At 46.6% G+C, this 70585-nt stretch overlaps 6 protein-coding genes and 2 pseudogenes across 6 annotated transcripts; 6 read left to right on the plus strand and 2 right to left on the minus strand.

Annotated features, from left to right (window-relative positions):
* Positions 1 to 1062: 1062 nt before the first annotated feature.
* Positions 1063 to 10885, plus strand: LOC135276680 (zinc finger protein 714-like; annotated as a pseudogene).
* Positions 10886 to 11426: 541 nt separating this feature from the next.
* Positions 11427 to 20335, plus strand: LOC105726263 (uncharacterized protein C9orf50-like; annotated as a pseudogene).
* Positions 20336 to 30267: 9932 nt separating this feature from the next.
* Positions 30268 to 39434, minus strand: LOC105726279 (hormonally up-regulated neu tumor-associated kinase). Its single transcript, XM_064382130.1, has 2 exons — positions 39322 to 39434; positions 30268 to 32557 (listed from the first exon to the last, which is right to left on the minus strand). Exons 1-2 carry the CDS (start codon positions 39432 to 39434, stop codon positions 30268 to 30270), a joined length of 2403 nt encoding a protein of 800 aa, XP_064238200.1.
* A 3489-nt stretch (positions 39435 to 42923) lies between these two features.
* LOC135276656 (double homeobox protein 4-like protein 4) lies at positions 42924 to 44267 on the plus strand. Its single transcript, XM_064380694.1, has one exon. It carries the CDS (start codon positions 42993 to 42995, stop codon positions 44265 to 44267), a length of 1275 nt encoding a protein of 424 aa, XP_064236764.1. The 5' UTR covers positions 42924 to 42992.
* Positions 44268 to 48217: 3950 nt separating this feature from the next.
* Positions 48218 to 49501, plus strand: LOC135276657 (double homeobox protein 4-like protein 4). Its single transcript, XM_064380695.1, has one exon. The coding sequence runs from the start codon at positions 48227 to 48229 to the stop codon at positions 49499 to 49501; it is 1275 nt and encodes a 424-aa protein (XP_064236765.1). The 5' UTR covers positions 48218 to 48226.
* A 3898-nt stretch (positions 49502 to 53399) lies between these two features.
* On the plus strand, positions 53400 to 54743 carry LOC135276658 (double homeobox protein 4-like protein 4). Its single transcript, XM_064380696.1, has one exon. It carries the CDS (start codon positions 53469 to 53471, stop codon positions 54741 to 54743), a length of 1275 nt encoding a protein of 424 aa, XP_064236766.1. The 5' UTR covers positions 53400 to 53468.
* A 3899-nt stretch (positions 54744 to 58642) lies between these two features.
* Positions 58643 to 59986, plus strand: LOC135276659 (double homeobox protein 4-like protein 4). The gene has a single exon (XM_064380697.1). The coding sequence runs from the start codon at positions 58712 to 58714 to the stop codon at positions 59984 to 59986; it is 1275 nt and encodes a 424-aa protein (XP_064236767.1). The 5' UTR covers positions 58643 to 58711.
* A 6542-nt stretch (positions 59987 to 66528) lies between these two features.
* Positions 66529 to 66759, minus strand: LOC105726298 (heat shock factor-binding protein 1-like). The gene has a single exon (XM_064380698.1). It carries the CDS (start codon positions 66757 to 66759, stop codon positions 66529 to 66531), a length of 231 nt encoding a protein of 76 aa, XP_064236768.1.
* Between the last annotated feature and the right edge of the window lie 3826 nt (positions 66760 to 70585).

A 70585-nucleotide genomic window follows, 5' to 3' on the forward strand; every position in this document is an offset into this window, starting at 1 on the left:
CTCGGCCTCCCAAAATGCTGGGATTACAGGCTTGAGCCACCATGCCTGGCCTTTCTTTTAGAATTTTTCATTATAATTTCTTTTTGTATTTTTTACCTTCACAATTTTTTTTTTTTGATATTTTAATACTTTTGTTATCCTCATTTTTCTGTTTTTCTGTAGTTGTTTGTGTTTCTATTTCACTCTTTGAGTATTATTCAATTTATTTTCAATTTTTAAAACTAATATAGATCTTTTGTATTATTTCTTTCTGAAAAATTTATAATATTCTTGATGGGACCATAGTACCCTAAATTCTGTACATTGTAATCTTTGAGATTTGGACATTAATAAAAGCTACCTGTCACAATGTTTATGGCATAGTCTGAAAACAGTTGTCTTGGTTAGAGATTTTTGGAGTCTGTTAAACAGGTTGTTATGATGTGTCTTGTCTGAATTTTGTGTTTGCTTTCTAATTAAAGGAGTTTATTCGTGTTTCTTCTTTATAGTCATCACTTGTTACACCTGTTCTCTGTCTGTGGCACTACAGTTTCTCTGCTGCCATAACATTTACCTTTAGTCTCAGCAGGCTCAAAGTGTCATTCCAAAGTACATGAACAGTTCTTTTAGCACTTTATGTCATTGGAGACAAAAACCAGTGTCCAGAAAAGCTCCTAGAAGATAGAAATGAAGATGTATGGGCCAGTATTTTATTTGTATTTTTAAAAAAATTCAGTTGCTTATAATTTACTTATAAAGGCTCTTTGCTATGTTGGGGAGCAGGAAATGGTGTTTTGGGTAGATGTAACAAATTTTTGTCTATATTCTATTAGGCTCTTTGCAGTGTGCTTACTTGTGGCACTGCACATACTTAATTCATTTATAAATTTTCCATAAATATATTTTTGTTTGTATGTTTTTGTTATATTTATGTATCTATGAAGTAATTATGGCCTGTGGTATTTTGCTATGCCATCTTGCTTATGTCATTTGTATAATTTTATAGCTTGAATTTGTAAAATATGGCCATTTGAGTCTAGTAAGTGAGATAATTCATTATTTTTATTTTTTTCAATTGTGTGTTCTCATTTTGCCCTAGACCTTTGGCCAGAGCAAGACATAAAAGATTCTTTCCAAAAAGTAATACTGAGAAGGTATGCAAAATATGTACATGAGAATTTACAATTAAGAAAAGGCTGTGAAAGTGTGGATGAGTGTAAGATACACCAAGTAGGTTATAATGAACTTAAGTAATATTTGACAACTACCCCGAGCAAAATATTTAAATGGGATCAATATGTGAAAGGCTTTCATACATTTTCAAGTTCAAATAGTCATAATATAAGACATACTGGAAATAATTCTTTGAAATGTAAAGAATGTGGCAAATCATTTTGAATGCTTTTACACCTAACTCAACATGAAAGAAATCATACAATAGTGAATTGTTACAAATGTGAAGAATGTGGCAAAGCCTTTAATTTCTCCTCATACCTTACTTGACATAAGAGAATTCATACTGGAGAGAAACCCTACAAATGTGAAGAATGTGGCAAAGCCTTTCATTTCTCCTCATCCCTTAGTCGACATAAGAAAATTCATATCAGAGAGAAACCCTACAAGTGTGAAGAATGTGGCAAACCCTTTAAAGTGTTCTCAACCCTTAGTCAACATAAGAGAATTCATACTGGAGAGAAATTCTACAAATGTGAAGAATGTGGCAAAGCCTTCAACCAGTCCTCAAACCTTGCTACACATAAGATAATTCACACTGGAGAGAAACCCTACAAATGTGAAGAATGTGATAAAGTTTTTAAACTATCTTCATATCTTACTGTACATAAGAGAATTCATACTGGAGAGAAACCCTACAAATGTGAAGAATGTGGCAAAGCCTTTCATTTTTCCTCATCCGTTAGTCGACATAAGAGAATTCATACCAGAGAGAAACCCTACAAGTGTGAAGAATGTGGCTAAGCCTTTAATGTGTCTTCAGCCCTTACTCAACATAAGAGAATTCAGACTGGAGAAAAACCATACAAATGTAAAGATTATTCCAAAGCCTTTACCAAATCCTCATACCTTGGTTCACATAAGATAATTCATACTGGAGAGAAACTCTACAATTGTGAAGAATGTGGTAAAGCTTTTAAACTATCTTCATACCTCACTATACATAAGAGAATTCATACTGGAAATAAACTCTACAAATGTGAAGAATGTGGCAAAGCCTTCAACCAGTCCTCAAACCTTGCTACACATAAGGTAATTCACACTGGAGAGAAACCCTACAAATGTGAAGAATGTGATAAAGCTTTTAAACTGTCTTCACACCTTTCTGTATATAAGACAATTCATACTGGAGAAAAACCTTACAAATGTCAACAATGTGGCAGAGGTTTTATCCAATCCTCAGCCCTTACTAAACATAATACATACTAAAGAGAAACCCTACAAATATGAAGAATGTGGAAAAGCTTTTAACCAATATTCAACCCTTAATAGACATAAGATAATCCATACTGGAGAAAAACCCTACAAATGTGAAGAATGTGGCAAAGCCTTTGACATACTCTCATTTCTTAACAGACATAAAATAATTCATACTAAAGAGAAACCACAAACCTTAAAGATATGACAGTGCTTTTTACCAGATCTCACACTTTTCACACTTTTCTAAACGTAAAAGAAATAATGCTGGTGAGAACTCATAGAAATGTGAAGAATGTGACAAAGCCTTTAAATGGTTGTTTTACTTAATTGTAAGCAAGATACTTTATATTGGAGAAAACTCCTACAAGTGTGAAGAATGTGGCAAAACTTTTAACTAATGCTTACACCTTAATGCACAGAAAATAATTTATATTTGAGACAAATTGTACAAATATAAAGAATGTGACAAAACCATTGATATCTGCTCACATCTTAACATCTGAGAGTTAATACAAGCATTAAAAGAGCAATTACTGTTAAAAGATCTTTCAGAAAATATAAATCTTAAAGCATATTAAATTTATTGCTGTGAATTCTTATGGCTTACAGTTCAGAATCTCTTCATGCAAATTCTGATTTTACTTTTCTGGTTCTCAGACTCATAATTTTCTTGATTCTTATTTTTGCTTTATAGGTTATAAAGTATTCATGTTAGCTGGTCAGTGATTATAGGAATTATTTTTATGAAATTTAGTAGTGCACACAAAATAATGTTCAAATGTAATTCCACTAGTGTATTAAGTTTTATTTAGTTAGAACATTTCTTTTTTGTTCTTTTAAGTGCAGAAACTTAATATAAGCCTACTATTTTTATTATTATTATTTTTTAAGATGGAGTTTAACTCTTGTTACCCAGGCTGGAGTGCAAGTGATTCTCCTGCCTCAGCCAACCAAGTAGCTAGGATTACAGGCATCTGCCACCACTCCCAGCTAATTTTTGCATTTTTAGTAGAGACAGGATTTTACCATGTTGGTGAGGCTGGTCTCGAACTCCTCACCTCAAGTGGTCCACCCACTTCAGCTTTGCAGAGCACTAGGATTAGCCAAGCCTACTTTTATTTATTTATTTTTTTAAATTTACAATTGACATAAGTAAATTTATTTATTGAGTCAATTTGTTCAGGTAAGTACTAGGGAAGCTTCAGAAGTCATGAAAATGTTTTTATCTGTATATCCAAGAAACATGACAGTGCTTGCTGTGTAACACATGCTTCATAATAAGGCAAAAATATTTCTGCAGAAATTAGTTTGTAACTTTGAGTCAGAAATAGAAAATATCAGCCAGGCTTGGTGGCTCATGCCTATAATCCCAACACTTTGAGAGGTCAAGGTAGGTAGATTACTGGAGGTCAGGAGTTCAATATCAACCTGGCCAACATTGTGAAACCCTAGCTCTACAAAAATAAGTGAGGCATGATGGCCAATTCCTGTAATCACAGCTACTTGGGAGGCTGAGCCGTGAGAATTGTTTGAACCTGGGAGGCAAAGTTGCAGTGAGCCGAGATTGCACCATTGCACCCCAGACGTGATAGAGCAAGACTCTGTCTCAAATAATAATAATAATAATAATAATAAAGATGCAACAGTTTTTTTCCATGTTAAGAGGACATCGTTTTGCAGGCTACAAAGCAGAATCTTGCTGAATTTAAAGAGAAATTCTGCTGCTTTAATTTCCGAATTAAGTTTATCCCCCCCCCACTACTTTTTATGTTTATTCTAACTTTTCTTGTTCTATTTTGGCTACAGGTTTCTCACTGTTGTCTACATGCCATGCCATTTTGCATGGTAATTTGTACATTCTGATGAGAAAGTTGGTACTTTTTAATGCACTGAAAAACTGGATTTAACTAGAGAGTTTGCTTATCAGTATAATTTTCAGATTAATTAAAATAAAAGACATACACTCTCTACAAGTGACAAGAATATATCAATTAGCATGGTTTTATTTATTAAAGAAAAACCTTTTTAGATTCTCACACAAAGTGTGAAAAATAGTGTGCCAAAAATATATATCTCAGAAATTTAATTTGTAAGAGAGTTGACTGTAAGTGAACACTTTCAAATTTAATTTTTTATAATAAACTTATAGAACAACTTGTGTTTCTGTAGAAAAATCTTCAATTTTTAAGTGTGAATGTTAAAGTTGGCAAAATAATACAATTACCTCTGTGGTTATGAAATTTGATATAATACTTTTTTTATGTTATTCCAATTTGGAGGAATTTCTCACTTCACTTTTTTTTTTCTAGTCTACTGCTTTTATTCTTAGTCACCTAACTGTAGTCAACTACTTGGTCATTTCCTCTGGAAAACTTTTGGATAATATAGCTGCATTTGGATTAAAATATTTTCCATTATTTTGCATAAAATCTAGATTATCATGTTTACAGAGTGGCCAGTAATGGGACCATAAGCAATACCTGCACCTTTTAGTGTTTTTTATACTATTACCATCAGCAACAGAAACTCTGGGTGCCCGTGCTTGAAGTAAAAGCTGTAACATATATTGGCTCTTCTCATACACTCTGCTGGGTCCAGAAAGTGCTGTTAAATCAGAGTTCCTGTGGTCATGGCTGACAAACAAGATGACAAAAACAGCAAAAAAAAAAAAAAAACCTATATACTTTTTTATACTATTTAGCCTTTTATGACAAAGACACAGTATTTGAAACATTGTTATTCATACACACACACACACACACACACACACACACACTTGCTCTATCACCCAGGCTGAAGTGCAGTTGCACTGTCTCAGCTCACTAAAACTTCCACATTTCATGGTTAAGCAATTCTCATGCCTGAACCTCTCGAGTAGCTGGGATTACAGGTGCAGAGAAAGAGAGAGAGAGTTTCTCTATCCCTCATCCTGGAGTGCAGTGCAGTCTCCACCTCCTGGGTTTAAGCAATTCTCCTGCCTCAGTCTTCTGAGTAGCTGGGACTTCAGGCATGTGCCACCATTTCTCACTAATTTTTCTATTTTTAGTAGAGATATGGTTTCACCATGTTAACCAGGCTGCTCTTGAACTCCTGACCTCAAGTGGTCTGCCCACCTTGGCCTCTCAAAGCACTGGGATTACAAGCATGAGTCAGCATGCCCAGCTAAAAAATTTTCAAGTTGATAGATAAAATGCATATTTATCCTGCAAAACAATATTTTGAAGTAGGTATACATTGTCACATGATTAAGTATAGGTAATTAATGCTTTACCTCATATAGTTAACATTTTTTGTTGTGAGCTCACATGGCATTGTCTTAACATTTAAAAATCAGATGCAAGAAGACGCAGATAAAAAAAAAGAAACAAAAATACATTATAATGAACTATAGTCACTGTGATGTATGATAAATCTTTTGAACTTATTTCCTCCTATTCAAATATAATTATATGTTCTTTGCTTTCCAAATCCCCCATTTCTTCTAAATATCAGGGCAACTGGTATTCACCACTTTATTTTCTACAGCAATAAGACTTTTTTAGAATTCTTGTGTAAGTGATAGTGTATTCATTCTGTGTCTGGCTTAAACTAATATAGTGTTCTCCAGGTTAATCCATGTTATTGGAAGTGGTCAAAAAGGAAGAGACAAGAGTCAGGGTGCAGTTGGAAAGTGTGGCAGTCCCAGGCGAAAAGAGGGAGGCAGCATAAAGCCAAAAGCCCACCACTTCTGGTATTCCGGGGGGGTCTCCCTTTTAATTCCTGGCTGGGCCCAACATTGTTTACCTTTTGGGATCAGGGTGGTATGGCCGTAGACGACAGCAGGGGGCTGACGGCTGCCGCAAGAGCCGCTGGAGCTGCAGGCAGACCCCCACAGCAAGTCCCGGGCTCTGGTGGGGGCATAGGCGGTCGGAAAAGGGAAAGAGAAGAGTCAGGAGGCTGTTGGGTAGCCTGGCTGCTGCTGCTTCTTTTTTTTTTCTTTTTTTTCCTTCTTTTTTTTTTTTTTGAGACGGAGTTTCGCTCTTGTTACCCAGACTGGAGTGCAATGGCGCGATCTCGGCTCACCGCAACCTCCGCCTCCTGGGTTCAGGCAATTCTCCTGCCTCAGCCTCCTGAGTAGCTGGGATTACAGGCACGCACCACCACGCCCAGCTAATTTTTTGTATTTTTAGTAGAGTCGGGGTTTCACCGTGTTGACCAGGATGGTCTCGATCTCTTGACCTCGTGATCCACCCGCCTCGGCCTCCCAAAGTGCTGGGATTACAGGTGTGAGCCACCGTGCCCGGCCGGATTCCACTTTTTAACCCAGAGTCCCCGGGTTTAAAAGGGTGCACTGGGTTGGCTGGGCTTAGTAACATTCTCTCCCGTACCCAACCATGGACACTTTGCATGGCTGTCCCTAAAGCCTGTAACTGCCTCCTTAAGGTTAGTTCCCCGAGCTCCTGGAGATCGCCTTTAATCTGACTATGACGGGGGGTGGCCGGCCACTAAAAATACAAAAATTAGCCAGGCCATGGTATGCGTGCCTTAATCCCAGCTACTGGGGAGGCTGAGGCAGGAGAATCTCTTGAACCCAGGAGGCGGAGGATGTAGAGAGCCGAGATTATGCCACTGCACCCCAGCACGGATGACAAAGTGAGACTCCATCTCAAAAAAAAAAAAAAAGATTGGGCATGAGGAAAAAGTGCTTTTTCATCTTAAAATTTTAGAAAGCATATACATAAACGTTTTTTGTTTTAAAGGCTTGCTTATTTAGTGATGTAGGTAAGCAAACCGCTCCCCCCCTTTTTTTTTGAGATGGGGTCTTGCTCTGTGGCTCGACTGGAATACAATGGTGCAATCTCGGCTCACTGAAACCTCCGCCTTTCGGGTTCAAGCAATTCTTTTGCCTCAGCCTCCTGAATATCTGGAATTACAGGCACGTGTCACCATGCCCAGCTAATTTTTTTTTTTTTTAATTTTAGTAGAGACAGGGTTTCACAATGTTGGCCAGGATGGTCTCAATCTCCTGTCCTCATAATCCACCTGCCTCAGCCTCCCAAAGTGCTGGGATTACAGGCATGAGCCACCACACCCCGCCTGGTAAGTAAACTTTTAATATCATGAATAGTCTGAACCCAACAATTAAGAATAAAATATCTTGATTTTTAATGCTCAAAATAGTATAATACATTAAAAGACAGACTCTACAGCAACTGTTCAAAAATTTTTTTAGGCTAGGTGTGGTGGCTAACGCCTGTAATCACAGTACTTGGAAGTCAGAGGCGGGTGGATCACTTGAGGTAAAGAGTTCAAGACCAGCCTCACCAACCTGGTGAAACCTCGACTCTAAAAAAAATTTTTTAAATAAATAAATAATTTCTAATATTTTTTGCTTGTTTAAGAAAAAAGTTATTTGAATACATATTTTTAAACTACATTTAAATTTATCAAATCAACATAATTACTTGGCAATAAGAAATGTATTAAACAAGTAGATGAGAAAACAATTTTTCTCCTTTTCTAATTTTTCAACTGACAAACACTTGGTATTTAAGTGCTTATCTATCTAGTTTTGTTGGAGTGGTAAAGAACAGTACACAGTGAGAAATCTCATCATAATATTTATATCCACGCTGTATGTTAATATATGGGAATATACCAATGATGGTATCAAAAACGTTTAACTACTATTATATCCCCAGAATGACTAGAATAAACATGGGTTACAAACCACTAATGTGGCCACCTTGCTTTCAGGCTTAACACTGAGCATGACCTAACAGAATTAACAATTAGGAGGTAATAAATTTTCTGTACCCTAACAACGTGCTCAGTGCTCACCGGGCACCTTTATTTGTATTAATTGTTTTAATTCTACAAAAATCCTAGGATTTCGGCACTACTATTCTAATTGCACAGCTGAAGAGCCATGCACAGAGAGGTCAAGAAACTGTATTCAGGTCATAGAGCCCATAAGAAGCAGAACAGAGATGCAATTAGGACCACCTGATACTGAGTTTTAATCTCAATTATAATACCCAACATTCCCTTGGCCAATGCTTCTTTTTATTTCTGATCTAACATTTTGGATCTGAATTCTCTAATTTAGTAGAAATAAAGAGGAATTTAAAGGCGACTCTTGTTTACCCTTAGATAGTATGTAAAATTTGATTTTTGGTTTAAAGCTCTTATTACTAAGTCTAACACAAATACTTTGGTAAATGGATTCTAAGAGTGATGTCCCTCTCATGACACAAAAAAGCCACTAATTTTACTTTTGAAATCTGTTAAATTTTTATATTAAAAGCTGAGCCTATAAATATATAGAAAATGTGTGGTCTTCATGTACATTATCATCCCTTAAGTAGTCTACTGTGGGAAATAGAAAAGTTCCTCTTTAAAGTTTCCTTTCTTGTTAAGGAATAAATTATAAGTGTGCTAATAACTTTGTTAAGCTGTATTCTGTGTAGCTGTTAGACATAACATGCTTGCAGGCACGTCGTACATTCTGTCCTTGTACTTAAACCAAGGTAATTGTGCTGGACATACTTGTAGGCATGTCCCGTCTCTCAATTTTTACCTGTTTAGAAAAGTTTTAGTTGTTAGTCAACTGGGTTTTAGTTTAAATTGTGAGATCTGGCTCCAGCCAACAGAGATCAGACACAGCAATAAGTATGATCCCAAATGTGTATAAGACAAATTTGTCTGTTTTTTCTTTGTTCATTGTACTCTCGTGGCAAGATAGCCAGTGAGAGTACCCTTTCCGCAGTCCAGGAACTAAAAATTGTGTTGCTGAAAGATTCTTTGTCTCAGTGTTAATTTTTCTTTGTGGCACCAAACATCTATTTCCAGCATCTATTTCTAACATCTACAATTTCTGAAATTTTCAGAAACACTAACCTAAGAATCTCTTTTTCATGGAATAATTTAAGGATATAAATTAAGGATAATAAATTAAGTCTTTTAAGTTACTAAAATGAAATAGATTGGAATTTCTAATCAGTCACTTACAATGTAATTTTTAATGTTCTTTAATAAAAACATAAAGTTTCTTTTAAACTCATGTTAATAACATTTCTATTGCTTCATCGTTTCTATTAGAAAAAAATTCCAATTTCTGTGATTACAAACCTATGAATTTTATTTAAATCTAAACAGAGTGCTAATTTTGTGTGCACAGTGGGAGTGACTGGCCTGGTGTCCAGGGGAGACTCTGGGGCCTCCCTGCCTTTCCCCCTTCCTCAGTGTTTGAAAAAACAAAAAACAACAAAACAAAACAAAACAAGAAAAAAACAGAGTGCTAATTTGTTTTGTTTTGTTTTGTTTTTTTGATGGAGTCTCACTCTGTCACCAGGCTGGAGTGCAGTGGAGCAATCTTGGCTCACTGCAGTCTCCACCTCCCAGGTTCAAGCAATTCTCCTTTCTCAGCCTCCTAAGTAGCTGGGACTACAGGCACGCACCACCATGCTGGCTAATGTTTTGTATTTTATCTTGCATATATTCTCAGTGTTACTTCTTGGAAAGAGTCTTTTGTGCTCCGCTCTGGCCAAAGTTCTTGTGAAAAATGAGAAAATGTGACTGAAAGAAATGAAAATAACAGATTATTCCATTTGCTAGACTCAGATGAATATACTTTACAAATCTAACCTATACAATTAGACAAACCAGATAAGCAAGATGGCACAGCAAAATAAGACAGGCCCTAATTTCTTTTTTTTTTAAGAAGAAAAAAAAGGAAGAAAGAAAGAAAGAAAAAAAAGAATGAAGAAGAGGAAGAAAAAGGAAGAGAAAGACGGAGAGAGAATGAGAGTATTGCTTTATTGCCCAGGCTAGAATATAGTCTAAAAAATGGGAACTGAAAACCTCTTTTATGCCAATAATTGTGCTTAACAATGGAGACAGGAAGGAATAAGGGAAGAAAATAACAAACAAGCAGCCAACCAATATTTCATTTAAACCTATGAAATGCTATGCGATTACTGATGAGTGATTTACTTCCAATTATGTAGTCACTTTTGGAATAGGTGTGATACGGTACTGATAAGAATGTGTGTTTTGTATATTTGAAGTGGAGAGTTCTATAAATGTTTATTAAGTTTACTTGTTCCGGGTCTGAGTTCCTTAATTTCTTCATAGACATATTAATGTAACAAAAACATACTTGACCACAATACACTTGTGAAAAATTTATAAATGAGTTAAGTGTGTGCAGTGGCCCAAGTAAGCACAATGCAACAAGCCGTGTAGAAGGAAAGAGAAGTCTGTTACAGTTTCCCAACGCAGCTCTTTCTGCTCCCCCGAATAACATGGTGTCTTTAGAAGTAAATTGCTGACTGAGAATGACAACTCAGACCTGAAATCCCAGCACTTTTGGAGGCCAGAGTAAGCGGATTGCTTGAAAACAAGAGTTCAAGACCAGCCTGGCCAAAATGGAAAAACTTCATCTCTACTAAAAATTCAAAAATTAGCCAGGCATGGTGGCACATGTCTGTAGTCCCAGCTACTCAGGAGGCTGAGGCAACCACTTGAACATGGGATGTAGAGACTCCAGTGAAATGAGATCACGCTACTGCACTCCAGCCTGAGTGACAGAGTGAGACTCTGTCTCAAAAAACAAACAAACAAAAACCAGTAAATTGCCAACTCCTTATTTCTTTTTTAAAGACAAATAAAATAGTGGCACATACATATTTATTTCTGGTTTCTAGGGGCCTTTCCAGACACTGGTTTTTGTCTCTCATGACATAAATTGCTGAAAGAAATGGTGGCATACTTTAAAATGACAGTTTGAGTCTGCTGGGACCAAAGTTAAATACTACAGCAGCAGAGACTGTATTACCACAAACAAAATATAGATGTAGCAAGTGATTACTATTGAGAAGAAAAATGAATAACGTTCTAAACACAAACACACACACACACACACACACACACACACTTTTAGACAAGATGCATTCTAAGAACACATTTGAGAGACTCCCAGGATCTGCAGTCAAGACAATTGATTTCAAACTATTCCAGGACAAGGCTACGTTATGAAGATGGTAAAAGGTAGTTTTTTTGATGGACAAAGTTTAATCAATGACTACAATGTACATAAAATATTAGGGCAACATGGACCAATCCAAAAAACATGTAGTTTTTAGAAAGCAACCATAAAAAATGAAGATTAATAAATTAATTTTAAAAATTTCAAATAAATTGAATAATACTGAATGAGAGAAATAGGAACAGACCACTATAACAAATTTTTAAAATGAGGATACCTTGCCAGGCATGGTGGCTCACTCCTGTAATCCCAGCACTTTGGGAGGCCAAGGCGGGTGGACCACCTGAGTTCAGGAGTTTGAGACCAGCCTCATCAACATGGAGAAACCCCATCTCTATTAAAAATACAAAATTAGGCAGGCATGATGGCACAAGTCTGTATCTCAGCTACTCGGGAGGCTGAGGCAGGAGACTTGCTTGAACCTGGGAGGTGGAGGTTGCGGAGAGCCAAGATTGTACCATTGCACTCCAGCCTGGACAACAAGAGCAAAACTCTGTCTAAAAAAAAAAAGAGAATACCTCTTCCCCTAATGTCCTGAGGTAATTTATGAAAATGGCTTACTATTCACCTAAACCAGAGAACCCCACAACATCATGCTAAACAAGAGGAAAATATCAAAATTGTAAATATATCTGTTTCTGATGAGGGTCTCAGGAAGCTTACAATCGTAGTGGAGGGCAAAGAGGAACTAGACATATCAAATGGTAATAGGGAAAGTGTGAGGTAAAAGAGCCAGGTTCTTTTAACATAGCTTTTCAAAACTATACAGATATCTGTGTGTCCCCAATAACAATGGAAAAGCAGTCAGATTGTGCAGTCCATTACATGCCATGAATACGACTTTGGCTCTCATTGTAAACTTGAAGAGAGATCACCAAAAAGAAAATAGAATCCCAGGCCAGGTGCAGTGGCTCACGCCTGTAATCCCAGTACTTTGGAAGATCAAGGCAGGTGGATCATCTGAGGTTAAACATTTGAGACCAGCCTGCCCAACATGGTGAAACCCCATCTCTATTAAAAATACAAAAAATTATCTGGGCATGGTGGCCGGCACCTGTAATCCCAGCTACTAGGGAGGCTGAGGCAAGAGAATCGCTTGAACCCGGGAGGCGGAGGTTGCAGTGAGCTGAGATTATGCCACTGCACTCCAGCCTGGGCAACAAGAGCAAAATTCTGTCTCAAAAAAAAAAAAAAAAAGAAAGAGACTATCTCTTCCCCTAATGTCCTGAGGTAATTTATGAAAATGGCTTACTCCACAACATCATGCTAAACAAGAGGAAAATATCAAAATTGTAAATATATATTTACAATTATATGCACCTAACACTGGAGCTCCCAAATATATAAAACAATTACTAGTAGACCTAATAAATGAGATAGACAGTAACTCAGTAATAGTGGGGATTTCAATACACCACTGATAGCACTAGACAGGTCATCAAGACAGAAAGTCAACAAAGAAACAATGGATTTAAACTATACCTTGGAGCAAAGGGACTTAACAGATATATACAGAACATTCCATCCAACAACTGCAGAACACACATTCTATTCACCAGCACATAAAACTTTCTCCAAATAGACCATATGATAGACCACAAAATAAGCCTTGATAAATTTAAGAAAATTGAAATTACATCAAGCACTCTCTCAAACGACAGTAGAATAAAAGTGGAATTCAACTCCAAAAAGAACCTTCAAAACAATGCAAATACATGTCAATTTAAAAACCTACTCCTGAATAATCACTGGGTCACATACAAAATCAAGATGGAAATTAAAAAATTCTTCAAACTAAACAATGATAGTGACACAACCTATCAAAACCTCTAGGATACAGCAAAGGCGGTGCTAAGAGGAAGTTCAGGGCCCTAAACACCTACATCGAAAAGACTGAAAGAGCACACACTGACACCCAAAGGTCACACCTCAATGAACCAGAGAAACGAGAACAAATCAAACCCAGAAGAAAGAAAAAAATACCAAAATCAGAGCAGAGTGAAGTGAAATTGAAACAAACAAAACCCAAAAGAAAAATAAAACAAAAAACAGGCTCTTTAAAAAGATAAATACAATTGGTAGACCATTAACAAGATTAACCAAGGAAAAAAGAGAGAAAAGCCAAATAACCCCAATACGAAATGAAACGGGAGATATTACAACTGACACCACAGAAATACGAAAGATCATTCAAGGCTACCATGAACACCTTTAAGTGCACTAACTAGAAAACCTTAAAAAAAAAAAAAAAGGGTAAATTTCTGGGAAAATGCAACCAGCCCAGCTAAATCAGGAAGAATTAGATACCCTAAACTTTAGACCAATAACAAGCAGCGAGATCAAAATGGTGATTTAAAAATTACCAATAAAAAAAAGTCTAGGACCAGACAGATTTATAGCAGAATTCTACCAGACATTCAAAGATGAATTTGTACCAATTCTACTGACACTATTCCACAAGCTACAAAAAGAGGGAGCCTTTCGTAATTCATTATATGAAGCCAGCATCACCCTAATACCAAAACTGGAAAAGGGTGTTAATCGAAAAAGAGAACCACAGACTTATGTCCCTAATAAAAATAGATCCTAAAATCCTTAACAAAATACTAGCTAACTGAATCTAATAACATATCAAAAAGAGACCCCACCATGATCAAATGGGTTTGATATCAGTGATGCAGGGATGGTTTAACATACGCAAGTCGATAAATGTGATACACCAAATAAAAAGAAATAAAAACAAACATCACATGATCATCTCAATAGATGCAGAAAAAGCATTCCACAAAATCCAGCACTCCTTTATGATTAAAACTCTTAGCAAAATCAGCACACAAGGAACATACATGAACATAATAAAAGCTATCTATTACAATTCCAGAGCCAACCTAATACTGAATGATGGTAAGTTGAAAGCATTTTCTCTGAGAACTGGAACAAGACAAGAATGCCCGTCTCACCACTCCTCTTCAACATAGTACTGGAAGTCCTAGCCAGAGCAAGTAGAAAAGAGAAAGAAAGAAACGGCATCAAAATTGGTAAAGAGGAAGTAAAATTGTCACTGTTTGCTGATGATATGATTGTTTACTTCGAAAATCCTAGACTTTTCAAGAAAGCTCCTAAAAGTGATAAAATAATTTAGCAAAGTTTTCAGATACAAAAATAATGTATACAGACCAGTAGCTCTTCTATACACCAATAGCGACCAAGAAGAGGGTAAAATCAAGAACTCAACCCCTTTTAAATAGCTGTGGAAAAAACAAACTTACAAATATACCTAACCAAAGAGGTAAAAGACCTCTACAAGGAAAACTACAAAACTGCTGAAATAAATCATAGATGACACAAACAAATGGAAACATGTCCCAAACACGACACAAACAAATAGAAACATGCTCCTGGATGGGTAGAATCAATACTGTGAAAATGACCATATTGCCAAAAGCAATCTACAAATTCAATGCAATTCACATCAAAATGCCATCACCATTCTTCACAAAATTAGAAAAAAAAGATTCTAAAATTCCTATGGAACAAAAGAGCCTGCAAAAAAAAAAAAAAAAAAAAAAGGCAAAACAAGCAAATCGGAAGTCATCACCCTACCTGATTTCAAACTATACAATAAAGCTATAGTCATGAAAACAGCATGGTACTGGTATAAAAATAAAACTGAATCCTCATCTTTTATCTTATACAAAAATCAACTAAAGATGGATTAAGGACTTAAATCTAAGACCTAAAACTGTAAAAATTCTGGAAGATAACATCAGAAAAATCCTTCTAGACATTGGCTTAGAAAAGGATTTTGTAATCAAGAACCCAAAAGCAAATGCAGTGAAAACAAAGATAAATTAGGGAGGGTTTTCTCTCTATCTTTTGGAATAGTGTCAAAACTGGGACTTAATTAAACTAAAGAGTTTTTGCATAACAGAAGGAAAAGCAGAGTGAACAGACAACCCACAGAGTAGAAGAAAATCTTCACAATATATACACCTGACAAAGGACTAATATCCAGAATCTGTAATGCACTCAAACAAATCAGCAAGCAAAAAACAAACCATCCCATTACAATGGAGCTAAGAACATGAATAGACAGTTTTCAACAGAAGATATACAAATGGCCAACAAACATATGAAAAATGCTCCACATCACTAGTGATCAGAGAAATGCAAATCAAAACCACAATATAATACCACCTTACTCCTGCAGGAATGGTCACAATCAAAAAATCAAAAAACATTAGATGTTGGCGTGGATGTGGTAATCAGGAAACACTTCTACACTGCTGGTGGGAATGTTAACTAGTGCAACCACTGTGGAAAACGGTGTGGAGATTCCCAAAGAACGAAAAGTTGTACTACTATTTGACCCAGCAATCTCACTAGTGGGTATCTACCCAGAGAAAAAGAAATCATTATATGAAAAAGATACCTGCACACACATTTATAGCAACGCAATGGAACCAACTCAAATGCCCTTTAACCAATGATCAAATAAAGAAACTGCGAGATATATATGATGGAATACTTTCAGTCATAAAATGTAATAAATTAATGGCATTCACAGCAACCTGGATGAGACTGGAGACTATCATTCTAAGTGAAGTAACTCAGAAATGGAAAACCAAACAGCATATCTTCGCACTGATATGTGGGAGCTAAGCTATGGGGATGCAGAGGCATAAGAACAAGAGTGGACTTTGGGGACTTCCAGGGAAGAGTGGGACGGAAACAAGAAATGAAAGACTACAAACAGGGCGCAGTGTATACAGCTCGGGTGATGGATGCACAAAAATTCACAAATAACCACTAAAGAACTTACCTTGTAACCAAACATGACTTGTGCCCCAATAACTTATAAAAATAAATAAATAAATAAAGTAGTACACAGATTACTCAAGGATTAAAAAAACAGAACATTTCAAATTAATGTAACAAAAAAATTCTTAATCCATAATAGTTGATCGGAAGTTATTTTACTTTAAAAACAAAAAAATGAAGACATTTCAAAAGGAAAGGTAAGTGTGTTCATCACCACTAGCACAGTTAAGAAAAATGCTGTGTGGTGGCCAGGCACAGTGGCTCATGGCTCTAATCCTATACTTTTAGGAGGCCAAGGCAGTCAGATAATTTGAGACCAGGAGTTCAAGATTAGCCCCAAAACATAATGAGACTTTGCATATACAACCAGAGAAATGCTAAAATGAATCTTTTATGTAGAAAAGTAAAATGATGCTGGATAGCATCAAAAAACCATATATAAGTATACAGCTTTCTATTAAATGTAAATATACAGACACATATTAAATTTCTTACTGTAACAATAATAGTGCACAAAATCCTTAAAATTCTTCTATAGAATATAAAAACAAAGTAAAAATATTTATACATCTGAATACAGAATATACAAAAATTTGCAATATTAACAAATTGGAAAATATAGAAATATAGTTTTTGTATTCAATTGAAGTTATGAGATTAAAACATTGATTTGATCTTAAAATGTTTTACATAATGTCCATTTTTCAAGAGAACTACAAAAATTTCATAGAAACTGTGCAAAACAGAAAAAGAATAAGCAAACCATGCCACTATGAAATTAAACAAAAAATAGTTACACAAGAAATGAGAAAAAACATGTATAATAAAACTGGTGTGTAACTTTATTTCTTTAAGAAATCATTTTAAATGTAAAATTATTGAACTACTTAATAAATAAAAAGAAATAGGCCGGGCGCGGTGGCTCACGCCTGTAATCCCAGCTCTTTGGGAGGCTGAGGCGGGTGGATCACGAGGTCAAGAGATTGAGACCATCCTGGTCAACATGGTGAAACCCCGTCTCTACTAAAAATACAAAAAATTAGCTGGGCATGGTGGCGCGTGCCTGTAATCCCAGCTACTCAGGAGGCTGAGGCAGGAGAATTGCCTGAACCCAGGAGGCGGAGGTTGCGGTGAGCCGAGATCGCGCCATTGCACTCCAGTATGGGTAACAAGAGCGAAACTCCGTCTCAAAAAAAAAAAAAAAAAAAAAAAGAAATATAATTCCATGACTTTGGGAGGCCAAGGTGGGCTGATTACTTGATTCCAGGAGTTCCAGCCTGGGCAACATGGCAAAACTCTGTCTCCACCAAAACAAAACAAAACAAAACAAAACAAAACAAAACAACAACAAAACCTAGCCGGGTTTAACGGCATGTGCCTGTAACCCAGCTACTTGAGAGGCGAAATGAGAGGATTACTGAGTTTGAGAGGCTGAGGCTGCAGCTCGCTGCCATAATCACACTACTGCAAACCAGCCTGGTTGACAGAGTAAGACCCTATTTCACGAATTAATAAACTAATTTAAAGGAAAAGAAATAAGATACCTGAGTGGCTTAAGAAAAAAACCTGAAATATGTTCTCTACAAAAGACCAATTTTAGCACTGAGTCAAATAGGCTGTAAGTAACAGAATAAAAAAAAAAATCTATATTTCATGCAAATAGTGGTCACAATTGGGTGAGGTAGCCATAATTATATTGGACACAATATGCTTTAAGTCTAGTACTAGCATAAGACAGAGATTGATACTATAGTAAAATGGGTCATTCACTAGGAATCTATAACTACTATATTTATATGTACAGGTATGTATAGCAATAGGGCTCCAAAATATATAAATATGGACAAAGGTGAAACAAGAAACACATAGAAACATAATGTTTGCAGACACTGAGAGCTCATTTTCAATAATAAATAATAGAATAATATAATAGAATAATAGAATAAATAATAAATAATAGAAGATTCATATAAATGATTAATAAAACAGAAAATGTAGATAACATTATAGACTATTATTTTGCATACAGAGAAATATCTGAGAGTAGATCATTTATAAAGAAAAAAGGTTTATTCGGCTCACATTGTGGCAGACTGTACAAGAAGTGTGTGCCGGCATCTGTTTCTGATGAGGGTCTCAGGAAGCTTACAATCGTAGTGGAGGGCAAAGAGGAACTAGACATATCAAATGGTAATAGGGAAAGTGTGAGGTAAAAGAGCCAGGTTCTTTTAACATAGCTTTTCAAAACTATACAGATATCTGTGTGTCCCCAGTAACAATGGAAAAGCAGTCAGATTGTGCAGTCCATTACATGCCATGAATACGACTTTGGCTCTCATTGTAAACTTGAAGAGAGATCACCAAAAAGAAAATAGAATCCCAGGCCAGGTGCAGTGGCTCACGCCTGTAATCCCAGTACTTTGGAAGATCAAGGCGGGTGGATCATCTGAGGTTAAACGTTTGAGACCAGCCTGCCCAACATGGTGAAACCCCATCTTTATTAAAAATACAAAAAATTATCTGGGCATGGTGGCGGGCACCTGTAATCCCAGCTACTAGGGAGGCTGAGGCAAGAGAATCACTTGAACCCGGGAAGTGGAGGTTGCAGTGAGCTGAGATTACGCCACTGCACTCCAGCCTGGGCAACAAGAGCAAAGCTCCTCTCAAAAAAAGAAAAGAAAAGAAAAGAAAAAGAAAATAGAATCCTTTGAGAATTTTAAAGCAGAAGACAGATGCCCCTATGGGAAAGCAAAATTTGAAAAATCTTAGTCTTCCCGGAAACTACTCCCTTTGGAGCAAAGCTTCTCAGATCACATTTTGAGAACTGGCTTTCTCCTTGACCTCTGGACCTCTCAGGGATTCACTCTCACATACCTGGGGTTTAGTTACGATCTCATGTCTTCATATTCCAAGGCTGTTTTCCTTGCTTCAAGACAAGTTATCAAGTCTGGCTTAGAGACAGCAACACCTGTTTTATTAAAAATAAATAACACAAATATTGAAGGATCCCGCGGGGCGGCGCCGCGCGGTGGCCGGAAGGGGACGCCGAGCCCGGGGTGGGTGTCGGGAGCCCCCCGCCGCGCCTGCCCGCCCTGCCCACAGCGACCCGGCGGGCGGCGGGGAAGCGGAGGCTGCTGCCGCCCCTGCTCTCGGACGGCGCGTCCCGGGCATCGGCGCCCAGGCAGCCCGGCCAGGCGAGCGCGAGCGCCCCCGGAGGGGCGTGGCCAGGGAGGACCCCAGCTTCCTGGGCGCCTTCCTAGGAGAGCTCCTCCCCAGCAGGTTCCGTGAGTTCCCGCACCAGCTCCGGGAGAAGTGCGCCGACCAGGAGCCCGAGCCACTGACATCCTCAGCACCGCAACATCAAAGGGGTGTGTTAGAGCACTGCCGGGGGGCTCCGCAGCGTCCCAAGCGCTCATTCCTCCCAGACCTGTGATGTGGCCTGTTTGTCTTTAAGGGGCCAGTCACCGCACCTCCAGGACAGTCTTACCAAGATTTTGCTCCAACAGACACCTGCTCTGGGGGCCCTGAAGGCTGATCGCCCCCAATTCAGCACGGTCGGAAAGGCCAGCCACAGGCCCTCCGGGAAAGGCTCAGGGCCCCACAGGCCTCGCTGCCCTTTCCGGGTGCGATTTGCTGACGAGACCCTGCAGGACACCCTGCTCCGCTACTGGGAGCGCCGATGCTCAGTCACACAGAGCGTCACTGTGAACCGGAAGGCCACCCGGCCAGTGGCGTCGGAGCAGGAGTTTGGGAACATTGGAAAATGGCTGGAGAGTTTGCCCAAAGCCCTGTACCCTGAGGCCAAGGAGGAGACCCTGGCCAGCTCCTCATGCTGGCACTGCGCTGGCCTGCCCTCCCAGAAGACACAGGGCGACCTTTCTGAGGACACCTCCATGAACAGCAGCTTGCCCCTCTCTTCATGGAAGAAAGATGCTGCTCAGAGGCCTCGAAGGGGCCTCCAAGCCTTCTTGGACCCCCACGGCCTCCTGGAGCAGCCTGGTGCTGCAGTCGGTCCTGAAGCAAGGCCGCCCCAAAGAGTACCATCTCCTCTGGCCCTCCCCAACACTGCATTGAGCTCAGAGGTGAACACCCGCTAGCCCAAGCCCAGGGCACACAGGGCCAGGCCATGAGGATCGCCCTTCCTTACCCCACGAATAAACGCGCATCCCAGGTGGCTGGGACCTGCCAGTAGGTCTCACACCACAAAAAACACCACCACCACCACCACCACACAAACAGATATTGCTTATATTTCCAAAATAATGAGCTCACTAAAGAGAATGTAATAGAATATTCTAGTAAATTAATACCCCGATACTAATTTATAACAGAAATTTCTAAATATTTAGAAAATATTTTAAATTTGTACAGGTTCTTAATTTTACTATCTGGTAACCAAATCAAAAATTGGTGGTGGCAATGAGATTTTAAGATGTGGGCAAGTATATTTTATGCCACTAGATTTCTGGAATTTCCACTAATACAGAGTGAAAAATACAGATCTGCTTAGAAATGTGGAAAGTTCAGGTAAAAATAAAACATCTTTAAACAATTTCTTTCTACACTTACAAATTCCTGTTTTCAGAAAACAGGGCTCTGAACCCCTCTTACGCTAAGCATAAATCATGAAACGCATTCTACAGAAAAAAAAAGAAATGAAACCTATAGAATATAATAGGAATTGTTTAATTAAAATTATCCTCACCCAGAAAGACCAGGTGTCTGTAGTTCTCTAACATAACATCCCTATATAAGTTCTTCTGAGTCATGTCCAGAAATTGCCACTTCTCCAGAGAGAATTCTATGGTCACATCCCTGTCAGTGCTTCCTACAAAACACAACCAAAGATACACGTGTATTTCCCAGGTGGCCATAGGCAGAATTTTTAATTTGACTCAAGGTAAAAAGAGAGAGTAAAAAGAACAGGTTCTAACTTATAGGGATGACTGAACATATCCAATAAAATAATTTTCAACACAGAAATATTCTCTAATATATTCTCAAACTCTGGGAAAGAAGAATGGCATAAGCTCTATAACAACAATGTATATAAGATACTTTTCTGGAAAATAAAGTATAAAATTAAGGTCATAAGAACAAACATGTACGTTTTTGAGTGCTGTATTTACATCATACAGAATAAGTCTTGTATATTTTTCAGATCAAAAAGACATGTTGAGTTAGAAGACACTTCTCAAACTTTAATGTGTACAGTTAGCTGGAGATCTTGTTATGCATATTTATTTTAGAAGATCTGGGATAAAGTCTTGAGTTTCTGAATTTCTGACAAGCTCACCAGTAATGCCTGTTTTTAGCCCAAAAAGAATCTTTTGTCAAACATATATAGATATATGTATAGAAAATCTAAAACAAGAAAGGCAGGTAGCAGATTAAGTGTGATTGCTGGTGCACATCAGCTGCATAAAGATATTTAATAATAAAGAGAAAAATAATTAACTCTTCAGTGAAATAATCTGTCAGAGAGCTCTGTAACCAAGTGAGTCATTAACATCAACTGCACGAGGACAAATGTTTATGATGTGCTGACGCACACAGGACATTTTGGCCCCCAAAAGTAAATTATAGTCTGAATTTAACAGTAAGAAAACATTAGTTTTATGAAAAGGTCAAGACAAAGATAACTCCCATTTTCTGTATTTTTTTAATAGCCATTTTAAGTAGCCTTTCTTTAGCACCCTAGAGAGCAAATATCTCCTAATCATTTTTTTCAGAACATTCAGGATAATAAATGCCATCCTGGCTTTATTTTTTTTTTAAAGCCTTTATTTTTTGGCTGCACGTGGTGGCTCACACCTGTAATCCCAGCACTTTGGGAGGCTGGGTCAGTGGATCACCTGAGGTCAGGAGTTTGAGACCAGCGTGATGAACATGGTGAAATCCCGTCTCTACTAAAAATGCAAAAATTAGCCATGCATGTTAGTGCATGCCTGTAATTCCAGCTACTCAGGAGGCTGAGGCAGGAGAATTGCCTGAACCTGGGAGGCAGAGGTTGCAGTGAGCCGAGATCATGCCATTGCACTCCAGGCTGGGCAACAAGAGGAAAACTCCATCTCAAAAAAAAAAAAGAGTGTTTTTTGTTCTTTTTTTGAGACAAGTCTTACTCTGTTGCTCAGGTGGGAGTGCAGTTGCATGATCTTGGCTCACTGCAACTTCCACCTTCTGGGTTCAAGCAATTCTGCCTCATCCTCCTGAGAAGCTGGGACTACAGGTGCCCACCACAATGTTCAGCTATATTTTGTGTTTTTAGTAAAGATGGAGTTTCAACGTGCTGACCAGGCCGGTCTCAAACTTCCAATCTCAGGTGATTCACCCGCCTCGGCCTCCCAAAGTGCTGGGATTACAGGCATGAGCCACTGCGACCGGCCTTAAAAAAGCATTTTCTTGATGCTGTTCTGCGTAGAGCTAATGGAGAACACAGATGGAACGTCAACATTACACGTTCTCCTTTTTCACTAAGGACCCCAGCTTTTCCTCAATAGGAATCTTGAGTATCCACACCTTCCCACATTGAACAACCACAAGGGAAACATTTTTAATATTGCAGATCATAAATTCATCATGAGAATCCTGCATGGCATATAAAAATCCATGATGTAGGCCGGGTGCGGTGGCTCAAGCCTGTAATCCCAGCACTTTGGGAGGCCGAGGCGGGTGGATCACGAGGTCAAGAGATCGACACCATCCTGGTCAACATGGTGAAACCCCGTCTCTACTAAAAATACAAAAAATTAGCTGGGCATAGTGGCGTGTGCCTGTAATCCCAGCTACTCAGGAGGCTGAGGCAGGAGAATTGCCTGAACCCAGGAGGCGGAGGTTGCGGTGAGCCGAGATTGTGCCATTGCACTCCAGCCTGGGTAACAAGAGCGAAACTCCATCTCAAAAAAAAAAAAAAAAAAAATTCGTGTAGAGAAGGCTTTGGTATACAGGAAAAAAATGTTCTTCAGAGACTCTTGACTATCATAAGAATTTTAAACAGTAGTTAAAACAAACTCATTTAGGGATGAAAGGATCAAGTAAAGAAGTTAAGATTTGCAAGGACTAAACATATGGCATTCCAAGAGGCAGAATAAACACAGCTCTTCATCTGAGACATGTTTAGCTGAAACAAAAGCCATTTTTTTCTCTTTCTTTTCTTTCTCTGGGATTCCTTCTCGGATAAGATTCTCTGGACAAGTTACACCTGCATCTTGAGAATATGCTTTTAAAGGTGTCAGCACCACCTTCTTACCTGCTACCACCACACCCACAGGCAGAAGGACCAAGACCTGCAGAGAAAATCCATCCATTTCTGTTATTTATAAGAGAAGAGATTGTGGAACAATGAGCTGCCCTATGGAGGTAAAAATATGTTTCTCCTTTTCTGTCCTCAGGTGCCCTCTCCTGCCACAGATATGAGCAATTTTTGCTACATAAATAGAATTATGGGCCATATTGTCCTGTCCCTAACAAACCCAAACAGAAAAGGCCCTGTGACCACCCCTTAGTGAAAAGGTGAACTTTAACTCCCATGAATATATTTTAAACGTTTTATACTTGATTCTTGCCCCACCTTGGAGTCACAGGAAGCCATTAATTAAAACAACATGGATGTTTCCAAGACAATAAATAGAACCTGTGTGAAGGGCACAAGTAGAGGTTTCTGCAAATTGATACCCACTTAGCTAAGTGTTGCCTCTGAAACTTTAATAAGCTTATAAATCACTTGGTAATTATGGCCCCACTCTACATAATGTGATTCTGCAGGTTTGGAAAGGATCCATAAGTGAGTGTTTTAAATAAGTCCCCTGTCAATGCTGCCGTTGCTCACCCTGGGCTCATCATTAGCATTAGTTAGAGAAGCAGGCACAGCGCAGGGTCCCTGACACTCAGCACTCCTGTCACATCACACATACTTCCGGTACAAATAAAGACAACAAATCTCCATCATAAAGTATTACATTTTTTCCTGGCTCTTTAAAGTTTACAGACTAAATAGAAGTAAGCAATGTCTGAAGAGGTTTGCATTTGGAAAACAGCGTGCACAATCGCACCACGCGATCCTTACTCAGTAGGTACTGTGCGCTCAAGACTATGTTACAGAGCACTGTGCTGGGAATAACACGTTATATTATTTAATGCTCATAACACACTGAAGAGTTGGTACCAAGTGTTTAATAATTCCTGGCATTTAGATACAAGGCCCAGAACTTTTATTTCTTCTTCCTGTTTCTCTGTCATTGATTTTTAAAAAATGTATAGAATAAAAGTGAAATATAGACAGATGAGAGGAATACAGAAGAGTTTAATGTAATTTTTTAAAATTCTAATTTTGTTTATTTTTACTTGTTTGTGAGTTGTGGAGAAACTACTGGATTGGCAACAATAGAAAACAAGTTGCTAAGTAAAATGTCTCTGCAAGCAGTGGTTTTAATAAAAAATTAAAACCCTAAACACCATTTACCTGTTTTTTAGTTTAAGAAAATTGTGAGCACCAGCTCTAGAAATGTAGCAGGATTCACCAACCAAAACTCTGATCTCTTTTAATCAGTTCTGTGAGGCAAGCCTCCAGGGTAGGACCTGACCTAAATAAGGCCTCCAGAAATGGTGGATCTAAACAGAACTGAGCCAGGAAATGGACCCTATGTAGAATTCTATTCTCTATGCTACTGGGTGTGCTTCCAGTTCTGTTTTTCCTAAGCTTATTTAAGAGAAACTTAAATCCCAGAGTTTGTGTAATTTTAATACCTTTTAGCCATTGCCCTGTCATTTTTATGACATGTACTAATAAGCAATTTAAACACATCTTTTAGGGTAATTTTATGAAACATATACATATGTAAACTACCAAGGTAAAATAAATAGAAATAACAATTCTTTTGTCCATAAACATCTTATCAGGTGATGACATCAGAAGTCACAAGAATATAAGGAAAGTAATCCGAATAAAGCCCACACATCTGTTTATTGTACCAACCATATGATGGTGTTTAATTAAATCATTAATCCAGTTGCTAGTCTAGATTCTAAGTTTCTGGGTGGTAGATACCATGACTGCTTCATCCATTTTTTTAATGGCCATATAAAATTGAAGCTATTAGTTTATCTGTTTGAGTCTCAGGACCTCCTCCTTGTTTTTCGCCCAAGTATCAAGAAACTGGAGAAACGCTCATCTACATATCAACCAAAGACATCTCTTGCATGAGGGGAGTAACAAATACAGGTTGACTCATTTCTCTTACATTGAGACAGAAGCAGCATCAACCACTCTTGTCAGCCTGGCACAGTTGCGCTCTGGACATCCTCAAATGTCTCAAATATGCCTGGGTGATTTTGAGAGGGTTTCCAGTGACTCTGGGCTAATGATCGAATCGTAAGCCAGGCAGAAGAGACTCAGGCTAATTCTAAATAGAAAATGAAAGTTCTCTGGTGGAGCTCAAGGGCCTGGATCACCTGTCCTGATTAACCAGCTCTTGGGTAAGAGAAAGAACAAGAATACTCTACACCAGTATCACATTTTACAGGTAGGTATAGTTGTGGTCACAGCTCTGGATATTTTGTGGCCTTGATCTCTCACTCCTAAGATGCTTTTCTATACTTACAGATTCTGTCATCAGATTTTATTTACACCTGGAGTCTCTCACATACCTGTAACAGGTCACTGGAGAAGATCCGAAAAGCTCAAAGAGCCACACTCTGAAAGGAAAGATTTAAGATGTCTATGTTGACATCTCTCAAAACAGAAAATGTCTTCTGATGGTTTTCTGTACATTCTCAATTCAAAGTCTGGCCCTGTCCTGTAACTCCTAGGCAGAGACCAGACCTTATGTGCAGATTCCAGGTGGAATCAACCTGGTTCTGCATCCTTGGGTGTTACAGCAAGCAGAGTACAATCAAAGGAGAGATCCCCTCATAGAGGCTGCTCTGGCACAGTCTAAACAACATGTATACCTAAAAGGAAACAGCTGAGGAAACATAGATATAAGTTGACAGTTTATTTGGGCCAAGCTTGAGGATTGTAACTTGGGAGCAAATATTCAAGTTGCCTGAAACATAAACTTGATTGGCAGTGTGATTACGAATTCATTTGGAAAGGATGGACAGAGAGTGGGTTGATACAAAGTTGTTTGTCAGAAATGTTTATTTATTTACAGAAATAACATTGATTATTAATTGGATATACATCATTAAGGTTTAAGGTATGAGTTATAGTGTTCAATGTGGCATTTTTAATATATAACTACTCATGGCAATAGTGAACAGCTTCAAAAGACGAATACATAGTTCAAAAAACAGAAAGAGAAACAGAATTCTGGTGTTATTTTAATGTCTCTGTAAGTTTGACAACTAAAAGTACTTGCATCTTTCAGAAAGAAAATTTTTCTTTTTTCTTAAATCTGAAGACCTGGATTCAGGATTTGAAGTTGCAGATTTAGGTCCTGAATGGGTGGAGTAGCAGAGGGTGTTCCCTGCACATTCGTGGGCATGTTAGCAAGAGGAAGAAAAAGAAAGTAGAGATTCCCACGTGCACGTGTTTAATCAACGCACACATGTTACTGTGATTGGGTTTCTGGGCCCCATGGTCTGTAAGTCAGTTTCAGGTCTGAAGATGTAAGAGTCATTGAAATAGGTAAAATGGTTAACAAGAGGTTTATTTTGCTTTTAATATAATTTTTACATATTTCAAAAAAGTAAAGAAAAATGTCTACATATAATCTAAATACTTTAAAAAAGAAAAATAACCAAAATATATTTTCTTATTTTCAGGTATATTTCAAAATATATTCTCTCATTTCAGAGAATAAAGTCTCTTCTAATTTAGATTTTCTCCTACAAAAGTCAGGTCTCTTGACGTATTCTTAAACTCTTGGACATCTGAATTTCAGTAGACACTGTAAATCTAAGAAGTATCCTTAGGCACACTGTGTGCACTTGAAAAATGCTTATGGAAAAGAAAGCAGAAGGGAAAGAGGAGTTATAAAAAATTTATTGGCACACATAAATAATAGCGGGAAGCTACAAGACCTCACAGACCGTGTTAGACAGATTATTGAGGCAGAAAATAAACAAAAACATTAAAACCTAAATTCAACACTTGATCAAAGAATTCTAATAGACATCTACAGAACTCTCCATCTGAAAACACATCATAACATATACTCTTATTTTTTTTTCATAGTGAGGGAAAAGTGTATTTCAAGTCGTTACAAAAGTACATATATCTACTAATGGTGACATAAATATAGTCCTTACTTATGACCAAATCATACAATTAAAATGGACTTTTCCTCCTGGACATCACACGACGAAAGTCCCGTCAATTTCCGTCAGTAACTACAGGGTGATCGGAATCACAGGCACAGCCTGAGGAAGGCAGTCACGGTCGGACAGACAACACACTTCGGACTTACCAAAAACAGAGTCAGATTTTCCATATAAATATAATAAAATCATACAGAATCTAGCATTTCTCCTTTCACTCGGTTTCATAGATTTGTCAGGTGCTCACACACACACAAAATACAGTGGATCCCTTTCCTCACTCCCCCTCACCTCTCACCGGGTTTAGGATAAACCTGAGTTCAGAGTCCAGGTGACCAATGGCAATGCGGTCAGTTAGCGGCACATCTGCAGCTGTTCTTGAAGCATTCTGGGAATGAGAAGCGCGTTCTCCACCAGTTAATGGCAAGGCGGAAGCACTCCTATTTCTTGAGGGAAGCATAATGTGAGGAAAAGGCATCAGGGGCTCCGGAAAGTTCCCAATGCACAGGTGCACGCCCTGCGAGCTTGCAGAGTAGAGCGGTTGCAGCTGGAAACCGTCGTTAGAAAAGGTACACTTCATGTCAAATGGAGAGATGGTCTTAGATGATTCTTTTCTTCTCCCTGCTTAAAAAGCTCTATTTTCTTTTTCTGGAGACAGGGTCTCACTTTGCCACCCAGGCTGGAGTGCAGTAGCATGATCTTGGCTCACTGCAACCTTGACCTCCTGGGTTCAAGGGATCATCCCACCTCAGCGCCCTCAAGTAGCTGGGACTACAGGCACGTGCCACCACACCCAGCTAATTTATTTATTTTATTTTTTGTAGAGACAGGCTATTGCCATGTTGCCCAGGCTGGTCTCGAACTCCTGAGCTTTGGACTCCCGAAGTGCTAGGATTACAGGTGTGAGCCAGCACGCCTGGTCTAAAAGCTCTATTTTCAATGGTAAGTTCTGGAACCCAGTCTGAAGCTATATAAAAAATAACACCAATAGCCAAGGGGTCTGACCTCATCCTAGAATGCCCTAACACTGGGGTGATCCCTTAGGGAGGAAAGAGGCAGCTCCAGGACTTGCCAACGTTGGCCTAATATCCATTCTCTCCTGCTCCATCAGAGACATGAGGGACTAAGGGACGTCCCCACTGGTGAATGAGAGAATGTTTCGGAACTACGTCTCTGCCCTCTGGCAAGGCTGCCTGCCAGGGACATAAAGGCTGGCTTTGCAATTCTAGATTTGTGTTTTGGGATCCATGGACTGAGATGACCACCTAAGGTGGCCACAGAGGTGGTCTCTGGTTGCACCTGCACAGGTCAAAAGTTGAAGACTCCAGGCCTTTCTGTAACCAGTCTCCTACATTAACCCCTATCCAACCTGTGCTGATTCTTCTTTTCTGATTCTGCTCACACTGAGCGCACCCTGCCAAGTGCCAGCTGGACACAGTCAGACAGCACAGGGCTCCATAAAACACACACACGGGGGGGCACAGACACAACACTGGAGACGCATCTTTGGTTCGATCCTTGGAGAAAGGTGTGAACACACAACATGGACTGAGCCCTGTTTGAGGAGCTCGGCTTTCCCCGAAGAAGAAACTGGCCTGTATCTGAACAGGTTCTCTGCCAGGCAAGCTGGCTCCCTGCTTCCAGCAAATTCGCTGAGTTCTGAGACACACTTGTTCTCTGGGCAGCTTGAAATCCACACCGCACAGGGGTCATGCTGCCTTCTTGCCATACGAATTATGCTCTGAATTGTCACAATCATCTTTTCTCTCTTTCGACAGAACCAGCTATAACTGTGTTCTATGTGTTCCAGAAGGATCAGGGCTATGCCTTAAACAACAGGATGAATGCAGGACCACGGAGATCTTGCCCTGCCCATGGGCCATGCCACTCAGCACATCACGACAGACAGCTCTTTTGCCCTCCACACTGAACCCTCTCTTGAAAACATGAGTTTGGTGGAATTGCTTCTCATCTCTCCATCCAAGTTTTTAAAAATTATGTTATTTAAATTTACCAACATCACATTTTAAAAAAAAAATCTCTTTGGAAAAGGTAATTCAATCATTAGCATGTTTCAACCAAAAAAAAAAAAAAATCTATCAAAATCTTGCTTGGGAAATGGGTGTCTCCTTCAGTCTTTCTCTTCTGTCCAGGTCCCCACTGTTTGATCTTGATCCGAAGCTCCCCTCCATCTTCCTCAGTATCCTGGGCCTGCCCCCAGCTCCTGCTGGCCTTCAGGGAATTCCTGCTATGAAAGGCAGGGCTGCTACACTCCGCAGAGGAAATGTGGCCTGGATGAATGACTGTGATGTTGTTCTCTCACTGTGACTGTGGCCGACTGCTGTGAGAGGCACACAGGTAGCAGAGTGTGAAGAAAGATCTGGTAACAGTCCATTATCTGAGTGCCCCAAAAGGCTGATGCCCCATTTTTCCCCCAAGCCCAGAAGTGGGAACTGGAAGGGGTTGGTGAGTGGTTGGGAGGAAGGAAGATCTGAAGGACTGGAATTGGCTGCTCCTGGAGCCAACCCTCCTGGTGATTCCAGCATCTCTGGGGGTCCCTAAGCGAGGTTGGGTGGTGCAGGCTTTGGGTCTGTGGATTTAGCTACAGGTGGGACGCTGCGTAGCAGGAACCAACGGGTCACTAAGGATGCTCCACACGAGGTCTTGGAATGTTCACACCCTGACAGATGTGCGGAGCTCCGTTCCGTTGCTGTTTTCTACGATACCCCAAATCCCACTGGCCCAAGTTAGCACTGGGTCTTGACCCCATTGGCCATGTCAAAGGAAAGGTTCACGGAGGCTAGGGGCTGCAGCGGGGGCAGGCTGACCTCCAGGGGCCTATCCACGGATGGCTGCAGCATCTGTCCGATGCCCATAATGGGGAACCGACCTCGGCTTTTCACGCAATTCGGGCTCCCCAGAGGCTGCATGGGGCTACTGCTGGGAACCAGAGGTGGGGAACACAAGCCCTCCTCTTTAGGGGGGCTGTTCTTATCTTCATGAGCAAAAGAGACCACAGTGGGATGCAAAGGAGTGTGGAGAGGTGACATGCTTCCGGACGGCAGACCCGGGGACAGTGTCCTCTCACTGGAATTCCTGCGAGCCAGGCTCACCGGGGAGCTCAGAATCCTGTAGTGATGAGAAGGAGACAGCATTTCTATGTGGTCGTCGTGATCGACAAACTCGAAGGAGCGCACCATCTCCAGCATCAGGGGTTCTTCCTTTTGGGAGATGCCAGTGCTTCTAGGCCCTGGCTGATGGGGCTCTGGTTTCTTCACAATCCTCGGGGTCCTGGGCGGCGGGACGGGGATGAACTCCATGGACGAAGAAGCCACACAGTTGGAATCAGAGGTTTTGCAGAAAATATTGCGGCAGCCGAAGGAATCTTTGTCGGGGAAGCTGGCCTTGGAGGCCTTCCGGTCCTTCAGCAGGGCTTTGGTGTTCTGAAGCTGTGTCATGAGCGAGGCTGAGGGCTGCTTGTGTGAGGGTAGGTTCTTGTCCAGCTTCTTGGAGAATGGTCGATGAAGAAAATCCCCTCTTTTTTCTTGCTCTTTGGGCTTCTTATCCTGCACAGCATGGAATTCAAGGTCTCTCGTCCAGGTGTCCAGAGAGGCCTCATAGGACTCCTTGGGGGCCCTGTACTTTTCTATCTGGTAGAGCCGGGTCTTGTAGCAGAGGCTGTCCTGGATGTCAGATTTCCCTGACAAACAGCGCTCCAGTTTCTTGTTTAGGAGGAAGTAGATGGCCAGGATGTGGCAGGCGCGGTTGGAGAGCACAGTGTTGATCACGTCGCTGTTCTTGTAACCCAGCCTCTCGGTCATGTGCAGCACGACGCTCGGGCTCAGGTCTTCCAGGGAGATCCTGTTGGGATAGGTGACATTACAGGGCACTTTTCCTGTGTAATTCTCATTAAGCCAGCGATTCGCCAGTGCCTGCTGAATATTTGGCCTCTTCACAGGATCTGGTTCCAGGAGAGAGCGCAGGAAACTGATGGCACCTGTGGAGAGCTGGGTGGGGAGGGGGTTCATTTCTTTGTCCACCATCTTCTGGTATAAAGCCCTCGGGCTGAAAGGCTCCACCGTGAAAGGCAGCGTCCCGGTCAACATGGCATACATGTTCACACCTATGGACCAGACATCGATTTTGAGTCCGTATTTCTTCCTGGCGAGCAGTTCAGGTGCGGCGTAGGCGGGGCTGCCACACTGTGTGCTGAACGGATCCGAGTAACCCAGGATCCCTGCGCAGTTGCTCAAACCAAAGTCAATCAGCTTGATATTATTGTCTTCATCTAGTAGCAAATTCTCTATCTTCAAGTCTCTGTGGACCACCCCGGCCCGGTGCAGGTGCTCCACGGCGGAGATGAGCTGCCGGATGTATCTGCGGGCCTCGGAATCCTCCAGCCGCTTCTTCTCATAGATCTTGTGCGTCAGGTTGCCCCCAGGGCACAGTTCCATGACCAGGTAGTAGCTGTTTTCCGTCTGTAAAATATCAAGGAGCTGAGTGATATTGGGGTGGCGGATCATCTGCTGGATCCGCCCCTCTCGCCGCAGGTTTTTGGTGACATAGGTGTCCTTTTTGGCTCTCTTCTTATCAATGACTTCTCTGGCCACTTTCTCCCCGGTCAGCACGTGCAGCCCGTCGCGCACCTTGGCGAAGGAGCCCTCGCCCAGCTTCCTGCTGCCGATGAGGTAGTTGCCCACGCGCCTGGGGTGCTGGAAGTCGCGGAGCCGCTCACGGTGCACGCCGCTCACCCAGGCCGGCAGGAAACTTCCCTCGCAGGCCGCCGCCGGCCTGGCCACGTCCTCCGCGCCGCCGCCCCCCAACCCCGGCACCGCCGGCTCCCCCAGGAGCCCGTCCCCAGCCGCCGCCGGTATCGCGCTCGCCCGCGGCCCGCGCGACTCCGGCTCGGCTCCCGCGCTCGCAGCTCCTCCTCCTCCTCCTCCCGCTCCTCGGCTCCCGCAGCTCCCTCGGCTGCTCCCGCCGCCGCCCGGGGCCGAGCCCCGCCCGGGTATCCTCACCCCGCCAACATATACTCTTCTTATCACGACGTGTCACATGTTCTGAAAGTGACCACATAATCGGAAATAAAACAATCCTCAGCAAATTAAAAAATCCCTAAATCATACCAGCCACAAACAAAGAGCACAGCTTGATATAAATACAATTCAATACATAGAAAACCACTTGAAGCCTCACAATCACATGGAAATTAAACAATCTGCACTTGAATGACTTTAGGGTAAATAATAAAATTAAGGCAGAAATTAAGAAGTTTTTGAAACAAGATACAACGTACCAGAATCTCTGCAGCACAGACAACTAAGGTGGTGTTAACAGGGAAATTAAACACAAATTAAAATTAAAAACAAAAAAACCTCAACAACCTAACATTATAAATAATAAAAATGAGAGAAGCAAGAGCAAAGCAACTCTTAAGCTAGCAGCAGACAAAAATAACCAAAATAAGATCTGAACTGAAGATTTAGACATGAAAAACCAAACAAAAGAACAAAAATTCAAAGAGATAAATATTTGAAAGAAATTAATAAGGTAACTAGCTAGATTAATGAATAAAGAGACGATTCAAATAAACCCAGTTAATGACAAAAGAGAAATTACTGCTGACCTGACAAAAATAGAAATAACTATTGAAGTCTACTATGAACACCTGTCTGCACACAAACTAGAAAAATCTAAAAGAAATAGAAAAAATTGGGCCGGGCGTGGTGGCTATCCTGTAATCCCAGCACTTTGGGAGGCCGAGGCGGGTGGATCACGAGGTCAAGAGATCGAGACCATCCTGGTCAACATGGTGAAACCCCGTCTCTACTAAAAATACAAAAAATTAGCTGGGCATGGTGGCGCGTGCCTGTAATCCCAGCTACTCAGGAGGCTGAGGCAGGAGAATTGCCTGAACCCAGGAGGCGGATGTTGCAGTGAGCCGAGATCGCGCCATTGCACTCCAGCCTGGGTAACATGAGGGAAACTCCGTCTCAAAAAGGAAAAAAAAAAAAAAAAGAAATAGAAAAAATTTTGGATAAATACATTCTTCAAAGACTGAACAAAAAAAGAAATTAAATTCCTGAATAGACCAATAACAAGTTCTAAAATTGAGTAAGTAATAAATAGCCTACCAACCAAAATCAAGCCCAGGATTAGACAAATTCACAGCTGAGTTCTACCAGATGTAAAAAAAGAGCCTGTACCATTTCTGTTAAAACTATTCCAAAAATTGAGAAGAAAGGATTCCTCCTCAACTCATTATACAGAAACAGCAACATTCTGATTCCAAAACCTGGAATAGATAAAACAAAACATAGAAAACTTCAGACCAATATTCTTGATAAACATTGATTTAAAAAATCCCCAACAAAATGCTGGCAAACCAAATACAGCAGCACGTCAAGAAGCTACTCTACTATGATCAAATAGGCTTTATCCCTGGGATGCAAGGTTGGTTAAACATGCAACAATTAATAAATGTTATTCATCACATAAAGAGAAATGAAGACAAAGACCAAAAAATTGTCTCAATAGATGGAGAAAAATACAATTTATCGCCCTTCGTGTTTAAAATTCTCAACAAGCCAGGCGCTGTGGCTCACACCTGTAATCCCAGCACTTTGAGAGGCGGAGGCGGGTGGATCATGAGGTCAGGAGTTCCAGACCATTCTGGCCAACATAGTGAAACCCTGTCTTTACTAAAAATACAAAGAAAAAGTAGCTGGGTGTGGTGGTGTGTGCCCATAATCTCAGCAACTCAGGAGGCTGAGGCAGGAGAACTGTGTGAACCTGGGAGGCGGAGGTTGCAGTGAGCCAAGATTGTGCCATTGCACTCCAGCCTGGGTGACAGTGGGAGACAAAATATTTTATTTATCTCAAAAATAAAAAATAAAATAAAATCCTCAACAAACTAGGCATTTAAGGTGCATACTTGAAAATAGTGAGTTATCTATGACAAACCCAAAGCAAACGTTCTGAGTGGACACAAGCTGAAAGCATTTTTCCTTGAAAACTGGCATACCTTCTCACTCCACTCCTATTTAACATAGACTTGGAAGTCTGGCCAGAGCAATTAAATAAGAGACAAAATAAAAAAACATTCCAACAGGAGGAAAGGAGCTCAAACTATCCCTGTTTGCAGATGACATAATTCTGTATCTAGTTGACCCTGTAGTCTCTGCAGAAAGCTCTTTAAACTGACAAACCACTTAAACCACTTTAACAAAATTTCAGGATACAAAATAAATGTATAAAAATTGGTATAATCTCTATATATTAACGACATTCAAGCCAAAAGCCAAATCAAAAACACAATCCCCTTCACAACTGTCACACACATGCAAAAAAGAAAATCTAGGAGTACAGCTAATGAGAGAGGTGAAAGATCTCTGAAAGAAAAACAGAAGCATTCAAGACCTTTTCAGCATAGGCCCCAAACTAGCATATTGTCATGTTCACAGGTTTCTACTGCCCTGAGTCAATAAGGCTGGCAAAATCTAGGGTTTGGAAAACGTTCTGGATCTTGATAGGAACTGCTTTAAAAGCACCTGGCAATGGGCATGTTGGATACAGAAAAAAACTAAAAATTGCTACCATTTTGGAAATCAGTATGATTCTGGCTTTTTTTTTTTTTTTTTTTTTTTTGGGGCACATGTGGCTTCTAGAACTCTTTCACATCAAGAATCTTGTCAAAAGACACACAGCTACTAAGTGGCTGGACTGAGACTCAGGATCAACTCTGTCTGACTCCAAAGCCCATGCACCTCCGTAGATGACATTACTAAAGTAGCTGTCCTAGACCTTTGAAATCCTGGAGAGTGAGACTTCTACAACAGAAGCCAAATTCCTTTTATTGCATATTTAAAATAAATTTAGTTAACTTCTTTTGAGACAGGGTCTCACTCTATCACCCAGGCTGGAGTGCAGTAGTTCAATCTCAGCTCACTGTAACATCCTCTTCTCATGTTCAAGTAATTCTCCTGCCGCAGCCTTTCAAGTAGCTGGGATTTCAGGTGCTTGCCACGGCGCCTGACTAATTTCTTGTATTTTTGGTAGAGACGCGGTTTTGCCATGTTGGCCTAAAACTCCTGACCTCAAGTGATCCGTTTCTTTGAGATGTGCAGTTCCATAAGTTTTGAAAACCGTCTAGAGTCACACAGCCATCTTCACAGTATCACACAGACTGTTTCATTGCTCCCAAAATTATCTGATGCTTTCTATTTGTAGTTAACTCTACACTCATCTATTTGGCAATCAGTGATTATTTTGTTTTTATTCTTCTCGTTTTGTAGGGAGGTCTTTCTGTGTTGTGAAGGCTGGTCTCAAATGCTGGGCTCAACCAATCCTCTCACCTTAGGCTCCCAAGGTGCTAACATTACAGCTGGCCTGATTATTATCGATCCTTATAATTTTTTCTACAATGCCATATAATTGGATTATATAATTTGTAGACTTTTGGATCTTACTTTCTTCACTTAAAGAAATGCATTTGTGACTCATCTACACTGTGATGTTGATCAATAGTTTAACTGACAACTAGGATTTTATTGTATGGATGCACTGCAGTTTGTTTATTGATTCACCTGTTCAGAAGCAGGTGGTTTACATCTAGCTTTTGCAGTTACAAATAAAGGGAGCAATAGACAACCACAAAAAGGTTTCATTTCAACATTAGTTTCAGTTTGCTTTGGTAATGATCTAGCTGTGGGATGTCTTGGTAACATAATAAATGTATGTTCAACTTTATAATAAGCCACTAAACTGTTTTCCAAAGTTACTGTACAATTTTATGTTTCTAGTTCTAGTTAATCCAAATTCTCATTGACACTGTCTTTGAAATTTTTCTTTTCATGATTGTCATTATCATAATTGTGTGCTATGTAATTGTTCTTCATGCTTTATCGTTTCCCATTTCTGTTGGGAGACCTAAATTACATAATCGATACAGAAAGAAATCTATAAATTTTTTAGGCATTAGCCTTGGATTCTGGAAACTGACTTCCAGAAATCTGCTATGCAATTAAAGCTTTACAACCATTTCTAAATTTTTTTTTTTTTTGAGTCTGAGTCTCGCTCTTGTTACCCAGGCTGGAGTGCAATGGCGCCATCTCGGCTCACCGCAACCTCCGCCTCCTGGGTTCAAGCAATTCTCCTGCCTCAGCCTCCCGAGTAGCTGGGACTACAGGCGCACGCCACCATGCCCAGCTAAATTTTTTTTGTATTTTTAGTAGAGACGAGGTTTCACCATGTTGACCAGGATGGTCTCGATCTCTTGACCTCGTGATCCACCCGCCTCGGCCTCCCAAAGTGCTGGGATTATAGGCATGAGCCACCGCGCCTGGCCTCTAAAAATTTTATAGTTTGTTCTCTGTGGTTTTCTCTTCTTCTTCTTCTTTTTTTTTTCTGAGACAAGGTCTTGCTCTGTCACCCAAGCTGGAGAGCCATGGCTCGATCTTAGCTCACTGCAATGTCCGCCTTTCGGGTCAAGCGATTCTCGTGCCTCAGTCTATTTAAAACCTGAGATTACAGGCAAATGTCACCATGTGCAGCTAAATTTTGTATTTTTTAGCAGAAACAGGGTTTTGTCATGTTGGTCAGGCTGGTCTCAAACTCCTAATCTTAAGTGTTTCACCTGCCACTGCCTTCTTTCTCTTTCTTTCTTTCAACTGAGATTCTCTCTCAGTCAGGCAGGAATGCAGTGCCGTGACTGCAGCTCACTGCAGCCTCAACCATCTGGGCTCAAGGAATTTTCTCATCTCAGCCTTCTGAGTAGCTGGGACCACACTCCTGTGCCACCATGCTCAGCTAACTGATTGTTATTTTAGGTGTGAGGTCACAAAATGTAGCCCAGGCTGGTCTGAAACTCCTGAGCTAAAGTAATCCTCCCACCTCAGCCTCCCAAAGTGCTGGAATTACAGGCAGGAGCCATTACATCCAAACTGAGGTTTTATTTTTTATAGCAAAATATAAAAAATAGCACTGATATTTTATGAATGTTATGCATATTTAAAAAGTAATTCCCAAAGCAAATACTAAAATTGAAAGCAAATTGAAATAAATAACAATAACTAAATATTATATAGATAATATGACCAGAAAGAGAGAAGTTTAGCTTGCCCGACTTTGTTTATTTATTAAATTTTATTTTACTTTGATTTCTGAGATAACATGTGCAGAACCTGTAGATTTTTTACATAGGAAAATGTGTGCCATGGTGGTTCACTGCATCTATCCACCCATCAGTGAGATACTAAGCCCCATATTAATTAACTATTTCTCCTGATGCTGTTTCTCTTCTTGCCTTTCTGACAGGCTCAGGTGTGCATTGTCCCCTTTTCTGGGTCCATGTGTTCTCATATTTTAGCTCTCACACCTGAGTCAGAAATTGCAAAGTTTGGTTTTCTGTTCCTGTGTTAATTTGCTGAGGATGATAGCTTCCAGCTTCATCCGTGTTCCTGCAAACGACATAATCATATTTACGGCTGCATAGTACTCAATGGTATAAGCGTACAATTTTTTTTTCTTTCCTTCTCTCCTTTCTTTCTTTCTTTTTCTTTCTTTCTTCTTTCTTTTTTTCTTTTTTTTTTTTGAGATGGAGTCTCACTCTCTTGCCCAGGCTGGAGTGCAGTGGTGTGATCTCAGTTCACTGCAACCTCCAGCTACTGAGTTCAAGGGATTCTCCCACCTCACGTTCCTGAGATGGGCTTCCCGCACCTCAAGTGCTCTGCGCGACAGGACTCTCCCACAGGGGCTCGTCAAGAGTCAAGCAGCAAGGGCCATGCCCCAGCACCAGCACGGAAAGGCTGCACAGGCAGAAAGAATCAGCTCAATGCAAACCCGAGACCATGACGCACCAACCCCACTACCCCGCGGGCAAACCGAAGGGCTGCTTTCTCCAGGCGGGAGGGAAGGCGGGTAGAGATGGGGAGAGGATCCCAGACCAAGAGGGAGGGACCAGTGAAGGGAGGAAAGAACGGAAGGGAGGGAGGGAGAAACGGAGGGAGGCAGGGACGGAGGGAGGGAGGGAGACACACGGACGGACTCAGGGAATGAGGGAGGGTGGAAAGAAGAAAGAGAGAAAGGGAGAGAGAATGGAAGAAACGGAGGTTTGGAGGGACTGAGGAAGAAAGAGGTAAAGACGGGAACAGGGAGGAACAGAAGGAGAAAGAAAGGGACCAGGGGACAGAGGAACATAGGCGGAGATTAGAGCGGTCTTCTGTCTCCAGGACCAACAGAGGGACCTTACGCTCCCAAAACGTATCGGGAGCACAATGCAATGGGGGCTAAGGGCGCGGTCCAACCACTACCCAGACACGTGGACAGCCTGGGTTAGTTACTTCACCACGGAGCGATCCATAGGAATTTCGCCATGCCAGTCCTCATTTCATCCACAGGGTTCACAGACTACATATCCCCACGCTGAGCCCAGCAACAGAGCGCGAGGCAGTCTCATCTCCACAGGGGTCACCCTCAGGACCATTGAAGCTTAATTTCTGACTTCAGCCTCTGAGCGTGTGCGTGCGTGTGTATGTGTGTGTGTGTGTGTGTGTGTGTGTGCATGAATTTGAGGCTCCAGCGGCGCGTCTTGCCCTCCCGCTGACCCGTCTGGGAGCCCTGAGTGCCAGGTCCGTCCGCTGAGAGACTACGCACAGGGCAGGGCTGTGCTGTCATTCTTTCCCGAGCATCTCGGGGACCCCAGAGCCCGCCCAGGGCCCGGGAGGTGGGCCGTCTACTGCGCGTGCGCGGGTCTGCAGGCGGCCCGCTGCGCTTCGGGGGACCAGCCCAGGCAGAGCTCTCACCCCTCCTCGCAGCCCTGCCCCCACGCCACCCCGCGTACTTCAGGAGGGTGGGCAGAGGGGGCGTTTTGCCCCCGAAACACCGGGCCGGGTCCCCAGGCAGGCCCGCTCTCCATTCCGCGGCACGACTCTTCTTCTGCCTCCCAGCTCCGCCCACCGATCGCTCGCACACCGGTGCCCCGCCAGCCTCCCCGCCAACGCCATCACCCAGCAGCGCCTGGCAGCTCAATGCAGACGCGAGACCACGCCCCCCCCAACCGCCTCACCCCGCGTGCAAACGGAAGGGCTGCTTTCTCCGGGCGGGAAGGAAGGAGGGTAGAGATGGGAGAGGATCCCAGACCCAGAGGGAGGGACGAGGGAAGGGAGGAAAGGACGGAAGGGAGAGGGAGGAAGGGAGCGAGGTAGGGACGCAGGGTGGGACCCAGCACCCAGGTCGTGTGACACTGTCCTCCCGCCTTGGCACCTCCTACTTGGGGCTTTGGGACGTATGTCTGTGCTCATAACTAAGATGCTGTGATTCTCTTCTCTTGCCTCATATGTGCTCACATAGGAGTCAATAACATATTGCTGGGCCCAGTATCAAGTTACATTTCTTTGCTGTCCCGACCCTCTTCTCAGAAAGCATTGTGACGTATTGTTGAGTCCACAGTCAATGTGATGTGAGTCTCCTGCATGAACCGTGCCCACAGAGACCACTGTGACGTATCTCTGGGAGCTCAACTATTCAAAATGATTGTCTCGTTATACCTGCTCTTTGCCCACAGGAGAGGAGGTGACTTGTCTCTGGGTCCAGCACCTAGGTGAGGTAACTCTGCTCTCCCGACTAGGCTATGCTTACAAAAGAAAGAGTCACTTATCACTGGGCCCCCAGCACACAGGTGATGTGATTTATTTTCTTGTCTGGATTCTTGCCCACAGGAATCACCGTTACAGACTTTCGGTCTCTTCTGCTGGATAGTGGGTGTCTCCTTTTCTTCCTGGGAAGCGTCCACCGAGGAGACGGTAACATATCACTTGACTCGGCACCTACATGATGTGCCTCTCCTCTTATGCCTTGGCTTTTCCCACTGGGCTGATTGTGACATCTAACTGAGCACAGCTTCTAGGTTATTTAACTATTCTCTTCTTCCATTGTCCTACCCCAGCAGGTATTGGGATATATTTCTAAGCACTTCACCTAGGTAACGACTCTTTTTTGGGGCCCTCCCCTAATATGGTATTGTGACATATTTCTGGACCAGCACCTAGGTGATGTTCCTCACTTCTCCCACCTGTTACCTGTTACGGGGAAATGAATTCCTATGGGTGTCAGTCTGCAGAAACCGCGATTCTTGCCTCCTCAGAAGAAACAACTCCACTGAGGACCAGTAAGCAGGAGAGACCGAGGCAAGTCTCAGAGCAGCAGTAAAAGTGTACTACAAAACTATGGAACAGGAACAAAAGGAAGGCAAGTACACATGGCAGAGTGCCAAGCGGATGACTCACAAGGCAAATGCAGGATGTGACCTTTTGACTTGGGGTTTTTTAAATTTCGTTTTCTTGATTTATTTGACTTGCGGTTTTATATGTTGGAATACCTCTGGGTTTGGTGTGGTTTGGTTTGGTTTGGTTTGGTTTGGTTTCGTTTGGTTTCGTTTTGTTTTGTTTGAGACGGAGTCTGGCACTCTCGCCCAGGCTGGCGTGCAGTGGCCCGATCTCGGCTCACCGCAACCTCCACCCGTCGGGTTCGCGTAATTCTCCTGCCTCAGCCTCCCAGGTAGCTGGGATTACAGACGTCTGCCACCACGCCCAGCTAATTGTTTGTAATTTTCGTATTTGACCTCCGCAAGGGTCAAATACAAAATACAAATACCTGTTGCTCAGGTCTCTGTGGCGGCCTAAGTCGTGGTCACGTGATCATGTTGACTGTTTTTTTTTTTTTTTTCACCCGAGCTCGGCGGGGCAACAGAAACTCCCAGGGATCCGTGGAAAAGCAGCATCGTGTCGGTGCCCCCCTTTTTTTTTATTCCATTTTAGGTTTTGGGGTACATGTGAAAAACATGCAAGGTTGTCGCATAGGTGCATACGTGGCAGTGTGATTTGCTGCCTTCCTCCCCTTCACCCATATCTGGCATTTCTCCCCATGCTATCTCTCCCCAACTCCCCACCCCCCCGCTGTCCCCCCCACTCCCCCACAACAGACCCCCGTGTATAGAGCTCCCCTCCCTGTGTCCATGTGTTCTCCTTGTTCAACACCCGCCTATGAGTGAGAACATGTGGTGTTTGATTTTGTGTTCTTGTGTCAGTTTGCTGAGAATGATGGTTTCCAGGTTCATCCATGTCCCTCCCTACAAAGGACGCGAACTCCTCGTTTTCAATGGCTGCATAATATTAAATGGTGTATATGTGCCACATTTTTCTTGTCCAGTCTACCATCGATGGGCATTTGGGTTGGTTCCAGGTCTTTGCTATTGTAAACTGTGCTGCAATGAACATTCGTGTGCATGTGTCCTTATAGTAGAACGATTTATAATCCTTTGGATCTATGCCCAGTAATGGGATTGCTGGGTCAAATGGAATTTCTATTTCTAGGTCCTTGAGGAATCGCCACACTGTTTTCCACAATGGTTGAACTAATTTACACTCCCACCAACAGTGTAAAAGTGTTCCTATTTCTCCACATCCTCTCCAGCATCTGTTGTCTCCAGATTTTTTAATGATCGCCATTCTAACTGGTGTGAGATGGTATCTCAATGTAGTTTTGATTTGCATTTCTCTAATGACCAGTGATGATGAGCATTTTTTCATATGCTTGTTGGCCTCATGTATGTCTTCTTTTGAAAAGTATCTGTTCATATCCTTCGCCCACTTTTGAATGGGCTTGTTTGTTTTTTTCTTGTAAATCTTTTTTAGCTCGTTGTAAATTCTGGATATCAGCCCTTTGTCAGATGGGTAGGCTGCAAAAATTTTTTCCCATTCTGTTGGTTGCCGAGTCACTCTATTGACTGTTTCTTTTGGTGCTCTTTTTATCCGGGTTGCAACCAGGCCGTATGGGAGACTCCCGCTGTTGCAGGAAACAGGAATCCATCGTGAGGCCGGCCTGCACGGGACGCTGCTTTTCTCCGTGGTTTCGCTCTCGTTTTCTAGAGGAACACGAACCAGATCCACGCAGCTGCGTGTGTGAGACTATCGCGGCAACGGCGACACCCACAGACGTCGACGCCTTCACGGAGAGGGGGCCCGGAAAACTCGGGCCTGTCACGGGGGTTCACTTCCGCACGCCACCCTCCCTGGTAACGCGTTCGAGCCCGGAGAGAGGCTTCCAGTTTCCGTAGAATTCCTGGAGAAGCCCAGAGGGCCAGCCCCCGAAGCCCCGCGTGTCCTTCCCCCTCCCCGCGCCGCTCAGGCCCCACCCCGGACCACCCCACAAGGCCCTGGTGTCCCTGAGGTTTCCGGCTTGAGAGGGCGGGCTACCCCGCCCTTGGTCCCCGGAGCTCAGGCATATTCAGGAAGTGGGGGCGGGGGGGGGGGGACGCTAGGGCTTTATAAGAGAGGCCGCTGGCTGGCGGGTCGGCCCCCTGGCTTGACCTGCCTGCGGTGCGGTGCAGTGGCAGAGGTTGGCTGAGGCGCACGGGAGCCGCCCGGCCTCTGCGTGCCTGTGCCTGTCCGTGACACTCGGGCCCGGTCTCCCCGCGATGGCTCTCCCCACAGCTGCCGGCAGCCCTCTCCCCGCGGAAGCCCGAGGGCGAGGACGGCGAAAGAGGCTCGTTTGGACTCCGAGCCAAAGGGATGCCCTGCGAGCGTCCTTTGAGCGGAACCCGTACCCGGGCATGGCCACCAGAGAACAGTTGGCCCAGGCCACCGGCATTCCGGAGCCCAGGGTCCAGATTTGGTTTCAGAATGAGAGATCGCGCCGGCTGAGGCAGCACCGGCGGGAATCCAGGCCCTGGCCTGGGCCACGCGGCCCGCAAGAAGGCAGGCGAAAGCGGACCGCCGTCACCCAATCCCAGCGCGCCGTGCTCCTCCGAGCCTTCGAGCAAGAGCGCTTTCCGGACTTCGCCACCAGGGAGGAGCTGGCCAGAGAGACGGGCCTCCCGGAGTCCAGGATTCAGATCTGGTTTCAGAATCGAAGGGCCAGGCATCCGGGCCGGGCTGGCAGGGGACCCGCGCCCGCAGGCGGCCTGTGCAACGCGGCCCCTGGCGGGTGCCGCTCTCCTCCCTCCTGGGTCGCCTCCACCCACACCGGGGCGTGGGGGGCGGCGCTTCCCGCACCCCACGTGCCCTGCGCGCCAGGGGCTCTCCCACAGGGGCCCGTCGTGAGCCAGGCAGTCTGCGCAAGGGCCGCGCACCTGCTCCGGCACGGACAGGCCGCACAGGCAGAAGGCATCTCGCAACCTGCCCCGGCACTCTGGGCTTTCGGGTTCGCCGCCCTGGCTCCTCCGGAAGTGGCGCTCCCCCACCCTCAGAGCCTTCGGGGGCCTCCGCACCCGAGCAGACGCCAGGAGGAGCGGGACGGGCAGCACGCCGGCCTGCCGGGGACGTGCTCCGTGGGACAGCTCGGGCCCGCTCAAGCCGACTCACAGGGCCGAGGTGTGCTCGTGCCACACAGGGCCCACCAGGGCCCTTGGTGGGGCTGGGGCCAGGGGCCCCGGGTGGCCGGGGCGCCAGGGGAACCCGAAGCCGGGCCACCTCCACCTCCGCAGCCCGCACCCCCGGAGGCCTGCGCCTGGCAGGGGCAGATGCCAGCCCTGCAGGCGCCTTCCCAAGCGCTCCAGGAGCCCGAGGAGCGCTCGTCTGCGCTCACCTCCAGCCTGCTGGATGAGCTCCTGTCGAGCCCAGAGTTTCAGCAACAGGCACGACCTTTCCTAGAGACGGAGCCGCTGGCGGAGCCGAAGGAGGTGGAAGAGCTCGCTTCGCTGGAACCACCCCTCAGCGAGGAAGAATACCGGGCTCTGCTGGAGGAGCTTTAGAAGGCGCGCGCGGGTTGGGGAGGGGTGGCGGCAGGACGGTGGCCTCTCTCTCCCGCGGTGACCGTCTGGCTCGGCTTCCAGCGGCGCGTCTTGCCCTCCCGCTGACCCGTCTGGGAGCCCTGAGTGCCAGGTCCGTCCGCTGAGAGACTACGCACAGGGCAGGGCTGTGCTGTCATTCTTTCCCCAGCATCTCGGGGACCCCAGAGCCCGCCCAGGGCCCGGGAGGTGGGCCGTCTACTGCGCGTGCGCGGGTCTGCAGGCGGCCCGCTGCGCTTCGGGGGACCAGCCCAGGCAGAGCTCTCACCCCTCCTCGCAGCCCTGCCCCCACGCCACCCCGCGTACTTCAGGAGGGCGGGCAGAGGGGGCGTTTTGCCCCCGAAACACCGGGCCGGGTCCCCAGGCAGGCCCGCTCTCCATTCCGCGGCACGACTCTTCTTCTGCCTCCCAGCTCCGCCCACCGATCGCTCGCACACCGGTGCCCCGCCAGCCTCCCCGCCAACGCCATCACCCAGCAGCGCCTGGCAGCTCAATGCAGACGCGAGACCACGCGCCCCCCAACCCCCTCACCCCGCGTGCAAACGGAAGGGCTGCTTTCTCCGGGCGGGAAGGAAGGAGGGTAGAGATGGGGGAGGATCCCAGACCCAGAGGGAGGGACGAGGGAAGGGAGGAAAGGACGGAAGGGAGAGGGAGGAAGGGAGCGAGGTAGGGACGCAGGGTGGGACCCAGCACCTAGGTCGTGTGACACTGTCCTCCCGCCTTGGCACCTCGTGCTTGGGGCTTTGGGACATATGTCTGTGCTCATAACTAAGATGCTGTGATTCTCTTCTCTTGCCTCATATGTGCTCACATAGGAGTCAATAACATATTGCTGGGCCCAGTATCAAGTTACATTTCTTTGCTGTCGCGACCCTCTTCTCAGAAAGCATTGTGACGTATTGTTGAGTCCACAGTCAATGTCATGTGAGTCTCCTGCATGAACCGTGCCCACAGAGACCACTGTGACGTGTCTCTGGGAGCTCAACTATTCAAAACGATTGTCTCATTATACCTGCTCTTTGCCCACAGGAGAGGAGGTGACTTGTCTCTGGGTCCAGCACCTAGGTGAGGTAACTCTGCTCTCCCGACTAGGCTATGCTTACAAAAGAAAGAGTCACTTATCACTGGGCCCCCAGCACACAGGTGATGTGATTTATTTTCTTGTCTGGATTCTTGCCCACAGGAATCACCGTTACAGACTTTCGGTCTCTTCTGCTGGATAGTGGGTGTCTCCTTTTCTTCCTGGGAAGCGTCCACCGAGGAGACTGTAACATGTCACTTGACTCGGCACCTACATGATGTGCCTCTCCTCTTATGCCTTGGCTTTTCCCACTGGGCTGATTGTGACATCTAGCTGAGCACAGCTTCTAGGTTATTTAACTATTCTCTTCTTCCATTGTCCTACCCCAGCAGGTATTGGGATATATTTCTAAGCGCTTCACCTAGGTAATGACTCTTTTTTGGGGCCCTCCCCTAATATGGTATTGTGACATATTTCTGGACCAGCACCTAGGTGATGTTCCTCACTTCTCCCACCTGTTACCTGTTACGGGGAAATGAATTCCTATGGGTGTCAGTCTGCAGAAACCGCGATTCTTGCCTCCTCCGAAGAAACAACTCCACTGAGGGCCAGTAAGCAGGAGAGACCGAGGCAAGTCTCAGAGCAGCAGTAAAAGTGTACTACAAAACTATGGAACAGGAACAAAAGGAAGGCAAGTACACATGGCAGAGTGCCAAGCGGATGACTCACAAGGCAAATGCAGGATGTGACCTTTTGACTTGGGGTTTTTTAAATTTCGTTTTCTTGATTTATTTGACTTGCGGTTTTATATGTTGGAATACCTCTGGGTTTGGTTTGGTTTGGTTTCGTTTGCTTTCGTTTGCTTTCATTTTGTTTTGTTTGAGACGGAGTCTGGCACTCTCGCCCAGGCTGGCGTGCAGTGGCCCGATCTCGGCTCACCGCAACCTCCACCCGTCGGGTTCGCGTAATTCTCCTGCCTCAGCCTCCCAGGTAGCTGGGATTACAGGCGTCTGCCACCACGCCCAGCTAATTGTTTGTAATTTTCGTATTTGACCTCCGCAAGGGTCAAATACAAAATACAAATACCTGTTGCTCAGGTCTCTGTGGCGGCCTAAGTCGTGGTCACGTGATCATGTTGACTGTTTTTTTTTTTTTTTTCCCCCCGAGCTCGGCGGGGCAACAGAAACTCCCAGGGATCCGTGGAAAAGCAGCATCGTGTCGGTGCCCCCCCTTTTTTTTTTTTATTGCATTTTAGGTTTTGGGGTACATGTGAAAAACATGCAAGGTTGTCGCATAGGTGCATACGTGGCAGTGTGATTTGCTGCCTTCCTCCCCTTCACCCATATCTGGCATTTCTCCCCATGCTATCCCTCCCCAACTCCCCACCCCCCCGCTGTCCCCCCCACTCCCCCACAACAGACCCCCGTGTATAGAGCTCCCCTCCCTGTGTCCATGTGTTCTCCTTGTTCAACACCCGCGTATGAGTGAGAACATGTGGTGTTTGATTTTGTGTTCTTGTGTCAGTTTGCTGAGAATGATGGTTTCCAGGTTCATCCATGTCCCTCCCTACAAAGGACGCGAACTCCTCGTTTTTAATGGCTGCATAATATTAAATGGTGTATATGTGCCACATTTTTCTTGTCCAGTCTACCATCGATGGGCATTCGGGTTGGTTCCAGGTCTTTGCTATTGTAAACTGTGCTGCTATGAACATTCGTGTGCATGTGTCCTTATAGTAGAACGATTTATAATCCTTTGGATCTATGCCCAGTAATGGGATTGCTGGGTCAAATGGAATTTCTATTTCTAGGTCCTTGAGGAATCGCCACACTGTTTTCCACAATGGTTGAACTAATTTACACTCCCACCAACAGTGTAAAAGTGTTCCTATTTCTCCACATCCTCTCCAGCATCTGTTGTCTCCAGATTTTTTAATGATCGCCATTCTAACTGGTGTGAGATGGTATCTCAATGTAGTTTTGATTTGCATTTCTCTAATGACCAGTGATGATGAGCATTTTTTCATATGCTTGTTGGCCTCATGTATGTCTTCTTTTGAAAAGTATCTGTTCATATCCTTCGCCCACTTTTGAATGGGCTTGTTTGTTTTTTTCTTGTAAATCTTTTTTAGCTCGTTGTAAATTCTGGATATCAGCCCTTTGTCAGATGGGTAGGCTGCAAAAATTTTTTCCCATTCTGTTGGTTGCCGATTCACTCTATTGACTGTTTCTTTTGGTGCTCTTTTTATCCGGGTCGCAACCAGGCCGTATGGGAGACTCCCGCCGTTGCAGGAAACAGGAATCCATCGTCAGGCCGTCCTGCACGGGACGCTGCTTTTCTCCGTGGTTTCGCTCTCGTTTTCTAGAGGAACACGAACCAGATCCACGCAGCTGCGTGTGTGAGACTATCGCGGCAACGGCGACACCCACAGACGTCGACGCCTTCACGGAGAGGGGGCCCGGAAAACTCGGGCCTGTCACGGGGGTTCACTTCCGCACGCCACCCTCCCTGGTAACGCGTTCGAGCCCGGAGAGAGGCTTCCAGTTTCCGTAGAATTCCTGGAGAAGCCCAGAGGGCCAGCCCCCGAAGCCCCGCGTGTCCTTCCCCCTCCCCGCGCCGCTCAGGCCCCACCCCGGACCACCCCACAAGGCCCTGGTGTCCCTGAGGTTTCCGGCTTGAGAGGGCGGGCTACCCCGCCCTTGGTCCCCGGAGGTCAGGCATATTCAGGAAGTGGGGGGGGGGGGACGCTAGGGCTTTATAAGAGAGGCCGCTGGCTGGCGGGTCGGCCCCCTGGCTTGACCTGCCTACGGTGCGGTGCAGTGGCAGAGGTTGGCTGAGGCGCACGGGAGCCGCCTCTGCGTGCCTGTGCCTGTCCGTGACACTCGGGCCCGGTCTCCCCGCGATGGCTCTCCCCACAGCTGCCGGCAGCCCTCTCCCCGCGGAAGCCCGAGGGCGAGGACGGCGAAAGAGGCTCGTTTGGACTCCGAGCCAAAGGGATGCCCTGCGAGCGTCCTTTGAGCGGAACCCGTACCCGGGCATGGCCACCAGAGAACAGTTGGCCCAGGCCACCGGCATTCCGGAGCCCAGGGTCCAGATTTGGTTTCAGAATGAGAGATCGCGCCGGCTGAGGCAGCACCGGCGGGAATCCAGGCCCTGGCCTGGGCCACGCGGCCCGCAAGAAGGCAGGCGAAAGCGGACCGCCGTCACCCAATCCCAGCGCGCCGTGCTCCTCCGAGCCTTCGAGCAAGAGCGCTTTCCGGACTTCGCCACCAGGGAGGAGCTGGCCAGAGAGACGGGCCTCCCGGAGTCCAGGATTCAGATCTGGTTTCAGAATCGAAGGGCCAGGCATCCGGGCCGGGCTGGCAGGGGACCCGCGCCCGCAGGCGGCCTGTGCAACGCGGCCCCTGGCGGGTGCCGCTCTCCTCCCTCCTGGGTCGCCTCCACCCACACCGGGGCGTGGGGGGCGGCGCTTCCCGCACCCCACGTGCCCTGCGCGCCAGGGGCTCTCCCACAGGGGCCCGTCGTGAGCCAGGCAGTCTGCGCAAGGGCCGCGCACCTGCTCCGGCACGGACAGGCCGCACAGGCAGAAGGAATCTCGCAACCTGCCCCGGCACTCTGGGCTTTCGGGTTCGCCGCCCTGGCTCCTCCGGAAGTGGCGCTCCCCCACCCTCAGAGCCTTCGGGGGCCTCCGCACCCGAGCAGACGCCAGGAGGAGCGGGACGGGCAGCACGCCGGCCTGCCGGGGACGTGCTCCGTGGGACAGCTCGGGCCCGCTCAAGCCGACTCACAGGGCCGAGGTGTGCTCGTGCCACACAGGGCCCACCAGGGCCCTTGGTGGGGCTGGGGCCAGGGGCCCCGGGTGGCCGGGGCGCCAGGGGAACCCGAGGCCGGGCCACCTCCACCTCCGCAGCCCGCACCCCCGGAGGCCTGCGCCTGGCAGGGGCAGATGCCAGCCCTGCAGGCGCCTTCCCAAGCGCTCCAGGAGCCCGAGGAGCGCTCGTCTGCGCTCACCTCCAGCCTGCTGGATGAGCTCCTGTCGAGCCCAGAGTTTCAGCAACAGGCACGACCTTTCCTAGAGACGGAGCCGCTGGGGGAGCCGAAGGAGGTGGAAGAGCTCGCTTCGCTGGAACCACCCCTCAGCGAGGAAGAATACCGGGCTCTGCTGGAGGAGCTTTAGAAGGCGCGCGCGGGTTGGGGAGGGGTGGCGGCAGGACGGTGGCCTCTCTCTCCCGCGGTGACCGTCTGGCTCGGCTTCCAGCGGCGCGTCTTGCCCTCCCGCTGACCCGTCTGGGAGCCCTGAGTGCCAGGTCCGTCCGCTGAGAGACTACGCACAGGGCAGGGCTGTGCTGTCATTCTTTCCCGAGCATCTCGGGGACCCCAGAGCCCGCCCAGGGCCCGGGCGGTGGGCCGTCTACTGCGCGTGCGCGGGTCTGCAGGCGGCCCGCTGCGCTTCGGGGGACCAGCCCAGGCAGAGCTCTCACCCCTCCTCGCAGCCCTGCCCCCACGCCACCCCGCGTACTTCAGGAGGGTGGGCAGAGGGGGCGTTTTGCCCCCGAAACACCGGGCCGGGTCCCCAGGCAGGCCCGCTCTCCATTCCGCGGCACGACTCTTCTTCTGCCTCCCAGCTCCGCCCACCGATCACTCGCACACCGGTGCCCCGCCAGCCTCCCCGCCAACGCCATCACCCAGCAGCGCCTGGCAGCTCAATGCAGACGCGAGACCACGCGCCCCCCAACCCCCTCACCCCGCGTGCAAACGGAAGGGCTGCTTTCTCCGGGCGGGAAGGAAGGAGGGTAGAGATGGGGGAGGATCCCAGACCCAGAGGGAGGGACGAGGGAAGGGAGGAAAGGACGGAAGGGAGAGGGAGGAAGGGAGTGAGGTAGGGACGCAGGGTGGGACCCAGCACCTAGGTCGTGTGACACTGTCCTCCCGCCTTGGCACCTCCTACTTGGGGCTTTGGGACATATGTCTGTGCTCATAACTAAGATGCTGTGATTCTCTTCTCTTGCCTAATATGTGCTCACATAGGAGTCAATAACATATTGCTGGGCCCAGTATCAAGTTACATTTCTTTGCTGTCGCGACCCTCTTCTCAGAAAGCATTGTGACGTATTGTTGAGTCCACAGTCAATGTCATGTGAGTCTCCTGCATGAACCGTGCCCACAGAGACCACTGTGACGTGTCTCTGGGAGCTCAACTATTCAAAATGATTGTCTCATTATACCTGCTCTTTGCCCACAGGAGAGGAGGTGACTTGTCTCTGGGTCCAGCACCTAGGTGAGGTAACTCTGCTCTCCCGACTAGGCTATGCTTACAAAAGAAAGAGTCACTTATCACTGGGCCCCCAGCACACAGGTGATGTGATTTATTTTCTTGTCTGGATTCTTGCCCACAGGAATCACCGTTACAGACTTTCGGTCTCTTCTGCTGGATAGTGGGTGTCTCCTTTTCTTCCTGGGAAGCGTCCACCGAGGAGACTGTAACATATCACTTGACTCGGCACCTACATGATGTGCCTCTCCTCTTATGCCTTGGCTTTTCCCACTGGGCTGATTGTGACATCTAGCTGAGCACAGCTTCTAGGTTATTTAACTATTCTCTTCTTCCATTGTCCTACCCCAGCAGGTATTGGGATATATTTCTAAGCGCTTCACCTAGGTAACGACTCTTTTTTGGGGCCCTCCCCTAATATGGTATTGTGACATATTTCTGGACCAGCACCTAGGTGATGTTCCTCACTTCTCCCACCTGTTACCTGTTACGGGGAAATGAATTCCTATGGGTGTCAGTCTGCAGAAACCGCGATTCTTGCCTCCTCAGAAGAAACAACTCCACTGAGGACCAGTAAGCAGGAGAGACCGAGGCAAGTCTCAGAGCAGCACTAAAAGTGTACTACAAAACTATGGAACAGGAACAAAAGGAAGGCAAGTACACATGGCAGAGTGCCAAGCGGATGACTCACAAGGCAAATGCAGGATGTGACCTTTTGACTTGGGGTTTTTTAAATTTCGTTTTCTTGATTTATTTGACTTGCGGTTTTATATGTTGGAATACCTCTGGGTTTGGTTTGGTTTGGTTTGGTTTGGTTTGGTTTCGTTTGGTTTCATTTTGTTTTGTTTGAGACGGAGTCTGGCACTCTCGCCCAGGCTGGCGTGCAGTGGCCCGATCTCGGCTCACCGCAACCTCCACCCGTCGGGTTCGCGTAATTCTCCTGCCTCAGCCTCCCAGGTAGCTGGGATTACAGGCGTCTGCCACCACGCCCAGCTAATTGTTTGTAATTTTCGTATTTGACCTCCGCAAGGGTCAAATACAAAATACAAATACCTGTTGCTCAGGTCTCTGTGGCGGCCTAAGTCGTGGTCACGTGATCATGTTGACTGTTTTTTTTTTTTTTTTTTTCCCCCGAGCTCGGCGGGGCAACAGAAACTCCCAGGGATCCGTGGAAAAGCAGCATCGTGTCGGTGCCCCCCTTTTTTTTTTATTGCATTTTAGGTTTTGGGGTACATGTGAAAAACATGCAAGGTTGTTGCATAGGTGCATACGTGGCAGTGTGATTTGCTGCCTTCCTCCCCTTCACCCATATCTGGCATTTCTCCCCATGCTATCCCTCCCCAACTCCCCACCCCCCCGCTGTCCCCCCCACTCCCCCACAACAGACCCCCGTGTATAGAGCTCCCCTCCCTGTGTCCATGTGTTCTCCTTGTTCAACACCCGCCTATGAGTGAGAACATGTGGTGTTTGATTTTGTGTTCTTGTGTCAGTTTGCTGAGAATGATGGTTTCCAGGTTCATCCATGTCCCTCCCTACAAAGGACGCGAACTCCTCGTTTTCAATGGCTGCATAATATTAAATGGTGTATATGTGCCACATTTTTCTTGTCCAGTCTACCATCGATGGGCATTTGGGTTGGTTCCAGGTCTTTGCTATTGTAAACTGTGCTGCTATGAACATTCGTGTGCATGTGTCCTTATAGTAGAACGATTTATAATCCTTTGGATCTATGCCCAGTAATGGGATTGCTGGGTCAAATGGAATTTCTATTTCTAGGTCCTTGAGGAATCGCCACACTGTTTTCCACAATGGTTGAACTAATTTACACTCCCACCAACAGTGTAAAAGTGTTCCTATTTCTCCACATCCTCTCCAGCATCTGTTGTCTCCAGATTTTTTAATGATCGCCATTCTAACTGGTGTGAGATGGTATCTCAATGTAGTTTTGATTTGCATTTCTCTAATGACCAGTGATGATGAGCATTTTTTCATATGCTTGTTGGCCTCATGTATGTCTTCTTTTGAAAAGTATCTGTTCATATCCTTCGCCCACTTTTGAATGGGCTTGTTTGTTTTTTTCTTGTAAATCTTTTTTAGCTCGTTGTAAATTCTGGATATCAGCCCTTTGTCAGATGGGTAGGCTGCAAAAATTTTTTCCCATTCTGTTGGTTGCCGAGTCACTCTATTGACTGTTTCTTTTGGTGCTCTTTTTATCCGGGTCGCAACCAGGCCGTATGGGAGACTCCCGCTGTTGCAGGAAACAGGAATCCATCGTCAGGCCGGCCTGCACGGGACGCTGCTTTTCTCCGTGGTTTCGCTCTCGTTTTCTAGAGGAACACGAACCAGATCCACGCAGCTGCGTGTGTGAGACTATCGCGGCAACGGCGACACCCACAGACGTCGACGCCTTCACGGAGAGGGGGCCCGGAAAACTCGGGCCTGTCACGGGGGTTCACTTCCGCACGCCACCCTCCCTGGTAACGCGTTCGAGCCCGGAGAGAGGCTTCCAGTTTCCGTAGAATTCCTGGAGAAGCCCAGAGGGCCAGCCCCCGAAGCCCCGCGTGTCCTTCCCCCTCCCCGCGCCGCTCAGGCCCCACCCCGGACCACCCCACAAGGCCCTGGTGTCCCTGAGGTTTCCGGCTTGAGAGGACGGGCTACCCCGCCCTTGGTCCCCGGAGGTCAGGCATATTCAGGAAGTGGGGGGGGGGGACGCTAGGGCTTTATAAGAGAGGCCGCTGGCTGGCGGGTCGGCCCCCTGGCTTGACCTGCCTGCGGTGCGGTGCAGTGGCAGAGGTTGGCTGAGGCGCACGGGAGCCGCCCGGCCTCTGCGTGCCTGTGCCTGTCCGTGACACTCGGGCCCGGTCTCCCCGCGATGGCTCTCCCCACAGCTGCCGGCAGCCCTCTCCCCGCGGAAGCCCGAGGGCGAGGACGGCGAAAGAGGCTCGTTTGGACTCCGAGCCAAAGGGATGCCCTGCGAGCGTCCTTTGAGCGGAACCCGTACCCGGGCATGGCCACCAGAGAACAGTTGGCCCAGGCCACCGGCATTCCGGAGCCCAGGGTCCAGATTTGGTTTCAGAATGAGAGATCGCGCCGGCTGAGGCAGCACCGGCGGGAATCCAGGCCCTGGCCTGGGCCACGCGGCCCGCAAGAAGGCAGGCGAAAGCGGACCGCCGTCACCCAATCCCAGAGTGCGGTGCTCCTCCGAGCCTTCGAGCAAGAGCGCTTTCCGGACTTCGCCACCAGGGAGGAGCTGGCCAGAGAGACGGGCCTCCCGGAGTCCAGGATTCAGATCTGGTTTCAGAATCGAAGGGCCAGGCATCCGGGCCGGGCTGGCAGGGGACCCGCGCCCGCAGGCGGCCTGTGCAACGCGGCCCCTGGCGGGTGCCGCTCTCCTCCCTCCTGGGTCGCCTCCACCCACACCGGGGCGTGGGGGGCGGCGCTTCCCGCACCCCACGTGCCCTGCGCGCCAGGGGCTCTCCCACAGGGGCCCGTCGTGAGCCAGGCAGTCTGCGCAAGGGCCGCGCACCTGCTCCGGCACGGACAGGCCGCACAGGCAGAAGGAATCTCGCAACCTGCCCCGGCACTCTGGGCTTTCGGGTTCGCCGCCCTGGCTCCTCCGGAAGTGGCGCTCCCCCACCCTCAGAGCCTTCGGGGGCCTCCGCACCCGAGCAGACGCCAGGAGGAGCGGGACGGGCAGCACGCCGGCCTGCCGGGGACGTGCTCCGTGGGACAGCTCGGGCCCGCTCAAGCCGACTCACAGGGCCGAGGTGTGCTCGTGCCACACAGGGCCCACCAGGGCCCTTGGTGGGGCTGGGGCCAGGGGCCCCGGGTGGCCGGGGCGCCAGGGGAACCCGAGGCCGGGCCACCTCCACCTCCGCAGCCCGCACCCCCGGAGGCCTGCGCCTGGCAGGGGCAGATGCCAGCCCTGCAGGCGCCCTCCCAAGCGCTCCAGGAGCCCGAGGAGCGCTCGTCTGCGCTCACCTCCAGCCTGCTGGATGAGCTCCTGTCGAGCCCAGAGTTTCAGCAACAGGCACGACCTTTCCTAGAGACGGAGCCGCTGGGGGAGCCGAAGGAGGTGGAAGAGCTCGCTTCGCTGGAACCACCCCTCAGCGAGGAAGAATACCGGGCTCTGCTGGAGGAGCTTTAGAAGGCGCGCGCGGGTTGGGGAGGGGTGGCGGCAGGACGGTGGCCTCTCTCTCCCGCGGTGACCGTCTGGCTCGGCTTCCAGCGGCGCGTCTTGCCCTCCCGCTGACCCGTCTGGGAGCCCTGAGTGCCAGGTCCGTCCGCTGAGAGACTACGCACAGGGCAGGGCTGTGCTGTCATTCTTTCCCGAGCATCTCGGGGACCCCAGAGCCCGCCCAGGGCCCGGGCGGTGGGCCGTCTACTGCGCGTGCGCGGGTCTGCAGGCGGCCCGCTGCGCTTCGGGGGACCAGCCCAGGCAGAGCTCTCACCCCTCCTCGCAGCCCTGCCCCCACGCCACCCCGCGTACTTCAGGAGGGTGGGCAGAGGGGGCGTTTTGCCCCCGAAACACCGGGCCGGGTCCCCAGGCAGGCCCGCTCTCCATTCCGCGGCACGACTCTTCTTCTGCCTCCCAGCTCCGCCCACCGATCACTCGCACACCGGTGCCCCGCCAGCCTCCCCGCCAACGCCATCACCCAGCAGCGCCTGGCAGCTCAATGCAGACGCGAGACCACGCGCCCCCCAACCCCCTCACCCCGCGTGCAAACGGAAGGGCTGCTTTCTCCGGGCGGGAAGGAAGGAGGGTAGAGATGGGGGAGGATCCCAGACCCAGAGGGAGGGACGAGGGAAGGGAGGAAAGGACGGAAGGGAGAGGGAGGAAGGGAGTGAGGTAGGGACGCAGGGTGGGACCCAGCACCTAGGTCGTGTGACACTGTCCTCCCGCCTTGGCACCTCCTACTTGGGGCTTTGGGACATATGTCTGTGCTCATAACTAAGATGCTGTGATTCTCTTCTCTTGCCTAATATGTGCTCACATAGGAGTCAATAACATATTGCTGGGCCCAGTATCAAGTTACATTTCTTTGCTGTCGCGACCCTCTTCTCAGAAAGCATTGTGACGTATTGTTGAGTCCACAGTCAATGTCATGTGAGTCTCCTGCATGAACCGTGCCCACAGAGACCACTGTGACGTGTCTCTGGGAGCTCAACTATTCAAAATGATTGTCTCATTATACCTGCTCTTTGCCCACAGGAGAGGAGGTGACTTGTCTCTGGGTCCAGCACCTAGGTGAGGTAACTCTGCTCTCCCGACTAGGCTATGCTTACAAAAGAAAGAGTCACTTATCACTGGGCCCCCAGCACACAGGTGATGTGATTTATTTTCTTGTCTGGATTCTTGCCCACAGGAATCACCGTTACAGACTTTCGGTCTCTTCTGCTGGATAGTGGGTGTCTCCTTTTCTTCCTGGGAAGCGTCCACCGAGGAGACTGTAACATATCACTTGACTCGGCACCTACATGATGTGCCTCTCCTCTTATGCCTTGGCTTTTCCCACTGGGCTGATTGTGACATCTAGCTGAGCACAGCTTCTAGGTTATTTAACTATTCTCTTCTTCCATTGTCCTACCCCAGCAGGTATTGGGATATATTTCTAAGCGCTTCACCTAGGTAACGACTCTTTTTTGGGGCCCTCCCCTAATATGGTATTGTGACATATTTCTGGACCAGCACCTAGGTGATGTTCCTCACTTCTCCCACCTGTTACCTGTTACGGGGAAATGAATTCCTATGGGTGTCAGTCTGCAGAAACCGCGATTCTTGCCTCCTCAGAAGAAACAACTCCACTGAGGACCAGTAAGCAGGAGAGACCGAGGCAAGTCTCAGAGCAGCACTAAAAGTGTACTACAAAACTATGGAACAGGAACAAAAGGAAGGCAAGTACACATGGCAGAGTGCCAAGCGGATGACTCACAAGGCAAATGCAGGATGTGACCTTTTGACTTGGGGTTTTTTAAATTTCGTTTTCTTGATTTATTTGACTTGCGGTTTTATATGTTGGAATACCTCTGGGTTTGGTTTGGTTTGGTTTGGTTTGGTTTGGTTTCGTTTGGTTTCATTTTGTTTTGTTTGAGACGGAGTCTGGCACTCTCGCCCAGGCTGGCGTGCAGTGGCCCGATCTCGGCTCACCGCAACCTCCACCCGTCGGGTTCGCGTAATTCTCCTGCCTCAGCCTCCCAGGTAGCTGGGATTACAGGCGTCTGCCACCACGCCCAGCTAATTGTTTGTAATTTTCGTATTTGACCTCCGCAAGGGTCAAATACAAAATACAAATACCTGTTGCTCAGGTCTCTGTGGCGGCCTAAGTCGTGGTCACGTGATCATGTTGACTGTTTTTTTTTTTTTTTTTTTCCCCCGAGCTCGGCGGGGCAACAGAAACTCCCAGGGATCCGTGGAAAAGCAGCATCGTGTCGGTGCCCCCCTTTTTTTTTTATTGCATTTTAGGTTTTGGGGTACATGTGAAAAACATGCAAGGTTGTTGCATAGGTGCATACGTGGCAGTGTGATTTGCTGCCTTCCTCCCCTTCACCCATATCTGGCATTTCTCCCCATGCTATCCCTCCCCAACTCCCCACCCCCCCGCTGTCCCCCCCACTCCCCCACAACAGACCCCCGTGTATAGAGCTCCCCTCCCTGTGTCCATGTGTTCTCCTTGTTCAACACCCGCCTATGAGTGAGAACATGTGGTGTTTGATTTTGTGTTCTTGTGTCAGTTTGCTGAGAATGATGGTTTCCAGGTTCATCCATGTCCCTCCCTACAAAGGACGCGAACTCCTCGTTTTCAATGGCTGCATAATATTAAATGGTGTATATGTGCCACATTTTTCTTGTCCAGTCTACCATCGATGGGCATTTGGGTTGGTTCCAGGTCTTTGCTATTGTAAACTGTGCTGCTATGAACATTCGTGTGCATGTGTCCTTATAGTAGAACGATTTATAATCCTTTGGATCTATGCCCAGTAATGGGATTGCTGGGTCAAATGGAATTTCTATTTCTAGGTCCTTGAGGAATCGCCACACTGTTTTCCACAATGGTTGAACTAATTTACACTCCCACCAACAGTGTAAAAGTGTTCCTATTTCTCCACATCCTCTCCAGCATCTGTTGTCTCCAGATTTTTTAATGATCGCCATTCTAACTGGTGTGAGATGGTATCTCAATGTAGTTTTGATTTGCATTTCTCTAATGACCAGTGATGATGAGCATTTTTTCATATGCTTGTTGGCCTCATGTATGTCTTCTTTTGAAAAGTATCTGTTCATATCCTTCGCCCACTTTTGAATGGGCTTGTTTGTTTTTTTCTTGTAAATCTTTTTTAGCTCGTTGTAAATTCTGGATATCAGCCCTTTGTCAGATGGGTAGGCTGCAAAAATTTTTTCCCATTCTGTTGGTTGCCGAGTCACTCTATTGACTGTTTCTTTTGGTGCTCTTTTTATCCGGGTCGCAACCAGGCCGTATGGGAGACTCCCGCTGTTGCAGGAAACAGGAATCCATCGTCAGGCCGGCCTGCACGGGACGCTGCTTTTCTCCGTGGTTTCGCTCTCGTTTTCTAGAGGAACACGAACCAGATCCACGCAGCTGCGTGTGTGAGACTATCGCGGCAACGGCGACACCCACAGACGTCGACGCCTTCACGGAGAGGGGGCCCGGAAAACTCGGGCCTGTCACGGGGGTTCACTTCCGCACGCCACCCTCCCTGGTAACGCGTTCGAGCCCGGAGAGAGGCTTCCAGTTTCCGTAGAATTCCTGGAGAAGCCCAGAGGGCCAGCCCCCGAAGCCCCGCGTGTCCTTCCCCCTCCCCGCGCCGCTCAGGCCCCACCCCGGACCACCCCACAAGGCCCTGGTGTCCCTGAGGTTTCCGGCTTGAGAGGACGGGCTACCCCGCCCTTGGTCCCCGGAGGTCAGGCATATTCAGGAAGTGGGGGGGGGGGGACGCTAGGGCTTTATAAGAGAGGCCGCTGGCTGGCGGGTCGGCCCCCTGGCTTGACCTGCCTGCGGTGCGGTGCAGTGGCAGAGGTTGGCTGAGGCGCACGGGAGCCGCCCGGCCTCTGCGTGCCTGTGCCTGTCCGTGACACTCGGGCCCGGTCTCCCCGCGATGGCTCTCCCCACAGCTGCCGGCAGCCCTCTCCCCGCGGAAGCCCGAGGGCGAGGACGGCGAAAGAGGCTCGTTTGGACTCCGAGCCAAAGGGATGCCCTGCGAGCGTCCTTTGAGCGGAACCCGTACCCGGGCATGGCCACCAGAGAACAGTTGGCCCAGGCCACCGGCATTCCGGAGCCCAGGGTCCAGATTTGGTTTCAGAATGAGAGATCGCGCCGGCTGAGGCAGCACCGGCGGGAATCCAGGCCCTGGCCTGGGCCACGCGGCCCGCAAGAAGGCAGGCGAAAGCGGACCGCCGTCACCCAATCCCAGAGTGCGGTGCTCCTCCGAGCCTTCGAGCAAGAGCGCTTTCCGGACTTCGCCACCAGGGAGGAGCTGGCCAGAGAGACGGGCCTCCCGGAGTCCAGGATTCAGATCTGGTTTCAGAATCGAAGGGCCAGGCATCCGGGCCGGGCTGGCAGGGGACCCGCGCCCGCAGGCGGCCTGTGCAACGCGGCCCCTGGCGGGTGCCGCTCTCCTCCCTCCTGGGTCGCCTCCACCCACACCGGGGCGTGGGGGGCGGCGCTTCCCGCACCCCACGTGCCCTGCGCGCCAGGGGCTCTCCCACAGGGGCCCGTCGTGAGCCAGGCAGTCTGCGCAAGGGCCGCGCACCTGCTCCGGCACGGACAGGCCGCACAGGCAGAAGGAATCTCGCAACCTGCCCCGGCACTCTGGGCTTTCGGGTTCGCCGCCCTGGCTCCTCCGGAAGTGGCGCTCCCCCACCCTCAGAGCCTTCGGGGGCCTCCGCACCCGAGCAGACGCCAGGAGGAGCGGGACGGGCAGCACGCCGGCCTGCCGGGGACGTGCTCCGTGGGACAGCTCGGGCCCGCTCAAGCCGACTCACAGGGCCGAGGTGTGCTCGTGCCACACAGGGCCCACCAGGGCCCTTGGTGGGGCTGGGGCCAGGGGCCCCGGGTGGCCGGGGCGCCAGGGGAACCCGAGGCCGGGCCACCTCCACCTCCGCAGCCCGCACCCCCGGAGGCCTGCGCCTGGCAGGGGCAGATGCCAGCCCTGCAGGCGCCCTCCCAAGCGCTCCAGGAGCCCGAGGAGCGCTCGTCTGCGCTCACCTCCAGCCTGCTGGATGAGCTCCTGTCGAGCCCAGAGTTTCAGCAACAGGCACGACCTTTCCTAGAGACGGAGCCGCTGGGGGAGCCGAAGGAGGTGGAAGAGCTCGCTTCGCTGGAACCACCCCTCAGCGAGGAAGAATACCGGGCTCTGCTGGAGGAGCTTTAGAAGGCGCGCGCGGGTTGGGGAGGGGTGGCGGCAGGACGGTGGCCTCTCTCTCCCGCGGTGACCGTCTGGCTCGGCTTCCAGCGGCGCGTCTTGCCCTCCCGCTGACCCGTCTGGGAGCCCTGAGTGCCAGGTCCGTCCGCTGAGAGACTACGCACAGGGCAGGGCTGTGCTGTCATTCTTTCCCGAGCATCTCGGGGACCCCAGAGCCCGCCCAGGGCCCGGGCGGTGGGCCGTCTACTGCGCGTGCGCGGGTCTGCAGGCGGCCCGCTGCGCTTCGGGGGACCAGCCCAGGCAGAGCTCTCACCCCTCCTCGCAGCCCTGCCCCCACGCCACCCCGCGTACTTCAGGAGGGTGGGCAGAGGGGGCGTTTTGCCCCCGAAACACCGGGCCGGGTCCCCAGGCAGGCCCGCTCTCCATTCCGCGGCACGACTCTTCTTCTGCCTCCCAGCTCCGCCCACCGATCACTCGCACACCGGTGCCCCGCCAGCCTCCCCGCCAACGCCATCACCCAGCAGCGCCTGGCAGCTCAATGCAGACGCGAGACCACGCGCCCCCCAACCCCCTCACCCCGCGTGCAAACGGAAGGGCTGCTTTCTCCGGGCGGGAAGGAAGGAGGGTAGAGATGGGGGAGGATCCCAGACCCAGAGGGAGGGACGAGGGAAGGGAGGAAAGGACGGAAGGGAGAGGGAGGAAGGGAGTGAGGTAGGGACGCAGGGTGGGACCCAGCACCTAGGTCGTGTGACACTGTCCTCCCGCCTTGGCACCTCCTACTTGGGGCTTTGGGACATATGTCTGTGCTCATAACTAAGATGCTGTGATTCTCTTCTCTTGCCTAATATGTGCTCACATAGGAGTCAATAACATATTGCTGGGCCCAGTATCAAGTTACATTTCTTTGCTGTCGCGACCCTCTTCTCAGAAAGCATTGTGACGTATTGTTGAGTCCACAGTCAATGTCATGTGAGTCTCCTGCATGAACCGTGCCCACAGAGACCACTGTGACGTGTCTCTGGGAGCTCAACTATTCAAAATGATTGTCTCATTATACCTGCTCTTTGCCCACAGGAGAGGAGGTGACTTGTCTCTGGGTCCAGCACCTAGGTGAGGTAACTCTGCTCTCCCGACTAGGCTATGCTTACAAAAGAAAGAGTCACTTATCACTGGGCCCCCAGCACACAGGTGATGTGATTTATTTTCTTGTCTGGATTCTTGCCCACAGGAATCACCGTTACAGACTTTCGGTCTCTTCTGCTGGATAGTGGGTGTCTCCTTTTCTTCCTGGGAAGCGTCCACCGAGGAGACTGTAACATATCACTTGACTCGGCACCTACATGATGTGCCTCTCCTCTTATGCCTTGGCTTTTCCCACTGGGCTGATTGTGACATCTAGCTGAGCACAGCTTCTAGGTTATTTAACTATTCTCTTCTTCCATTGTCCTACCCCAGCAGGTATTGGGATATATTTCTAAGCGCTTCACCTAGGTAACGACTCTTTTTTGGGGCCCTCCCCTAATATGGTATTGTGACATATTTCTGGACCAGCACCTAGGTGATGTTCCTCACTTCTCCCACCTGTTACCTGTTACGGGGAAATGAATTCCTATGGGTGTCAGTCTGCAGAAACCGCGATTCTTGCCTCCTCAGAAGAAACAACTCCACTGAGGACCAGTAAGCAGGAGAGACCGAGGCAAGTCTCAGAGCAGCACTAAAAGTGTACTACAAAACTATGGAACAGGAACAAAAGGAAGGCAAGTACACATGGCAGAGTGCCAAGCGGATGACTCACAAGGCAAATGCAGGATGTGACCTTTTGACTTGGGGTTTTTTAAATTTCGTTTTCTTGATTTATTTGACTTGCGGTTTTATATGTTGGAATACCTCTGGGTTTGGTTTGGTTTTTTGAGACTGAGTCTTGCACTCTCACCCACGCTGGAGTGCAATGGCCCGATCTCAGCTCTCTGCAACCTCCACCTGTCGGGTTCGTGTAATTCTCCTGCCTCAGCCTCCCAAGTAGCTGGGATTACAGGTGTCTGCCAGCACACCCAGCTTATTTTTTGTATTTTTAGTAGAGATTTCGTTACACTATGTTGGCTTATCCGGTCTTGAAATTCTGACCTAGTGATCAGCCCTCCGCAGCCTTCCAAAGTGCTGGGATTACAGGCCTGAGCCACCGCTACCAGCTACTTCTGAGGTCTTGCATTACCTCCCCCAACTCGCCCAACTCCTGAGATCTTATTGGGAAGCTGCTGATCACTAGTTGTATGCAATCCACTAGTTACCACTTGAGAACAAAGAAGATACTGGAGGGAGTTGTGGGCCCCCTTTTTATTTGTGGGGTTTTGGAATGAACAAGTCTCACCATGTACCCCTAACTTTTGATCTCCGTTTTATGAGTCTCTTGCACCTGTGGCCTTCGGACGGCCTGTATCATTGACTCCATTGACTCCTAGTGACTCTTACTAAGAGCATTGTGTCAGCAAAATAAAGATTTCTCTTCTCAGATTTCCACTTTCCATGTTCTTTCAGTAGATGTGAAGCCTGTTTTTCAGGTAACTGCCAAAAAAGAGCTAGACTTCCCTCCCCACTCTTTTCATATATGGCCTTGAAGGTCTTGATTCCTATTCAGAAGAGCAGAAAAGTAATTATAAAAATGGAACCTGCAGAAGAAATTGGATGAAAGCAAGAGGAATACTCATGGGAAGACTTCATATGCTCAACAAAACAGTAGCCCTTGGATTTAGGAGGATAACATTTATTCAAAGCAGGTGGACAAACTGCTTCAAAAGTCACTAAGAAACTTATTCTGGGGCATAACAGATTAAAAAATATATGGTAAGTTACAAGAAGCTGGCAGAGCCAGAGTTGGAATTAGATTAGAGGCTTATTTCTGGACCCTATCTACAAGGAAATTGTAACATGTCTTTGCATTCATCATCAAGAAGCAGTGACTCCTTTTTTCTTTATACTGGGAAGATCGTAACCTATTACTAAGCCCAGAAAACAGGTGACATGCCTCTCCTGCCTAGGCGTTTCCCACAAAAAATATTGGGATACACCCTGGGCCCAGTGTCCAGGTGATGTGACTCTACCACCTGTGTGCTTCCTTCAGGAAGAGATTGTAACAAATGCCTGACTAAGCATCAAGGTGACACGTGACTCTCCTGCCAGGTCTTTACCCTCCAAAAAATGGAGACGTATTCCTGAGCCAGTGCCCAGGTGACGTAATTCTCCTACTCATTCCCTACACACAGGAGGGATGTTGATGTATATATTTGCCCAGATCACAGATACGATGATAACACTCATACCAATAAAAGAAAAGAGTTAATAGAATATATACTGTCTCTAGTAGCTAGGCTTAGGGAAATGTGTAAAATCATTGGTCTTTTATTTGTAGAAATGTAAAGAATTACCACTTCCTCACATACGGTATAAGGCTGTCAAGTGGTACAAACAGTGTCATCACAGGTGTGAAAGATGGGAAAGTTTTTCAAAGCTTATATCTTAGACTACATCATAAGGAGTTACAATCTCTTGCTTTATGGCCATTATCCACTATTAGCATAAACATATACCCACGTATATATATTCTCTAAATCAGCTACGTTTTAAATCAGATACCTTGACTCACACTGGCACATCTGAACAGGACTGGGCAAGCTCTAAACTCTGGTGCATGCCGTTCCTTATTTGGTAACTCTCCTGACCTCCTGGCTTGCTTCTTCTTTTTCGTTGTCTTCTTCCTCGTCTTCTTTCCCCTTATCTATTCAGAAAATGTCCAAGCTTTTTTAGTCAAATTGGGTCAAGCACAGAATGTGAGGTCCTGTTCCAGCCAACGGAAGCTGAACAGAGTAGTAGGGTGATTGTGTCAGGTTATGAAAGTTATAAACGTCCCTGTCTACTTGATCAGGTGTGCTCTCATGGCAAGACTGCCAGCAAGTTGCACCCTTTCTTCAGGAAGTGAACTAGCCTTGCTGAGTAATCCATTGTCTCCATGTGGATTTTTCCCAATGTTATAAACCCATTTCCAAAAACAGGACACAGCACAAATATGAGACTGTGTTTTTGTGCGCACAATTTGCCAACCATTAAAATTGTCACCCTCACATATGGACAGGGGTCAGTTTTGAGGTCCTGAAACTCACAGGTAGACACAGTTTAAAGTTTAAATTATGACTGTCATTTGTGAACATCTGGTCACTGTTGGATTAGTGACTCTTTTTTTTTTTTTTTTTTTTTTGAGACGGAGTTTCGCTCTTGTTACCCAGGCTGGAGTGCAATGGCGCGATCTCGGCTCACCGCAACCTCCGCCTCCTGGGTTCAGGCGATTCTCCTGCCTCAGCCTCCTGAGTAGCTGGGATCACAGGCACGCGCCACCGTGCCCAGCTAATTTTTTGTATTATTTAGTAGAGACGGGGTTTCACCATGTTGACCGGGATGGCCTCGATCTCTTGACCTCGTGATCCGCCTGCCTCAGCCTCCCAAAGTGCTGGGATTACAGGCGTGAGCCACCGCGCCCGGCCGGATTAGTGACTCTTTAATAAACTCAGCTATAGGGAGGAAAAAGGTTTTCAATCCGGACTCTCCTAATTGAAGAGATGTTGATTCTCATACCTGGGCTTAGGGCCACGGGTACAATCAAGGGTCCGCATCAGCGCAAATATGTCAGAGCAGATTGTGACTCTTATATATAATGTACATAGCCCTTGGGTTGTACAGAGAATGTCCTAATAGAACCAAGAACACAGATGAGAATATGACACTCATATGCACACTCACCCAACAGTCAAGATTGTCATGTTTCCACATGAACATGGCCCAGTGCTGAGGAACTGAATCTCACATCTAGAGGCAGTCAAAGGGTGGATAATTGTCTTTCACATGTGGATATGGTTGAAAGGAGGACTGGTGACTTCTGGACATGACTCGGCACACCTGTAAGGCTGTGATTAAGGAGACACAATCCACAGAAGTGATTAAGGATCTCATGTATGATTCCAGTCCACCATTGAGATTGTGACTCCTGTATTTAGACCCAACACAAGAAGTGTTGACTCTTATACCTAGAACCAAGAAATATGCTAAATTCTTCATCTCATCACTAGACCTTCCTGCAGGTGAGAGTGCACGTGCCCCTGCCCACCGCCTGTGTGATTTGAGTCTTCTGCCTGGGCTCAGTCCAAGATAAAACTGTGAGATATCGCTGGACATGGTATTTAATTGATATGACTATTCTGCTTTGTCTCTAACCACAGGGGACATTCTGACATATTGCTGGGCCTTGTACCCAGGTAATGTGACTCTCCTCTCTAGTTCTGAGGATGCTCCGGAGGCATTATGACATGTAACTGGGCCCTGCACCCAGGATATTAGCCCTGCCTGTGCCCTGTACGTGGGTCATTGATATGTATTGCTGAGTCCAGCACTGAAGTGATGTAACTCTCCTGCTTGGGCCCTTTCTATAAGGGGCATTTGACTTATCTCTGTGACTATTATCCAGGTAATGTGAGACTAGCACCTAACTGATGTGACTTTTCTCTTTCTCCTAGCTTCTGCCCACTGGCAAGATTGTAACATATCCCTTGTCCCAGCACTATGTTAATGTTACTCTTTTGCCTTCACTCTGCAATCACAAGGCAATTTGACATATTTCATTTGACACCAGCACCAAGGTGACATAAGTCTCCTGCCTGGATCCTGCCCATAAGGAGCATTTTGACATATCTTTGGACCCATCAACTCAAGATGAAACCTTCTTCTTTCCTATGAACATTGCCCTGGACCATTTGCACAAAAAAGAGAGTGACGTATCCCTGAGCCCAGCACACAGATAATGTGACTCTCCTGCCGACTCCTTGCCCTCAAAAATAATTGTGACATAGGGATATGTCAGGATTCTCCTGCTTGCTTGCTAGCTGCAAGTAGGATTGTGACATGTATCTTTGCTAAGTTTACAGGTGTGATGATGACTTTTATACCTCAAACCAGCCAATATGGGTAATACTGTGAGCCTTCTCTTTGTTCAAAGGTAATAGAAGTTACCACTTTATTGCATATCATATAAAAACCTTGGGTGGAACAAAGAGTGTCAATACAAAGCCCATCACACAGGTGAAATTGTGTTTTACATACACACACCCTGCCAACCATTTCATTCATTACATTCACACATGAGCCAAGCCCACTGATGAAGTTTTAAATCTCACACAGGAATGCAGCTTACAATTGGAATGATGACTTTCATATATGAAGATTTGGCCACACTTGGAATGGTAACCCATTTTTTTTTTTCAGGAACTGCCAAAGATTTAGTGTTTAATAATGAATAGCACAACTGACCAAGGTCCAAGATGTGAAGGCACCATGTTCAAGAAACCGGGGGGTAAATCACTCTATAAACTAACTATATAGTATGTGATAAGAATGCATACTTTATAATATAAAACCTGTCTACACAGAGTAGTTAGCTGAAAAAAGCCATTCAATCTTCTCTTGGCTTGGAAAAATGGTATTCCAGATTCCAGTACAATTATTAGCAACCTTCAACTCTTTTGTGTGGCAGATATCTTGCTTCCACCTTCCAGTTCTTCCACCCCAGCCTGTGTCATAAGGTCTGTGATGTTCTTCTCCAGATCATCAATGTGACTACTCATATCATTACTTCTCCCAATGATCTGGTCAGACATGGTCTGAAATTTATCTTGCATCTGCTGCAGGGGTGTCTGCACCACCAAGGTGAGGTCCTGCACAGTCTTGGGGTCAGTCTTGGCCATCTCCCTGATGCCCAGCTTGTCAGTCTGGTAACTCATTTCTAAATCCACTCATAGGCAAGGCTCTCCTATCTGGATCAAGCTAGCTGGAGTTATGTTGACTCCCACATCTTGGCTTAGGGCCACAGGTACCATCATTGATCCATTCCAGCATGAATTTCTGAGCATGAATTGTGACACTCATATGAACACAAAGCTAAAAGTAAAGATGATCAACCTCCTACATCAACACAGTGCACCGTTGAGACTCTGAATCTCACACTCAGAGGCAGTCAGAAGATTTTTTTAAAAAAGGCTCTTGTACATAAATGTGGTCCACAGGTGGATTGGTGACTCTCAGACCAGAATTCAGCACTCCAAGGAGGCTGGGACTTCACTAAGTAAACACAGTCTTCAATAGAAATTGAGACTCTGATGCATAGATCCTGTTCACTGATGAGATTGTGCCTCATGTAGCTGGACCCAACATTCAGGATGTGTTGACTCTCATACCTAAAACTGGGATACGTGCAGGATTGTTAACCTCATCTCTGGACCTTTCTGCTGGTGTGATTGTGACATATCATGTGCCCAGCATGCAGCATGATTTGAGTCTCCCACCTGAACCCAGCCCACAGATGAAATTGTGACATATCACTGGACCCAGAACCTAGGTGATGTTACTCTATTCTTCTGCCTTGGCCCTGCCTACATGGAGCATTGTCACATGTTTGTAGGCCCTGAACTCAGCACTCAGGTTATATGTCTCTTCTGCCTGTGTCCAGATTGTATGGGTCATTGTGACATATGTTTTGAGATGTCAACCATGTTATGTAAGCCTCCTGCCTGGGGTCTGACTGCAGGGAGCATTTTAACATATTTATGTGCCAAACAGGTGATGTGAACCTTTTCTACTGACTGGTTTCTGCTCACAGGGAAGATTATGACCTATCATGGGCCAACTCCTAATTGATGTGACTCTTTTTCTCAGGTTCTGCCTACAGGGGAGATTGTGACACATTGCTGGGCTTGGCACCAAGTTGATTTGAGTCTTCTACCTGGATTCTGCCTTGTAGGGGCATTGCGGCATAGCTCTGAGCCAATCACCTAAAGTGACTTTCCTCTTCTCTTACCTGAACTGTGTCCATAGAATAGATTGTGGCATATCTCTAGGACCAGCACCTAGGTGATGTCACTGTCTTCTCTTGTCTGGCCATTCCCACAGAAAGCGGTGACTTATGACTGGGCGCAGAACACAGATGACAGGGGGCATGGAGACATATCTCTGGGCACATCACCTGGATGACTTGACGCTTCTTCATAGGACCTGTCCACGTGAGGAATGTGACATATTGCTGGGCCCAGCATCTATGTGATACATCACTCCCCTTGTGCCTTGTCTCTTTCAACTGGAGTGATTGACATGAAGCTGGGACCAACTCCTAAGTTATGTGATTCTTACTTTCATGAGTGAGCCATCCACTCGGTGGGTATTGTGACACATTTTTGCACACAGCACCGAGGTGATGTGACTTTTCTACTGCTTGGGTTCTCTCCAAGGAGGTATTTTGATGTATCACTGGGTCCAGCACCTGGGTTATTTGACTTCCCTCTACTGCCTGGGCCCTGCAGACATTGTGCATTGTGATACATGGCTGTGTCTAAAACATAGGGGATGCAACTCTCCTCCATTGGCTTAACAAGTATTAGAAAAGTTAATAAAATAGAATAATATTTCTTATTTATTCACCTAGATGATTTGGCTCTTGTTTTCTGCCTGAGCACTGAACACAGCTGAGATTGTGACACTGATATATACAACCAGTCAGCAGTATAGACTCATCATCCCACATGAACACAGTCGACTGTTGAGGTTCTGAGTCTCACACCCAAAGCCGGTCAGAAGTTGTGGATTGACTCTCATATGCAGATTTTCCTCACATTTGGGTTTCTGACTCTCCAACCAACATTCAGCAAACCTGTGAGGCTGTCCCTCTACTAAGAAGGCAGTCCACAGGACAGATTGATGCTGTCGTGCCTGGATCCAGTACACCATTGACATCATGACTCATGGACTTATGCCCAATGTGACATTTCACTGGGCCCAGCACCAAGCTGATGTCACTCCTTTATTATCTAGTTTCTGACTCCAGAGAAGATTGTGAAATACTGCTGGGTCTTTCACTTAGTCGATATGACTATCTCACCTGTGCTCCTTTCTCAAGGGGTGCGGTGACATATTGCTGGACCCAGCACCTAGGTAATGTAACTCTTTTCTGCTCCTAGGGAGCAGAAAAAAGGATTGTGTTGTATTACTGGGCTCTGCACCGAGGTGACAATACTGTTAGCTGTGTCTGCATATCAGAGTCATCATCTCACCTGTGTGCTGGCCCCTGTAATAAAACTCTGAACAGCCAGGGGGCATTATACAATATACATAAGTTTCCTAACCTGCCGTGACTTTCATATAGGCAGGAGACCCAGGACCCTACCAATTTTCTTAAGTCTAGCTATAAGGGACAGCATTATTTTTTTAATTGGCTGGGTCCAGTTATGAGAGTCAATGTGCCCATGAGCTAACATCACACCTGTGACTGGATCTACATATGACAGTCAAAATTCCAACTGTGGACTGTGTCCATGTACAAGATACAGGATCTTACCAGAGGTCTCTGTTCATGTGAGAAGGTGACACTCATAACTGTTGGCTAGATGAGCATACAAGAGTCACTTCCCATCTACTCTTTGTATTGGGTGCACTTATATGTCCAAATCCCACTTGTGGAAAAGAAACAAGCTAAAAGAGCAACATAATTTAAGTACTGGGCTAAAAATATGTTACAATATCCCCTGTGATCAGGGTCCAGGAAAAAGAGTTAAATTACCCTGCATGCTGTGACCGCTGACATGTCACAATGCCTTCTATGAGCATGACCTAGGCAAAAATTTCACATTGTCTTTGTGCTATTCCAAAGATATGTTACAATGCTCACCACCATTGGCATAGCTTAAAATAGAAGGGTCACAGCACCTAAATTATGGCCACAGAGATAAATCACAATACTTCCTGTGGGCAGGACATAGGATAGAGACTTACATCACTTGCAATCTGGGCTCACTAAAATGATTCAACCCAAAAGAAGAAAACCCATATCACCTAGGTAATGAGTTCAGAGTTATGTCACAATACCTACTGTGGGCAGGGCCCAGGCAGTACAGTCCCATCACCAAGGTGCTGGGCTCAGTGATATCTCACAGTGGCTTTGTGGACAGAGCTCAGGCTAAAGATCAGAGTCAGATGACCCAAGTGCTAGTCCCAGTAATATTTCAAAAGACCCTCTGTGGGTAGGGCTCAAGCAAGAGAGTCACATTACCTAGGTGCTTTACTAAGATGTATTCCACAACCTTCCCTGAGGGCTGTGCCCGGGCAGAAAGTAAAATCACTCAGGTGTTATGCAAAAATATATGTCACAATCACACTTGTGGGAAGGTCCAGGGATAAGATTCACAATTCCACACATGTTCCAGCTTCAGGTAGGAAAGTCAACACCTCCCGTGAGTTGCATCCAAGTTCCTGAGTCACAATCTCAATGATGGACTAGATTCATGCATGAGAGTCCCAATTTCACCTGTAGACTGTGACCTGGCATCAGATTTGAAGCCTCACAGGTGTAACGAATCCTGGTCCTAGAGTCACCATCTACCCGCAGACAAAATCTAGATATAAGGATTATAATTCCAACTTTCAACTGTGTCCAGGTGTGAGATTCAGCAGCTCAACAGTTGCCTGTATTCATGTGGGAGGGTAACAATTTTCTGTCTGTATTCATGTGGGAGGGCAAAATTACCA

Source organism: Aotus nancymaae, unplaced genomic scaffold (assembly GCF_030222135.1).
Source record: "Aotus nancymaae isolate 86718 unplaced genomic scaffold, 86718_ANA_hifiasm-v0.15.2.pri h1tg000028l, whole genome shotgun sequence".
NCBI classification, from domain to species: domain Eukaryota; kingdom Metazoa; phylum Chordata; class Mammalia; order Primates; family Aotidae; genus Aotus; species Aotus nancymaae.

What these genes read in the sequence shown, in the direction of transcription:
- LOC105726279 (XM_064382130.1), bottom strand. Translation starts at nt 39,434, where the DNA reads ATGGAGAGCGGGCCTGCCTGGGGACCCGGCCCGGTGTTTCGGGGGCAA. An exon ending in GGGCAGGGCTGCGAGGAGGG is followed by an intron (nt 32,558 to 39,321) that starts GTGAGAGCTCTG and finishes CGTCGTGATAAG; the next exon opens with AAGAGTATATGTTGGCGGGG.
- LOC135276656 (XM_064380694.1), top strand. Translation starts at nt 42,993, where the DNA reads ATGGCTCTCCCCACAGCTGCCGGCAGCCCTCTCCCCGCGGAAGCCCGA.
- LOC135276657 (XM_064380695.1), top strand. Translation starts at nt 48,227, where the DNA reads ATGGCTCTCCCCACAGCTGCCGGCAGCCCTCTCCCCGCGGAAGCCCGA.
- LOC135276658 (XM_064380696.1), top strand. Translation starts at nt 53,469, where the DNA reads ATGGCTCTCCCCACAGCTGCCGGCAGCCCTCTCCCCGCGGAAGCCCGA.
- LOC135276659 (XM_064380697.1), top strand. Translation starts at nt 58,712, where the DNA reads ATGGCTCTCCCCACAGCTGCCGGCAGCCCTCTCCCCGCGGAAGCCCGA.
- LOC105726298 (XM_064380698.1), bottom strand. Translation starts at nt 66,759, where the DNA reads ATGGCCAAGACTGACCCCAAGACTGTGCAGGACCTCACCTTGGTGGTG.